This window comes from Polyergus mexicanus, unplaced genomic scaffold, assembly GCF_030449975.1.
Source record: "Polyergus mexicanus isolate NDT 795.1 unplaced genomic scaffold, iyPolMexi1.0 SCAF_24, whole genome shotgun sequence".
NCBI lineage: Eukaryota > Metazoa > Arthropoda > Insecta > Hymenoptera > Formicidae > Polyergus > Polyergus mexicanus.
Window position 1 is genome coordinate 3,109,861 of NW_027223344.1, and position 72,089 is coordinate 3,181,949.

Genomic DNA, 72,089 nt, shown 5'->3' on the forward strand with positions numbered 1-72,089 from the left:
TCCGATTCATGACGATGAAACTTCACCTTGTAAGAAGAAGAAATATAACAAGTAAGTTTTAATTAACTTAAAGAATTTTATACGTTTTAAATATTTTTATACTTTTTAAATATTTCTATAAATAATATTTTATTAATTCCTAGCATTTCATCCGAGCCTCGTCGTACGGTTCGTAAACTTGGAAGACGATACGCCTTAACCCCGACGTCGTACAAATATTTGGACATTGGAATAAACGTTGGAGCTGTATCCTGTGTGGAATTGACTCTTGGCGACGATCGAGGCAATCAAATAATATTATTTTTAGAAACATGGAAATCGTTGATGCCGAAACGTGCGGACATTGAACGGCTTCTACAATCAGCTGAAACCCCATTATGGATTCGAGATTTTACATTCGAAGTGATTAAAATATCATTCGGATGTTATAAAATTGACATTATCCAATAATTCGTAATATATGAAACCACCAACTCTATTATATTTATTCGATTTTGAAAAATGCATAGATCATATGTATTACTGGCTATGCAAAAATAATCATATTGTTAATGAAAAATTCAAACAATTTGTAACTGTTTTACAACGCGACATCGCTAATATATACGACGCTGCAAAAGCGGTACATGAAAGTGATATGTTTAATAGGGAATCACTCATAGATTGCGAGTTATTGACATGTGCTGTAAATGATATTCTTCACGATGCTTGTAATAAATAAGTTATTTTACTATTTATCTATGAATTTAATTATTTATCCTATCCTTTATGTATGAATAAAAACAGATATACATAATCTGCAAAACTTAGCATGCGAACGCTATCTCTTTCTTTTTTTTCCAAGTGAATGCGAACGCTCTCTCTCTCTCTCTCTCTCCTCCCTCCTCACACATCCTTCTCTCACACATTGTGCTATCTCTCTCACACCTACTCGCTGACGCGTGCGTTCTCTCTTCCCCGCGGACCCTTCGCCTATCGGTTTCGCCGCGGTCCCCCTCTTCTCCGCGGACCTCTCTCCACCCAGTTTCGCCGCGGTTCCCCTCACCCTCTCCGCGGACCCTTTGCCAGCCGGTTTTGCAGTTCTCCCGCGTGACATCATACCTCCCGCGCCGGTTTCCCCTTTCCCCTTACCCTCCCCCCCCCACCATTAGAGGACTTGAGTTAGAACCAGCCTAGCTATACTACTCTACATGATAAAATGTTTTCTTTTTATTACAAATTTAAAATGATTTTTAACACATTGCCGACTGCACGAATTATGCCCGATTATATTAATTGAGAGATCTCTCCAATCAATCGGTAATATGTAAATATATACAATTTTCTTATAAATACCTATACGATGACAGATCACATTATAAAATTCTGATTCTTTTAGAAAGTATCTTATTTTATATTATACTTAAATTTATAGATTTTACATTTATATCTAGATTTGCATTTCAATAGAAGATAATTTTGTTTGTTTCAGCCTGAATCTTTCAGATTTTATGTTACTTCAAGGGAATGTAGAATTTATTGACAAGAAATCGTTCACAGCATTTTTTTTAATTGCAGGAACGTGAATTATATATTTCCTGAGTAATATATGCTTTTGTAATGACTTATACAATAATATAATTATATAATACGATTTCTATTAGTAATATAACTAAAGTTACATATATAATGCACATCATCATAAAATTTGACTATTGCGTAAATATTATATACAGGGTGTCCTGGTACACCCCTTTTCTTTCAAAAACTAAACATTTTAGAGAAAAACGTTTTGAACAAAAATTGTATGGTTTTGAGGGAAACATAAGATGGTGTCATTGGATTGACCTTGAATGGCATTGTCAAGTCAAGGACACCTTTAATTTCTTAAATAGAGCCCCCCATTTTTTATTGCATATTCTTATAGCTTATGTCGAGAGCTTTCCAAAACACTAAAATAAAGTATTTTTTCATAAAGTACTTTTCGAGTTATAAGGCTTGAAAGCTACAGTATTGTGACATAATATTTTGTCAAGTATTTATTTTAAAAATTCCTTACCTTTTTATTTTTGCAAACAATACGAATCAATTAATGTAAACGAAACACATAATTTTCTTAAAGAAACACTTGTGTAAGGGCGTGTATATACACATGCGCGGGATTACAAACGGGCATGTTATATGAAGAGTGGAGTCATAAATATATATATAAATAACGTAAATTATTTCCTACGAATTAGCCCACGCGGAATCCGTGGCATCCTCAAAATGCTCACAATAGAGTCACCCTCCCATCGATACCGGCCGTTGCAAGAGGAGGCAAGATGCGGATGCCACCTCTATATTACCGAATAACTGATATAATTTACCTATATAATTAGTTAAATGTCCAAAACCACACCATACCAACGTTCAAGGGCGCGCGGGAGCCCACGAGGACAAGGCGCACCCGTCGACACAATGATGTTACAAATAATAATGTCAAAAATGTCAAATACTATGTCAGACAGTAATGTATCTAAGCGGGGTGAAAAAAAATGTGTTCCGACTCAGATTTTCGGCATAATCTCCAAGGGAAATATATTTGGTCGAACTGCTCGGTGTCACTTTGCAAGTTCAGACTGTTTTTTTGCCTCTTTATAAAGATCATTTCAGAAATTAATCTTTTTCCAAGGATCGGTTCCCCATCCAAAATCTCCACACTGCTCCAATTAAATTCATGATTCAGCAGCCTGTGGTCCGTAATAACTGAGTATTGTGTCATATTTCTGTTTATATGATTTCGTTTTTTTTTTGTTCTCGTTTTTAAAAATTTGCTGGTTTGTCCGACGTAAGACGCGTCAATCTTTGCAGGAAATTTTATATACTATATTTCTGTGAAATTCCTTGGATGTCATCTGTTTGCACTTTGATGAATCGGTCCAGTTTGTTAATGCCCGTATATGAGATTTTTGTGTCTAGATCACGAATGGCATATCTGATTTTTTCGGAAGTACCTAGAATGTACGGAATATTGAAAAACAAGAAAACTTGTTTTTTTGTACTTATGTCCATCACATCTTCCAAAGTATTGTTGCTTGTTTTGGTTTTATTAATGAGAGCTTAACTCTTTCTTGAATTATTTTAAATATAAATGTTAATAGATAGCTGTTATCTAATAAAAGCGTTATCTAATAAAAGCTAATTAGTAATATCCCATCCTTATTTATACTCTTTATCCATATATATAGCGCTCCAATATAAAAACGGTAAATATGCATATTAGATTACACCTCACCGATGACTTTGACCTTGACATATATTGTCAAGAACATGACCCTAAGTAACTTTTTTTTATAACTTAACCGGCGGTCTCTTATAGTTTCTGAGATATTTAAAGTTATGATTTCAAAATTTTAATAAATTTTCTGTTATAAAATAAAAAAATAAAGGTTATTTACATTGTATTTGCGTCAGAAATGGAAATAATTTCTTTATATTTCCAGAGACGAAGCTTTTTGGTTTTTTTTTACTTTCCATACAAAGCGAGGTTCAACACAAACTAATGTGTCTAGTTTTTTTGTAGTGGAGCCCACTGCGTCTACGCATATACTTTCTCATCCACATAACAATTGTAGGGCAGTACAAACTTCGCTTTGCCTTGTAAAGTATATGCATGCACACAGTGAGTTCCGCCCCTTCCCCCCTCCTACGGGGGGCTTTACTTCCGGAAAATATAACCTAAGCCAAACCAAATTTTAGTTTTAAATCAGAAATAGATTTGGGTTAGGTTATATCTTTTGGAAGTGGAACCCACCCATAGAGTGGGGGAGGGGGGCAGAACTGCGTCCACGCATACACTTTCCCATCTACACAACAATTATGGGCTAGACCTCGCTTCGCGTTGTAAAGTATATGGATGGACACAGTGGGTCCCACCCCCTACGAGGGACTCCACTTCCGGAAGATATAATCTAACCTAAACCTATTTCTTTGGTTTGGATTACGTTGTTTAATTTAAACCAAATTTTCAGAAATAGGTTTGGGTTAGGTTATATCTTCTGGAAGTGGAGCCCCTCCCACCCCATAGAGAAGTGCGGAACCCACTGTGTCCACGCATATATTTTCTCATCCATGCAACAATTGTGGGGCGGACTTTGCCTCTCCTATTCTGCACAATTACTAAAAAGGGTTAGGTTATATCTTCTATCTCTATATTATTACCTAAATGCCGACTGCATAGTCGGCAGACAGAAATACGAAAGATCAAGGAGTGAGTCTCGCGACTGAAACTCAACTCCAGACACGCGCACGCCAAGATTTCCGCTGTCGCGATACGCGACGCGAGTTAACGTGCGGGAACTTTGTAATCAAGCTAATTTATGAATAAAACAGATATATATATATATATATATATATATATATATATATATTTATTCCGAATACAAAAGTGTCATTTTCATTTATAATAAAATCAGTGAGTTACTCGGGCGGAGCCCGAATTCCCAAATTCCTTCCGGCAAACGATTCCAATTACCGTGCCTCTCCGAACGCATAACAAATATTTCAAAAATTATAAGAGACCGCCGATTGTTATAAAGAAAAGTTATTTAGGATTATGTCCTTGACAATATATGTCAAGGTCAATATCATTGGAACTGGGTCCGTTATAGTAAATAATTACAATTTTTAACTTTCAGAATAAGTTTTTTTATTGGAGCGCTATACATATGGATAAAGAATATATAAACAAGAATGAGATATTCACAACCGAGAGATTATTAGTTCTAAACAAAAAAGGAAACACCTATATTGTGTACCATAAGATGACAAAATCACTATGCTGAAGAGAAAGAAGAGATAGAAATACATGATAATCTCAATTTTATAACATTTTCAAATTACTTTATATTAATGAAAATGCATCTAAATAGATGTATGCTCACATTACATACATGATACATAATACCGCCACATAAACGTCAAACCTCAACAACCAAGGATGGAATTGTAAATATTTAATTTCATTATCACTAGCGACGCGGTAGTGTCGCGACGCTAAGTATATAAAAAAAACGTTCTGGCTTGTCAAGAATTTGTTTGCCTATTGCCTACATACAGGAGCCGCAGCGCTACCAAGTACCTTATACGGAGTTTTACGTCTAATAAATTTTCGATTAAAATTCCTCAGAAACCAAGCCATTAATCAAAAATCTGACGGCATTTTTCTTATACAATGTGGATATAAGCTTTCGATTGCGACCAGTTTGAATAAGATTGGTGCAGTCAATCCTGAGGAATGTTAATCGTATACCAGAAATGTAACACTCATTTTTCTTTCAGATTCAGATTCAGTCGCTCACGTACGTATGCTCGCACGCGACACGCAAAGCGATTTTGTCCCTCAAGGCGCGTTTGCAGCGCTCATGCAGGATTATTCCTTGGAGTGTGCAAATACCTTGAGAGACAATTTTGTGTATGTACGTGTATATGTATAAGATAATAATGTAAGGTTATGAGAGTTATAACGCGCGGACAATATAAAAAATGAATTATATTATATATCGAGGAATAATGGAACGAAAAGTGATAAGAGTATCGCAAAATAGTGCAACAACGAAGAGAAGTGATAAAGTGAAAAGAAATTATTAAATTTATACACTATTAATAGTGTAAGGAAGAGAAGTGATTTCTTTTAATCGATGTTATATCGAGCAAAGTTTGGTTACAGGTTACATTAATAAAACTGAGCGAATACTTACAGTGGAGTGAACCTGTGCATTATAAATTATAACATATTTGTAATAAATACATTATTGGAAAATGATTATGAATGAATCAAAGGAATATTTGGAGATTTTGGCTGGCCATGCTTTCAATAACGATAAGCTGATAATTATACGCGCGAATGCGCATTCATGTATATAATGTTTATTTGTTTGTTTATAATGTTTTGTTTAGATATAAATGTAATTAATGCATAATTAATATTTTTAGGTAAACTTATAGCTAAAAGCAATGAGTTTATATTAATATAGCAATATAATTCTTGTGAGAAATCTATCGAAAATATCATAAAAATCACAGCATTCAATACACATTTTTATTATTTGGCTTTAGAATAATAAAATGATAAAATCACATCGAAGCACTTCTATAATGTATACAAACATTTTACGGATCTGGAATTACTCGCTCCTTTTGGTTTTGAAAACGTAAATGTTTATTTATATTTTATATATAAATGTATTTAATGCGTAATTAATATTTTTAGGTTACTTACAAATGGCTAAACAATGAGTTGCATATTTATGTTAATATAGCAAAACATATCTTGGGAATTCTATCAAAAATATTACATTATATACAGTTGAATTGAAAGCGTCACAGTTATAGCATCATAGAGCTTGAATAATTAAATAAATTAAATAAATTAAATAAATTAATATCAGTAAAAAATCTGTAATAATGGGAGAATATTATAGTATTTTAGAGTGGATTAAGAATTTAATACCAACGATTATTAACTAATTAGTAATTTTATAATATGAATAAATAAATTAATATCAGTAAAAAATCTGTAATAAGGGGAGAATATTATGGTATTTTAGAGTGGATTAAGAATTTAATACCAACGATTATTAACTAATTAGTAATTTTATAATATGAATATATAAATTAATATCAGTAAAAAATCTGTAATAATGGGAGAATATTATAGTATTTTAGAGTGGATTAAGAATTTAATACCAACGATTATTAACTAATTAGTAATTTTATAATATGAATAAATAAATTAATATCAGTAAAAAATCTGTAATAAGGGGAGAATATTATGGTATTTTAGAGTGGATTAAGAATTTAATACCAACGATTATTAACTAATTAGTAATTTTATAATATGAATATATAAATTAATATCAGTAAAAAATCTGTAATAAGGGGAGAATATTATAGTATTTTAGAGTGGATTATGAATTTAATACCAACGATTATTAACTAATTAGTAATTTTATAATATGAATAAATAAATTAATATCAGTAAAAAATCTGTAATAAGGGGAGAATATTATAGTATTTTAGAGTGGATTAAGAATTTAATACCAACGATTATTAACTAATTAGTAATTTTATAATATGAATAAATAAATTAATATCAGTAAAAAATGTGACATAATGGAAGAATATTATAGTATTTTAGAGTGGATTAAGAATTTAATACCAACGATTATTAACTAATTAGTAATTTTATAATATGAATAAATAAATTAATATCAGTAAAAAATCTGTAATAAGGGAAGAATATTATAGTATTTTAGAGTGGATTAAGAATTTAACACCAACGATTATTAACTAATTAGTAATTTTATAATATGAATAAATAAATTAAATAAAATAAATTTTTTTTTATATATTTATTTTTTAATTTGATGTATAAATAAATTTTGATATAATTTAATTTATAAAAAAATTTAAATAATTTTTTATAAAGAATTTAATATATAAAATAATTATTTTAATGAAAATTATTAATAGAAATTTAAAATTAATTATTAATTAATAAAAGTGCCAGCAATTGCGGTTAAACTTAAAATAAAAATAAATTAAATATAATTAAAAAGATATAATTTATTTAAAATTTATTAAATTAATATATTAAATTTATGGTGAAATATAATAAATATTAAAAATTTAATTATTTTAATAATAAATAATATTAAGCAAATTTATTTAAAAATTAGGATTAGATACCCTATTATTTTTATGAAAAATTTATTAATTAAATATTAAATGTTTAATCATTAAAAATAAAAAATTTGGCGGTATTTTATAATTTTAGAGGAACTTGTTAATTAATTCGATAATCCACGAATAGATTTACTTAATTAATATATCTTATATATTGTTGTTTAAAAATTATATTAATAGATAAAAATTGATAATTTATTATATTAATAAATTAATTAAAATTCAAATCAAAATGTAGAATAATTAAGATTTTAATGAGTTACAATTAATTTAAATTAATTTCAATAAAATTTAAATTTTATAATGAAGTGGATTTAAATGTAAGTTTATATAAATTTATAAATTGAATTTTTTTTTAAATATGTACAAATTGCCCGTCATTTTCATTAATTTAATTTATGAAAAAAGTCGTAACAAAGTAAGTATATTGGAAAATGTATTTAGAGTTTTATAATAAAAATTAATGTTTAATTTTTATAAAAATTAAAAATTTTAGTTTAATTTAAAATAATTTATTTACATTGAAAAGATTAATATGTTTAATGAAATTTATTAAAATTTTAATAAATAAATAAATTATTTTTTTTTGTATTTAATAAAAATAATTTTTAAATAAAGTTTTATAAGGTTGAAATTATTAATTTTGTATTTTAAATAATAAATTTTTATTATGTTTTATTTAGTTTTAGTAATGATATTAAAATAATTATTTTAAATTATAATTTAAAGTAATGTAAATGAACAATAATTAAGTATGAAATAGTAAATTTTATTTATTGTACCTTTTGTATCAGGATTTATTAAATAAAAATTTTATAAATAAAATTTCTCGGTATAAAAAGAGTTAAATGAAAATGAAAGTTAATGTTGAATAATTATTTTAAATTTTTATTTAGTGAAGAAATTTTATTCAATTTTTTTGGTATCTAGTTTTTTTTGATATAAATTTAATTTAGATATAAATTATTAATTATAATTAATTATTAGTAAATTAATTAAATATAAAAATTTATATTAAAAATTTACGGGATAATCTGTAAGTTAGTTTAAATAAAGATGTATATTATATAAATTAAAAATAAGTAATAAAGATATTTTCAAAATTTAAAATTTTTTGAAAAAATTTAATAATTTATATTTATTTATTTATTTATTGATTATTAATTTATGTTAATTTAAAATAAATTTATTTATAAATTTTAATAATTTAAAAATTATATTTAAAAATTTAATTAATTAAAAAAATATTTATAATTATAAAAATTGTTGATTAATTATGATAAAATTAGTATAAATTTTTAATAAAAAAAATAATTTATTTATTTAAACATAATAAATTTATTAGAGGAATTAGGCAAAAATTAAATTAATTATTAATAAAATTAAGTTCATCTGTTTAATAAAAACATGGTTTTATGATTATATTTTAAAATTTATTCTGCTCAATGATAAATATATTTATTAAATAGCCGCAGTATTTTGACTGTGCAAAGGTAGCATAATCAATTGTTTTTTAATTGAAGGCTGGAATGAAGGAATGAATGAAATTTAAACTGTCTTTAATAAAAAATTTTAATTTTAATTTTAAGTAAAAATGCTTAAATATTATTATGGGACGAGAAGACCCTATAGAATTTTATATATGTATTAATAATTATAATTAAGTATTAGAATTATTATTTGATAGTATATTTTATTGGGAGGATAATTAAATTAAATGAACTTTATTGTTATATATAGACATATATAAAAATATATATGTTATTATATTAATACATTAATTTATGAAAAAATGAATAAATTTACATTAAATTTATATAAAAATTAATTACCTTAGGGATAACAGCGTTATATTTTTTGAAAGATTTTATTGAAAAAAATGTTTGCGACCTCGATATTGAATTAAAGTAAAAATTAAATGAAGAAGTTTAATATTTTAGTCTGTTCGACTATTAAAATTTTACATGATTTGAGTTAAAATCGGTGTGAGCCAGATTGGTTTCTATCTATAATGAATTTTATGAAATAATTTTGTACGAAAGGACTAATTATTTAAAATAATTTTTTGTTTAAAATTTTTGGGTTTGAATTAAATTAAAATTTTAAAATTATTAGTTATTTATTTTAATGATTTAATTAAATAAATATTTTATATATTAAAAATTACTTTGGCAGATAAGTGCGTTAAATTTAGAATTTAATTTATATATATATAATTTATTTATTATTAAATATATAAGTAATAATTTTACATGAATTTTATTGGTATATTACATTTAATATTTTAAATTTATTGATTTTATTAATTATATTGTTAGTGGGGATTGCTTTTTTAACTTTATTAGAGCATAAAGTTTTAGGATATGTTCAAATACGTAAGGGACCTAATAAAGTAGGATTTTTAGGTGTAATTCAACCGTTAATTGATGCTGCAAAATTAATTAATAAAGAGTTATTTTATATTTATAAATCTAATTATAATTTATTTTATTTATGTCCAGTTTTTAGAATAATAATTATATTTATGATATGAATATTATTTCCTTATATTACTAATATTTATTTTTTAAATTATTCTTTATTATTTTAATAATTTTATTTATATCTATTGGGGGCTATATTATAATTTTTATAGGCTGGTCTTCAAATTCTGTTTATTCGATGATAGGGTCAATACGATCTGTTTCTCAGATATTATCTTATGAAGTTAGATTTATTTTAATTATTTTAGTATTAATAATTTTGAGGGAAAGGTGTTCTTTTTGAGATTTTATAAAATTTCAAATTTATTTATGATATTTATTTACTTTATATCCATTATTTTTAATATATTTTATTAGGATTTTAACAGAGTTAAATCGTAGACCTATAGATTTTATTGAAGGTGAGTCGGAGCTTGTCTCTGGATTTAATATTGAATATTTCAGGAGGGGATTTACTTTAATTTTTTTAGTTGAGTATGGGATAATTATTTTTTTTTAGTTTTATAAGAGTTTTATTATTTACTAATTTATTAAAATATTCAATAATTTATATATTTTTATTTGTATCTATAATAATATGTTTGATAGTTTTTATGCGAGGGTTATTGCCTCGTATGCGATATGATGAGTTGATGTATTTATGTTGAAAAGTTATTTTACCTGTGATTTTATTATATATTTTGTTAATTGTTGGATTTAAATTTTTTTTAATATTAATTATTTAAATTTCCCAATAAACACTGTTTTGTAACTTTTACAGAACATTTACAAAACAGCTGTTCGCTGTTGTGGTAACCGTTATGTCCACGATTAAGTAACGTTTAGATGGAAATGTCAGCAACATTATTCTTGTATATCAAACATAATAGATACATGAAATTAAAATGTAATAGATACATAAAATTTATATATGAAATTACATAACTATAACAGAACATAGTAAACACTGTTCTGTAACATTTACATAACATTGACAGAACAGATATGGTAACCATTATGTCAACTTTTAAAACGTAATAGATACATAAAATTTATATATATAAATTACGTAACTGTAACAGAACATAGTAAACACTGTTCTGTAACATTGATAGAACAGATATGGTAACGATTATGTCAACTTTTAAATGATGTTTAGATGGAAATATCAGCAACATTATGCCTGTATATAATACGTAATAGATACATAAAATTTAGATATAAAATTACGTCATTATAATAGAATTTAGTACACACTGTTCTGTGATATTTATATATTTTTTACAGAACACATATTATCTGTTCTAGTAACCATTATGTAATTTAGAGGTAACATTTAGATCAATATGTCACGTATTATATACAGCAACACTATGCTGTATATAATATGTAACAAAATGATAATAACAAATAACAAATATCTAAAATTTAGACATGAAATTAAGTAACTATAATAGAATAGTCTTTTTTCAGTCTAATCATTGATAAATATATATATTAATAATACATATATATTTATCAATGATTAAAATGAAGAAACTATTCTGCTATAGTTGAATATACAGCGCAAAATTATTGATTGGATAAAATTACTAATGGTTGTTTTTTTATTAAAATTAAGAGAATTAACTTATATTATTTATGTTTAGAAAATCGTGTATATATAAAGATATGGATATATATAATAATAAAAACTTGATTTCTTGAACAACTCTTTATTTCCACATATGCTAAATTGTTAAATAAATGAATCTTGTAACAAATTTATGAATAAATCTTTTAACAAATATTATTAATATTTATAAAACTAATTTTTGTTTCAAATTACAATTATAATAATAATTTAAATTATATTACATAATTTTAGATATTTTTTTTAAGAGAAAACTTTAAATATACTAATAGCTAATAATAATTTCAAACTTAAATAACAAATTGCACTTATATTGTATTAATTAATATACTTTGCAAACAATTAGAATCACAAAATTAAAAAGAATCAAATTCACGTATTTTTGCAAAAAAAATGTCGTATGGTCGTAGAACTGTTTAAAAAAAGCATTTTAAAGAGAAAATGTTAAGTTTTATTACAATTAGTAGAATTGATGAAAAAATTGTTCTCTACGTACTCGCCTATTAAAGTTGAAGTTTTTTTCTACAATTACAAAGCTCATTTTAAAGTAGCACCACTTGTAATAAAATCTGTATAAGAAAAATCGTTAGAAAAATCTCCGTTAGAGCATTGGAAAGTTATGTTTTCTAGCTTTAAAATCTGTTTTAAATATCACTCTGTGATAATTTTTTCGAAAAGTATATCAATTTGAATTTCATCCTTTCTACGCCTTTTTATGCCGAAGTACAATAATTTCCTAATTTTGTTGCAAAATATAGTACACTAATAACAATTAATAATATTATAAATTAATTAAATTTAGAAATATTATAAATTATAAATTTATTATAATAGTAATTAATATGATAAATTTAAACTTCACGGTACACTCGAGTATTCGCGATATTATTTTTTGTTTTAACGCTATACATCAATAAGAAATGAGTTTTTTAGGCTTCTCCCCACATGAAAACTATAATTTTTACATCCATAAACTTTTCATAAACACACTTGTCAAAATCTTTGAGATTCATGTATGATTCGTTAATTATAACAGATTTGTTAATAATATAAGTCTGTACCGTTAGAATAAATCTAATTTAAACAAAAATGGAAACGCAATTCGATTTTCATTTGAAAGAAAAACAATAAAGCAATTATACTTTTTGTAATTAAAAAGATTGTTAGATAAACTATTAAATGTATCAACATAATGCATACTTTAATTCTACTAATTCTCCTAAAAGAAGTATTTAACTCAAATAATGACGTTGAGAACTCAAAATGAAAAGAGTGCAGACTATGATTTTAGATTTTAGAACATAAAAATTTAAAAACTTAAGTATTTAACACTAAATCTACCGACAACTTATTTATACCAAATGCAGAAATTTTTAAACTTTGATAACGTTTTGACTGATTGTTTAACCAGTCGTGGTAGGTTTAGTGTTAAAATCATTCAATATAAAAAAAACATTAGTTAAAAAAAATATTTCTTATGTTAATTAAGACTCTAGGCCAATAAAAAAAAGATCATAAGCCGAAAGCTCATAGACTAATAAGAAAAAAGATTATAATGAAAAAATAATAAGCTTTTGGGACATTTAAATAACTTGCGGATTTGCTTCTTCAGAGTCTTTTTGTTGTCTGCTAAGCCTTTGACCACCTTGGCGAAACCATTCTTTCGTGATGTCTTCAAACTCTTTGTTTGTGAATTGATGTTGAGTCAAAATTGTTGCTGAATTATTAAAGAAATTTTACATTAAATTAAATTGCATATTTTATAAATTTATTTATAAATATAAAAATATATTTTACCTTGTATTCCCGTCAATATAGACTTTAAACTACTTATTTTAAAATGATTACGTAGTCCTTTCCAGGATGATACCTTGGCAACTTCATTAGAAAATAAAGTTCGATATATACGAATTAAATTTTCTTTAGCGGACCCTCCGCCTATGCGAGATATATACAGCATCTTTAGAAATAAAACATACCAATAATATAATTTACATTATTCTATTTAAATAAAATTTGCATTTAAATAATTTAATTAAACTTACAAATTTGTTGTACTCATCTGCATTTTCTGATAAATTCTTTTCAAAAGCTATTACTTCATTTATACTCTTAAACGGAAAAGATTTTTGTATATTTGATGTATCCCTGGCAGAGTCTTTAGACTTATGTTGGTTATGTTGTGTTTCTATGTTTTTTAAACGAGTATCTATAGTTTGTATGTCTAATGAAATTGTAGTTATAGCTGTACATATTTTTTCAAAATTATCTAAAAAATTAATAATATTGAGTAAACAATGCCATAAAGAGATATTAATAAGATTATAAGATAAAAAGTAAATACAAAACCTTTCATTTTATCTGACATTTCTGACACTAACGTATATATATCCTGCATATCTAGAAATATTAAAAAAGTATTAGATTACTCATAATAAACAATAACCATAATTAAAAAAAAACCGTTTTATTATAGAGATAATAAAAATGGAATAAAAGAATTAAAATAAAAATTACTTTTGTGAGGTACTATAGTTCCATCAAGAATTTCCATATCAATATTATTAATAATTGTTGAATCCAAAATATTTGAGATTGATTGAATATTTTTGGCTGATTGTGAGACATTGTGGATTGATGGTGGATTTGGTATAATTGAACGTGAGTCATCAGAATCAGATTCAGATTCATTATCATAAACTGTATTTAGTGATCGTTTTGTGCATGACTTCTTTATTTGATTTGTATTATTTTCATCGCTTGAAGAATAATTCGTTGCTCTTTGTCTAGCCTCATCTAATGAATCTTGATTAGGACAAAACCGTAATTTACAAATTACATTATTTTTTAAAAATATTAAAAAAATAATTACATAAATTCTGAAGTAAAATATAAATTACCATAATATCCATGAAATTTGATAGGATAAAGTGTCCATTTAGGATCATTAGTAACAGGTGGAGTTTGTTTCACAATAAACATGTTTATATTTTTTACCGATGGCCACCAGCATTCTGTTAAATTGGAAGAAAGCCATAAAGATGGAACTTCTGATACGATCTCTTCTTTATTATTCCCATCGCTTGGAAAAGTTACGACAGCGAAATTTTTTACCATTATTAATAATCTGTAAAAAAGTAAAACTTGTTAATTAATTTAATATTGTTTTCAATTATATATTCTATCAATATGAGTACTCGCCATAAACATATATCTTGTTGGTGCAGTAAAGGCAAGATCACAGCTTCTTCGTCACATAAAGGCAGTTTTACACATTTTAATTTAATATCAGACAATGGAATAGTGATTAACTCATACTGTGACTCGTTAATTTTTTTAATTCCGATATTTAAAGAGTTGCATGGAATGCGAAAAAATGATTTAATATTTAAATACTTTTTGCCAATAATGTAAATCTGTTTATTTTTAAAATAAATTGTCGTAAGTGAAATCGTTGTACCATCTAACAAAAGACAACAATTATCAGCAGTTCTTGTACTTAGATAGAAACCTTTACATTGAACTGATTTTATTATCTTTTTGCCATTTATAATACGTACTTTTGGTATTGGATAATTCTTTTCTACATTTGTTATATTAAAATTATCTTCTTCTTTACAACGATTGACTAATTGTTCTAATGGCCGACTCGAAGATCTAATTCTTGATTTAATTTTTTGCATGTAATTTTCGAACTTAAACGCACTAAATTTATCTAACACTCCCCATAATTTTACATAATAACACAAATGAATTAAATTATGAACGTTATATGATAAATATTGACGACCATATAATGTGCAATAATTTTCAACAAAATACAATAATAAACTGTGTGCATAATCAAGCAGTTGTACGCAATATTCTTTGCTACATAAAATTCGAATTGCTATGCTCAGACTCAAAAAATGAACATATTTATCACGTGATAATTTTTTAAAAAAGATTATTGGCCCAGTATATAATAATAATTGTCTTAATTCGGTGGCTTTAAAGCGATCAACCTCATCTAATTTCCTTGGCTTTCTAGCAAATTCCTTAGGTAGGAATAATGACATAGATAATAAAGAAGTTGAAGCAAGAGTTATCTGAGTTGCAACCATACGAACATTATGTTTACCTTTAATCCAAAACTGCAACAATTTTTTCATTACTCCTAATAGTACGAGATGCATGTAGTCTAAAGGAAATTGAGTAACCATTCCAATGTTTAAATCTTCAAGATTTGAAGTGATTTTATGGTGTTCTTCTTGTTTTCTTAATTTAAAAGATTCATCTGATCTTAACATTGCATTAATTTCTGGGTACGTTACTCGATTTTCTATGTAATCTCCCTCTTGAATACAATTACCGCATCCAAAATACGCATTATGTCCTTTAGTTCCCTTGATAAACGATTTTGCAGGAGCATCGCAGATAAATACGTTCAATTTCACAGTTATTTTTTTGCCGTATTCTACAATGCCAGTTCGGAAAATTTCTAAACAATCATCCTTAAAATATTTCAAAAAAGTATTGCAACATTTTGGCTTTTCAAAACCATGATAAACACCAATTATAAACGGTTCGGTGTAAACATCTGCAACTATACTACCTAAAATAGGCCAAAATTGACTCCCAGAAGATTTTGTTAAAGGAAGACCATCTATATTCACATTAATATTTATCTGAGATGGTAAATTATTTCGACAATAATGCTTACGAATAGATTTTTTCAAACTATCATCTAAATCTGCATGATAATATTTTCCTGGTGTCATTTCAATAATGTCTACTTGTTTGGGCGTTTGAAATAGAGTTCGAGCATCAATCGGAACATTATGGCCGTATTTTACTAGAATTTTCAGTAAACTACTAATAGCAGAATGACTGACATGATTTTCAATAGCCCATAATCGGATGTCGTTAATAAGTTCTGTTTTACAAAATTCTGTTTTAGAAAATTTATCACTTGAAATACTTAACTGAAGACTATTTTTATCAATACTAATTTCCGAATGTTCAGAAACTAAATCATGATTATTTTCTGTACACTTATGAGTGTTCATTTCATTGGAATAATCGATATCAATTTCTTTTAGTACATTTTGCTGCTGAGGTAATTGTTCGATGTTACCTTGGCCATTTGATAAACTTACGATATTATTTTGAATTTCCAAATTTGAATTAATAGTCATTTGGCAAATATTACGAAATTTTTTTAAGAAAATACGTCGCCGCTGCCTTGGCGTTAAAGAATTAATGTCTAGTCTTAATTTTGATTTGGACATAATATATAATTTTAAAAAGCAATAGGAAATAGATGAATTGCGATTATGTATACGAATATAGGTTTGGGTTTGCCTGATATTATTGTTTATATTATATTTTCCTTTTTCACTGAAACAATATATAAGAAGCTTATATGGAGAATTAAAAATATTTTGACAAATAAAAAATGTTTTAAGACATTTGCAGTTTTTTATCGAAACAAACTAATTCAATAATTAAAATATAATTTATGTAATATTTTAAGGACGATAATAGAAAATTTCACAAAAAATGCAATCTATATTTCTTAAATAGTATTTCATTTATATATGAAAAATTTGATTTCTCACAATTATGGTGAAACAACCTACATAATTTTTTAATGTCTTTTAACGGAAATATTTTTGTAATGTATTTTAGTGTTGTAATTAATTAAACACGAATAATTTTCTTTGTTACGTTGCATGTTATTATAAACTATAAATTATAAATTAAAGTAATTATATAAGCATATTGCACGCATAATATTTACAATTTTTTAAGACCTATAACTTCATTATGTAATGACTTGTAATAATTAATGCTATCATGTTTAAATATTTTACTTGAATAAAAATCAGTTTACATCAAATTAATTCACGATCAAATACCAAATTGAAAAATTAAGACTCATGCATAGAAAATATTTATTAATTATAAGATTCTATTTCATTTGAAAAAATTATTATGAAAACAGTCAATAATAAACTTTCAAAATATATGAAGTATTCGAAAAAATATATCTACAGTTTTTTCTAATGCAGATATCTTGTTCAACAATATAAAAGCTATATTTCATAATTGATATCATTTATCATTGGAATTACCATTACGATCATTATAAAAAAATTATAAACCGGAATTTAGTATGCCGCAATGCAATAAAAAATAAAAAATCTATAATTAAGAAATGATGTAACTTTACACTCGAAATATTCAAGCTTCTGATTCAAAAAGTAGTGTAAATAAGAGATTTCTTGTTTTTCTCATTATATGACCGTGCAACAAATATTGTAAAAAAAACATGGGAAAAATAATGTTGCATAAAATAAATCGTACTTACTATAAAAATGCCAAAATATAAAAATAATGAGGCAAAACTAGGTGTATCTTTCGCCGGCACGAGGTCCTTTGTCCTTTGTTAGGCGCACGTGGTTTTCACGTGGTACGCGATGTATCTTTTGTTCACTGCACAAGAGGAATTCAATCTTTAGCATAGCTTTTTTACCACAAGACAACAATTATCATTTGTTGGCATTAATTATTAAGTTAATATTTATTTCATACTTACCAATATCTCGATACTGTTCACACTTTCAACACAATTTTTTCACACGCACAACTACTGTTTTCGTAGATTTGGCCATATTGAAAAGTAAAGCCTAGCGCGCAGAAGCTTGGGATGCTTTGTACGATGATTGCGCACTAGAGCTGCGTTCGGAAACATTACCCGTGTGCACACGAGCGACGTTCTATCTTTGTTTAACTTTTGGTACATAACAAAGATAGAACGACACTCGTGTGCACACGAGTGATGTTTCCGAACGCAGCCTTGCACGCATAGACATAGTATATCTAGACCGAGCGTTTGCCTTTATTTAAGGAGTGGGGGTAAAGATACACGTAGAAAAGGACGGGAGTGGTGCACTTGGACACAGTATAATTGGACACGGTGCAAATGGACACGAGATTTTGCACGGTTCAATTGGACACAGTGCATTTGGACACAGTAATTTTGGATACAGTAGCTTTTGGACACATAAGAAAATACGCATCGTTTACTTGGACACCGCTCAATTGGACACTGTTCATTTGGACACCGTTCGTTTGGACACAGAAAGATGCGCAACGTTCATTTGGACACCGTTCGTTTGGACAACGTTATTTGCCCACCGTTCGTTTGGACACCGTTCATTTGCCCACCGTTCGTTTGGACACCGTTCGTTTGGACACCAAAATTTGATTTAAATTATACGACGTAATCCACACCAAATTTTTGTTTTAAATAAGAAATAGGTTTGGGTTAGGTTATATCTTCCGGAAGTGGAGCCCCCCCGCAGGGGGGGCGGAACCCACTGTATCCATGCATGACATCCAAATATGCGAAAAGCTAAACAAAGTGCTAAAAGCAATGTAAAATTAATGACATCAGTATCAGAGATATATAAGTATGAATATATTTTATTTTGACAGATATTATAACCTTCAAATGTATCTCCTTTTCACGATTTCATATTTTACATAGATTTACCAGTATAAAGTGTTATAAGAATACTGATTATATTTTCCCAAAATGATTTTTATTTCTCTCTATCTGTTACATATTCAAACAAACAGTGCGCATGTTTCTGTGTACAAATGAACGGTGTCCAAACGAACGGTGGGCAAATGAACGGTGTCCAAATGAACAGTGTCCAATTGAGCGGTGTCCAAGTAAACGATGCGTATTTTCTTATGTGTCCAAAAGCTACTGTATCCAAAATTACTGTGTCCAAATGCACTGTGTCCAATTGAACCGTGTGCACAATCTCGTGTCCATTTGTAACGTGTCCATTTGCACCGTGCCCAATTGTACTGTGTCCAAGTGAAGGCCACTCGAAAAGGACATACTCTGTTCCGTGCTCCTTGCGTTCTCTCTCGCTCGCAAGTAGCAGCGACTATGTCTATGCTTGCACGTATACTTAATACGACTAACAATAAGCCAATCACAGACTTACCCCCTAGGGCATGTTCACATAACTTACACAGATGCATAATGTAGAGAAAAATTTACTAATTATGCGTCTTGCACAAAGAACATAAGTAATTTCAGTAAACGTATATTTACTTAGTAATTGCATAATATTCTATATGTTATAAATGAACAAAACAAAACTATGACGTATCAGTTATGTCAATAACGTAATGAATCTATAATTGTTACATAGAAATGTTATGTCATTTTGTCGTTACTCTATTATGTAACATTTATGCAATTTGGTGAACATAAATGTGTATACTCTAAAAGTTTCGTGAATGCCACGTAATTTTAACGACATAATTGACACGTTATGTTAAATATACATAACATTTATATATTTTGGTGAATGTAAATGTGTATACTCTAAAAGTTTCATAAATGTTACGTAACTCTAATGATATAATTGAAACGTTATGTTAAATACGTAACAATTATGTATTTTGATAAATATAAATGTGTATACTATAAAAATTTCATAAATGTTACATAACAGAAAAATAGTATACATATATCATTCAAAAAAAGATATCTGGTGCATATTTAAAAATTTTTTTTTAATATATAATTTTATTTTCCACATTTATAACTCTATATTAAGAAAATATGTTTCAAATACGTTTTTCTCAATGATATTATATGCATTTATCATCTTTTCAGAACACTCAAAAATGTCAACAATGGTATATATTTTTTTATGTGTAATACGATATGGAAATTTTGTTATTACTAGACATTACAAGTGTGCGCTTTGCGTGCGCCATACGCATTTATCGTGTGAGTGTGTGTCTGTGTATTACATGTGTGTGTGTGTGTGTGTGTGTGTGTGTGTGTGTGTGTGTGTGTGTGTGTGTGTGTACATATATTATAATTTAACAACTAAGCTTCGGATAAAATTTTGGTAAAGGAAAAATCGTCTTAGAATTAATTCAAGAATACGACATTTTAAGAACTAAAAGTTGTTTTGAATCACCCTGTATACACACAAAAAAAATCAAATGTGGTACACACACAATAAATGTATATGGTGTGCACGGAGCACGCGTTTGTGATGTTGTAGTTCTTCTCTAAAAAAGGCATGATTGATATATTGTTATCGCTTTTAAATTATAAATAAATATATCGCAACTTTCCTCTCTCAAAATCTTTCATTTTCTTGTTTCTGCATAATTCTCTTCCTTTTACGAATTCTTTTTACAAGGTTTTAACAAAAATGTATACATTGACATCAATAAAATAATGTTAATGTTACATGTTTAACATAACGTTACAATTATGTCGTTAAAGTTACATAGCATTTATGAAATTTATCGAGTATACAAGTTTACATTCACCAAAATACAATACATAAATGTTACGTATTTAACATAACGATACACTTATGTCGTTAGAGTTATGTAGCATTTATCAAGTTTTTGGAGTGTACACATTTACATTCACCAAAATACATAATTGGTACGTATTTAACATAACGTTTCAATTATGTCATTAGAGTTACGTAGCATTTACGAAACTTTTAGAGTATGCACATTTACGTTCACAAAAATACATAAATGTTACGTATTTATTATAACGTTACAATTACGTCGTTAGAGTTACGTAGCATTTACGAAACTTTCAGAGTATGCACATTTACATTCACCAAAATACATAAATGTTACGTATTTATTATAACGTTACAATTACGTCGTTAGAGTTACGTAGCATTTACGAAACTTTTAGAGTATGCACATTTACGTTCACAAAACTGTATAAATGTTACGTATTTATTATAACGTTACAATTACGTCGTTAGAGTTACGTAGCATTTACGAAACTTTTAGAGTATGCACATTAACGTTCACAAAACTGTAAAAATGTTACATAACAAAGTAACGACAAAATTACATAACAATTCTATGCAACAATTATAGATTCATTATGTTATTGATATAACTGATACGTTATAGTTTCATTTTAATGATCTGTAATATATACATATAGAATATTATATAATTGTTACGGAAATGAGCCCTGCGTGTTTACTGGGTTTATTATGTATATAAAAGTTAATAGAAAGTTTGGTATTTCTTTAATATGTTTTCAAAACATAGACTTTAATTTCAAGATCATTAACTAATTAGTTAATTTTATTTAATTAATTAAATATATTTATATATAATATTAATGTTAAGCAGTAATCAAAGAAGAGAAATAAGGTAATAATTTTGTTTATAAATTATATAATAAAGGTTATTTATTTTCTTAGACTAAATTCTCTAAGAAATTTTAATTTTCTTTGAATTTTCTACATATAAAATATAAATCAAGAATATATAAAACTTATTTAAAAAGATTAAAGATAGTAAATAAAAAGATAGGATTTTTGCAATACCTTTTCTAAGTAGTGCTTTAACATTTTATAGTTGGCACCTTCATGTTTCATATTTTCTAAAACTGCACCGTAAGCTTCTGTTTTATAATCAATGCAGCTGCCAAATTATTATAAACTTTTATTCGTTCCTATAATAACATCTACAATTTAGTATCATTAATTAATTCTTCCTCCTCATTTTGATTCAAATTTGAATTACTTTCTGTTGATGACAGATATTTTAATGTTCTCTGATAACATTATATTGCAAAAGGAAGCTCTATCCGACTAAACCATCAATTTCCACGTTTCTTATTGTTTTAAAAAATAAGTGCAACCATTATGTCAAAAAAAGTTGAATAGATTATCATATAAATTTTGTTCCTAGAGAATTTAGTCTAAGAAAATAAATAATCTTTATTATATAATTTATAAACTAAATTATTACCTTATTTCTTTTTTTTGACTAATGCTCAACATTTCTATTTCGGGCTCTAATTCTGACGCTTTCAACTTAATTGTCTATGTATTATTTTTGATAAAATTTCCACAAGATTTGTTTTGTTATTTAACATAACATGCAACTCATTGCTTAGCTATTTGTAAATGACCTAAAAATATTAATTACGTTTTGATAACATTTATATATAAAATCTAAATAAAGATTCATACATTTCCAAAACTAAACGTTACGAATAATTCCAGATCCACAAAATGTTTGTAGATTATAGAAATGCTTCGATATGATTTTATCATTTCATTATTCTTTATGTCAATTAAAAATGTGTCTTTAATGCTGTTGTTTTGTATGATATTTTTGATAGAATTCTCATAAGATTTATTTTGCCATTAACATAAACTCATTGCTTAGCCATATTTATGTTAACTTAAAAATATTAATTATGCATTAATTACATATATGTAAAATTAAATAAACATTATATACGAATGCGCGTTCGCGAGTATAATTATTAACTTATTGTTTTCGAAAACATGGTCAGCCAAAATCTTCCATAATCATTTTTCGACAATGTATTTATGACAAATATGTTAATTGAAAATGCACAGATTCACCCAAATGTAAACATTCGCTCAGTTTTGCTAATCAACTTTACTTAATATGACATTGATTAGAAGAAATCACTTCTCTTCCTTGCGCTATTCCGCGATTTTCTTAGTGACTTTATTAAACACTTTATTACTTTTCTTCTTGTGTTGCACTATTCCGCGATATATAAACATATTAATAAATCAATAAATGCAAAAAATATTTGATCTTTTTTGGTTATATCATTTATTAGAATATATTTTAGAAGGAATTATATACTGTTAAAATATATGCATTTATTCAATAGAATGGACTTGTGTCATATTCATATTAAATGTATGAATAAGAAACAAGTCCATCTTCGTAATAAAAACAATTTCCTTCCTATTGCTTTCTATATTTTAATATTTATTCAGTTATATTATTATTATTGATTATACGGTTTGTATACAGTTTAATTTCTGTATTAAAATTATCTATAAAAATAAGATAGATAAGTGATTGATACTTAAGATTATTTATAATCTTGTATTCAATACTTATATTCAATGGTATAAGCTTTGTAAATATATACTGTTTATATAATTGCTTTTAAAAAAAAATTCCTTTTTATTAAATAAATTAAAAAAAAATCGCATCCATAAATATTGCATAATGTAGTACTTTATATTTTGCAGAAAAATTTCAAATTTTAAATTTTTACAAAAGCAGTGAGATCCCACGAAAAACCTCACAAAAGTAAAAAAAAATACGCCAAGTATATAAAAAAATTCCAACTTGTACGTAAAAAAAGTTTAATATTTACCCTTAAAAAATAACTTTTAAAAACATTTTTTCTTTAAAAATATTTTTCATAAAAAATAAAAAACTAAAAAATAATTTTTCTCTAAAAAATAACTCTAAAAGATAAAAAATTTAAAAAAATCAAAACTAAATATGAAATCAAGTTAACTAGCCAAGTACATAGAAACAGTTCAGTTTGTAATTTGAAATAATATTTGTTTGATAAAATCAGTCTTGCATTTATAGAAATATTATAGATTTTCTCGAGAAAATTTAAATGCGCTTTATTTTTATAGAATTACGTTGTTATGTCCCCCCCCTCCCAAATAAATATTATATATAATATATAAACTAGCACAATTATATTGCGGATTTTATTACAAATGGTACATCATAAAAATACTTAACTCTTAATGTAATAACGTCGTTCACATCGATTAATTTCGAGTTTAAAAGTGCCCCCTTTTTTTTGTAACGGAGGGGAAATGCTTTTACGCATACCCCGCCTCGATGAGGTTCGAGGCGGGGTTATGTGGGACTCACCCCGGCTTAAACAAACGGCCGGGGACTACCCATTAAAACCCCTCCGGGTGGTCTTCTCGGGCGTTTCTGGGGGCCTCTCTGGAAACTGGCATATGCACTACTTCAGAGAGGCTCCCCGCCCACAAGCCTTGCCCGCTGGGGGAGCAGTTTATCTCTCCCCCAGTGCCCACATTAAGACGTGGGCATCGGCTTAACTAGGCGAGAGGGGGACCACCGCCCCTCTCGCCTCCCTTCCGGTGTTAGTCCCGGGGGGGCGTGGTCGGGCCCAGGTACCCCACCTGGGCTCCGACCACCGGGCCCGACCTCGGGCGAGACGTCCGCGACGAGTCCGCGGACGCCCCCCGAGTTCGTCGGGGCCCTGCGCTAGCGCAGGAGGTGTTCGATGGGGCCGGACCCGATCGTGGCCCGACCCTCTTCTCCCGCGCGCGCTCCCCCCTGTCTGGGGCGGGTTTCCGGGACCGCCATGGGCCAATATGGCCCCGGCCCCCGTCGACCCACCCCGGGAGGTCCGTGGAGCGCGGCGATGACGTGCCGCACCCCTCTGACCAGGGGGTGCGGGGGGTCCGCGGGTCCTGCCCGTAGTGGGCCCTCCCCGCGTCCCCCCCCCAGATCCCACGGTTGTCCTTCCTCGGTCGCGGACTCCCCGGCATTCGCCGGGGAGCCGCTCCCGCTCTCTTTCGGCCTCCTCCTTCTGCAGCATTACTGCCTCGCAGAAGGAGACCGCCCTCCAGGACTCCCCGCTCTCGAGCATAGCACCGACGATGCCCGAGAGCGAGAAGCCAATATCCCCCCCTATTATTTGGACGAGGACACGGCGCTCTTCCGCCCACGCTGGGCACATCTCCAGCGTGTGCTGCGCCGTGTCCTCGTCCGCGCCGCAATGGTGGCAGCGCGCGCTGTCCTCTTTCCCGATGCGACACAGGTATGAGCCAAAGCATCCATGGCCTGTAAACACCTGTGTCGCACGGTATGACATCTCGCCATCCGCCCTCGTGACCCATTTGATCAAGTAAGGGCGGATGGCCTCGACGACGCGCCTCCCCATGTTGTTACGGGGGTCGGAGAGGTGCTCGTCCCACCTCTCCAGAGCGCGTCGCCGGGCTTGGAGCCTCACGGCGGCCTTGACCTTTGGGGTCAATGCCACGCCTAACCCGCCGAGCTCCCGCGTACGCCTGTACACAAAGGCGTACATATCGGCGTAGAGGGCGGCGTTCCTGCCAATAATGTGGCCGCCGTGTGCGACACCGTCCTATACCCGCGGACGACCCTGATGGCCACCCTCCGAAAGACGCGGCGCAGCAGCATTTTGCTGCGCCTTTCGGCCATCAGGGCGTCCGCCCACACCGGTGACCCATAAAGGGCCACCGCCCGGACGGTGTTCGCATAGAGACGACGCACCCGGCCATCCGGGCCCCCAAGATTGGGCAGGAGTCGGCCAAGGCTAATTGCCACCGACTCCGCCCTGGGGGCCAGGCGCCTAAAGTGCTCGCCAAAGCTCCAAGTCGCGTCCAGGTAGAGACCGAGGTACTTCAATTGGTCTCCCACCCGGACGGAGATGTCATCCACCGTGACATAGGCCTCGGGGGGGGGGGAAGTCCTACGCTTCCCCCTATGCATGAATGGGAGTGGTGCACTTGGACACAGTATAATTGGACACGGTGCAAATGGACACGTTACAAATGGACACGAGATTTTGCACACGGTTCAATTGGACACAGTACATTTGGACACAGTAATTTTGGATACAGTAGCTTTTGGACACATAAGAAAATACGCATCGTTTACTTGGACACCGCTCAATTGGACACTGTTCATTTGGACACCGTTCGTTTGGACACAGAAAGATGCGCAACGTTCATTTGGACACCGTTCGTTTGGACAACGTTATTTGCCCACCGTTCGTTTGGACACCGTTCATTTGCCCACCGTTCGTTTGGACACCGTTCATTTGCCCACTGTTCGTTTGGACACCGTTCATTTGCCCACCGTTCGTTTGGACACCGTTCATTTGCCCACCGTTCGTTTGGACACCGTTCGTTTGGACACCAAAATTTGATTTAAATTATACGACGTAATCCACACCAAATTTTTGTTTTAAATAAGAAATAGGTTTGGGTTAGGTTATATCTTCCGGAAGTGGAGCCCCCCCGCAGGGGGGGCGGAACCCACTGTATCCATGCATGACATCCAAATATGCGAAAAGCTAAACAAAGTGCTAAAAGCAATGTAAAATTAATGACATCAGTATCAGAGATATATAAGTATGAATATATTTTATTTTGACAGATATTATAACCTTCAAATGTATCTCCTTTTCACGATTTCATATTTTACATAGATTTACCAGTATAAAGTGTTATAAGAATACTGATTATATTTTCCCAAAATGATTTTTATTTCTCTCCATCTGTTACATATTCAAACAAACAGTGCGCATGTTTCTGTGTACAAATGAACGGTGTCCAAACGAACGGTGGGCAAATGAACGGTGTCCAAACGAACGGTGGGCAAATGAACGGTGTCCAAACGAACAGTGGGCAAATAAACGGTGTCCAAACGAACGGTGGGCAAATGAACGGTGTCCAAACGAACGGTGGGCAAATAACGGTGTCCAAACGAACGGTGTCCAAATGAACGGTGCGCATCTTTCTGTGTCCAAACGAACGGTGTCCAAATGAACAGTGTCCAATTGAGCGGTGTCCAAGTAAACGATGCGTATTTTCTTGTGTCCAAAAGCTACTGTATCCAAAATTACTGTGTCCAAATGCACTGTGTCCAATTGAACCGTGTGCACAATATCGTGTTCATTTGTAACGTGTCCATTTGCACCGTGTCCAATTGTACTGTGTCCAAGTGAAGGCCACTCGATGTCTACAGTGTCGGAGTTGAAGATCGCGCTCAGACCGCACGATGACAAGCAATACGCGATATCGGGAACTACGGATACGTTACCGTGGGGACATTATAAAATACCGCTGTAAGGAGCGAAAAAACGTATATCAAGAAAATACTATACGTTTCTTAAAACATTTAAACTTTAGTAGTTTATTGTTAGTATTAGTATAAACACATTTTATAAATAATATATTACCATCGTATTTTCGATATAATATTTCGCGGTCGCGCCGAAAATAATAGTTCGAGAAGAACTTCTAACTAAAATACATGTTTTTAACTCAAAAGAAAAAATTATACCGAGGAGACGCGTTTCTAAATTTCATATCAAAGTATACAAGTTTTACATCACAGGCTTGTGTTCTTTGATTTGGAATTTTAAGACTCGAAACATTCGTGAACGTTTTACGTTGATTAACATTCTACGAATTATCGTGAAGAGACGCGTTTCTAAATTTCATATCAAAGTATATAAATTTTACATCACAGGTTTGTATTCTTTGATTTGGAATTTCGAGACTCGAAACATCGGTGGACGTTCTACGAATCGTTTCGTAGAACACGCGTTTTGCGCGAATAATATAATTTGAATATAATTTATTGTAATAGATTTTAATAAAAATGAAAATATTCGATCGGTCTTATTTATAATAATAGATTTTAATAATAGATTTTAATAAAAATGGATCGGTCTTATTTATAATAGATTTTAATAAAAAATCGTGGAAATGTTCGATCAGTCTTATATGTAATAGATTTTGTTAAAATCTATTATAAATAGGACTTATCGGACATTTTCACGATCTTTCTATTATGTTCTCGAAAGTGTTTTATATAGAATAATGTGAAAAAAATGTTAATGCGAGTTTTGATGTTATCATAGTGACGTAATAGAGAATATATACAGAGCGCGAGAAAGAGTACGTATAAAGTTTGAAAGAGAGAACGCAGGATACGGCGGCCGCATAGCGGCGCAAGAGAGAACTCGTATAGAACGCGAGAAAAAATTCGTATATAACGCCAAAAAGACAAACTCGCGCGTGTTTTTGCGATGTAAAAATCATGGAAACCACCATTCTGTTTAAGTCTCGGCTAATCTGGATTCGATTTGGCAAATTCTCGCGTTCTCTCTCATTAGCATAGAGCATATATCATGCTACATGCAAGCGAGAGAGAACGCAACGAAGCTTACCATAAATCGAGGCGAGATTAACCGCGAATTAGACAGAGCGATGATTTCCATGACTCTTTATTATATTTTTGAAAGTGTTATATATAGAGCAACGCGAGAAAAAGGTTACCGCGAGATACGACGTTCGCTTAACAATGCGATGAAGAATGTATATAAAATGTGAGAAAGAGTCCGTATAAAGCGCGAAAGAGAGAACGCAGGATGTGGCGGCCGCGTAGCGGCGCGAGAAAGAATTTATGTGGAGCGCGAGAGAGAACTCGTACAAAATTACAAGCTATTTATAAAAAAAGTGTTATATTTAATATATAGTTATATTTAATATATGTATAGTTATATTTAATATATGTATAGTTATAATATTTAATATATGTAGTTTTATTTAATAAAAATACATTTTTATCATAATACAGCTGTTTTATTTATCCAAGAATTGTGCGATTCGTCCATTCCTAACCATTTCACGTAAACCTCGTCGCCCTTTCGACGCAGCACTTTTTCTACGAGATACACGTCGGGATCGCCGACGCGCAGCAACTCGTGCTCGTAGAATCCTCCAGCGATGGGCTCGCCGCGCGAATCCTTTAACAGATACGTTACGGGATTAGTCCGTTGTATCTTAGTTATTCGAAAAATCTCTGTAGTCCAGTTGGGTGTGAAGCCTTTCTCGAAGATCGTCTTAAATTTACTGACGCGTACCGGATCGGCTACTTTGAATTTCGCCGGAGCCGCGATCTTTATATTGCTGTATACAGTATTTAAAAGTTTATCGGCGATCGCTGGAGTCACGTCGACAGGTCTCATACTTATAGTGCGATGTTTTCGCGCGTTATATTCCTCGACGAGTCGTGGTAATTCGTCGATCCACTTGTACGTTCCGTTTAGCGTGAAGAATTTCCACATAGAGTTTTTGAGCGTACGATTGAATCGTTCGACTATCGACGCTTTCATCACCGAGTATGTCGAATAATGATTCACTCCGCGCTTCTTCGCGAAATTTTGCACACCGACATTGTAAAATTCTTTTCCTTTATCGGTCTGCAGATTTTTCGGACACCGCTTAGAGTCTCGCATTATTTTAGATAACGCTCGAGTAACCTCGTTCGCGCTTTTGCTCTTAAGCGGTACAGCCCATGCGTATTTGCTTAATGCGTCGATAACGGTGAGTATGTAGTTGTGGCCTTTGTTGAGTCTCGCATAAGGACGCATCTCGACCACATCCGCTTGCCATAGATCGTCGTACCCGCGCACCGCAACGCGACGACGCGGAAAGTTTCTTCTCGCGGGCGCGTGCAATTCCTCGACTAGTTTTCGTTTCTCGACGCTCATAATTCTCTTCTCTTTCTCCCGAAAATAACGTTGGATTGAACCTCTCTTTCGAGCGGCTCGCCGCTCCCGCTAATCTCTCTTTTGAGCGGCTCGCCGCTCCCGCTAATCCCTCTTTCGAGCGGCTCGCCGCTCCCGCTAATCTTTCTTTCGAGCGGCTCGCCGCGTCCGCTAATCTTTGCCAGTTCCCTCACTCTTCCCGATAGCTCGTCCGCGTCTCTCTTCAATCGCGACGTTGAATTTTCCAATTCTCGTATCTTCGTCTCGGATTTCACCGCGGAATTCGCCGCGATGCGCGATTTTTTATTTAGTTCCTGTATTGCTTTACCTTGATTGAATATTATTTTACGATCGCTCGCGTTTCTCGTCGAGGACTCCGCCGTGTTGAGCGATATAGTATTTTTCGCGACCTCGATTCGATCGCTTAAATCTCTGATTCGTTTATCCAAAACATCGATCCGTTTATCTAGAGCGTTAGCGCTCGTTTCTATTCTCGAAATGGAATTTTCCACAGCGTCTATTCGTTTACTCAGAACGTCATCGCGCGTTTTTATCTCGGAAACAAAACTCTCCGCGACGTCTATTCGTTTACCCAAAGCGCTATCTAGCTGAGCGAGTCTCGTGAACAGTAGAATGACGCCCTGCCCCGCCTCGTCCGCGTCTTTTCTCAATTGCGATGTGATTCCCTCGACGTAGCTTTTGCTTGTCGCATCGGCGTCCTCCTCAGGTTGAGCTAAGCGTTTTATCTTGCGCTCTTTCGCGTCGTACTCGATGGAAGAGCTTAGACACAGCGCGTTATCGCGCACGTAATTTCGCAGAGACTCGATAGCCGGACGTAGTCTTCCGGTTCTCGCGTCGTAGCCTCGGTTTCTTAGAGGTGAGCCGAATTTGCTCACGGACATCGCGAATTCCGCGTACGACTGCGACGGTCATCCACGCGACGGTTCGATTTATACGATCGCTCCTGTCTCGCGAAGCTCCTCGATTATCGATAGAATCTCGTTTTCGTGAGCGTTGTTGCCGGCTCGACGCGAAGCATCTAACAATCGCAGACGATCCACTAATTCGTTCGGATCGTCCCAATGGACGTAACCGATTTTAATGTTCGTGACACGCATAGTCGACGGTACGCGACCCGCGCCTGTTTTTTTCGCGCCGCTGCCGTGAATAAGCGGAGCGATAATGAATTTGTATTTGTATCCTTTATTTCCTAAGACAGATTCTTTAGCATCATGATCGCGTCTATGAGCGTTCGTTGTTAACAATATACTTCTGTATGTTAATTTATCCTTTTCTGTATATATGAGACTATTAGGAATTTTCATAAAGATTAATTCGTACAAACCGGGAGTACCGATATATATAATCTCATCTATGAATATGGAATCATTCGCGTCTACGTCGAATCGTTTATCGCCGAGCATCGCGCTTTTCTCGCCGATGTAAACTCCGTAAACGTGATCGATCTCGTTCGGCGCTTCTCCGCCGAGAAGAGTCCCCATATATTTTCGCCCTAACGGTCCTAGTCGACCGTGCGATATCTCGCGATCTTGAGAAATTCGCGAAATTTGCCTAACGGGTATTTCGAGCGTCGAGGACGATTCGAGATTCTCGGATTCGAACGTTTCGTACTCTTCGGTTTCGTTTCGTGCAAATGGATCTCTCTCGACGAAAGACTCGTTTAATGGAGTAGAAACGGCGTTCAATCGTCGTCGCGCGCGTATTCGTTTCGCCTTAGGTTTTTTCCACACGAGAGTCAGCGCTTCGTCTTTCCATTTTTCCTCGACGCTCGTTGTCGAAGGTGAGGCGTCGATCGCGTCTCGTTTTATCGTTTCGCGCTTAATTTCGTCTCGCTCTATCTCGTCTCGCTCGGCGCGATCAGCAATACGCCGCAGCAGTTCGACGATCGGTTTGAAACGACTCTCTATCGCGATCTCGCTTTCCATTTTGCCGGTCTTTAATGCTCTGTGTTTTTTACGAATCGACGCGCGCGTCTTAGCTATCTCTTTCGCTGTCTTTTCGCGTTCACCGATATCCGTCGAGGCCATTGCAACTTCTTCTAACTCGCGGGAGAGAGCGATCGACGCGTTCGACGTATCCGCGACGACTGATCGCTCTACGGTACAATGAAGTCGTTAAATCCTCGCCTGTATCTACCGGCGCGAAGCGCGCTATCTTTGTCGATCACTAAGAAACTATATTTATACCGCCAACATGCGCGACATAGCGCGTGAAAATTCTCGTACGACATATTCGTGTTCACGTGATCGTTGTATGCGTGACGTAAATTAGTGCCGTCCTGTTTAAAGAGAATTAACAGATTCGCGTTATCTCGAATCAAATGCTTCGGTATTTTAGCGTACGTTTGGCACAGATAGAAGCAATAACTCACGGCCCACTCGTAGTCATCGACTGTTCTCGACAGAACGAGTCGATCAAGAGCGCTACCGTGGACGTTCGCATAGAATTTGACTGCAAGGAAAATATCCCCTCTAACACCACAGCTTACTGTCTTATTATTCACGATCGAGTGGTAGAGTACAATCCGCTCACTAATGTCGTGCACAGAATCGTGTAAGCACGACGATACTCGAAAAAAATAGAGAAAGAATAAAACGCTTAGAAAAAATCTAGAAAGAAACACTTCGAGTATCGCTAACAACGACGATGGACGCGCCGATTTTCGTCGATCTTCAAGGTTTCGTAGTTAACGAAAAATTCGTCGCGAAAGAAGTAGCCGTGTTAAGAAATGGCGTGGAATTGACGCATCACATCTTTCGCCCGCCAATGTCGTGGGATTTGCTCACGAGAGCGGAAAAATCGCGAGCGTGTTGGCTGATATCGAATCATCACCAGCTAAAGTGGACACACGAATTACGGGTCGATGAAAAAACTCGTTCGAGACGCTATATGTCGAGGATCTAGTCCCGATTCGACAGTGCAGATCTATGTCAAAGGTCACGAGAAGAAGAAGTGGCTGATCGAGATTTTAGGAAACGTCGCCGACGATCACGACATAGCCGTCTCCGTCGAGATTATCGACGCTGATTATGAAGACATCGAACGTTTGGAAACTCTGAACGCTTCGCGGGCCTTTCGCTGCGGATATCACGCGAAAAATTGCGCGTTAGAAAACGCGTGTAAATTGCACGATTGGTGGTTCGAGCGACGCGATCGTTTGCGCGATATGCGCGATTGATTTTATATTTAAAATAAATTGTATTATTGTAATTGTATAAATTATATTATAAATTATATTATATTATAAATTATATTATAAATTATATTATAAATTATATTATAAATTATATTGTATATTATTGTATATTATTCTATAAATTTAAGTTATATATAATGTAATCCATAAGTTTAATCATGAATATATTAGTTATACTTATACTGTTACAAAATACACGTTACAAAATACACGTTATACAAACGAACCGCGTTTTTTCTTTATCGCGGTCACGTTCTTTATCACGATCGCGTAACAAACTTAATTATAGAGATTTTAAATTTATTTAAATATACTATTTAAATATACTATTTAAATAGTTTTAACGTCAAGTTATTATATCAAGCCTTATTCGGTTTTTGCCATCAATTTATTGTCAAGTTATGTCAGCAAATTTTGTTACCAAAATACAAACTTAATGCGGACACGGATGGTTACTACGAGAAACGCGAAAACGAGAGGATGCGGAAGAAGGAAAGAGAAGCGTAAAGAATCGACGCTTCGCTTAACGTATAGCGTTTATTCATAAAAATATCTTACAAATGCGCTTCATTAACGCGTAAAATTACTTCGTGTCGAACGGTTGCGATTCAGGCTCGTAGTTCGCCAATCGTACACCCGTCCGCAATTCACCCTCGTCGATCGTCGCCGGTTCGGCCTCGTCCTCTATCGATCGCAATTCGAGCTCCTCGCCGATCGGTCGCGATTCGGGCTCCTCGTTAATCGGCAATGCGACGACTCGCCTAACCTCGGGAACGGCGAAGTCGCGTTTGCTCTCGCGAAGCGGACCGATTAACTCGGGGATGGCGAAGTCGCGCTCGCGCTCGTGAAGCCGACCGATTAAGTCGAACCGTTCGGGGGCTCGCGCGACGTCGCGTCGGCGAGCGTCACGCACAATGAACGCTTTGCGCTTGTTCAAGCATAGTCCTCGTTTTAGTTATTAAATCGTAGAGCGATTCTCGCACCGTTCTTATACAGCCCTCTATTTCTTGTATGAAATACAAAAGTAAAAATTAGTAAAAGTAAAAGTTAGTAAAAAATAGTAAAAAATAAAAATTAGTAAAAAATAGTAAAAAATAAAAGTTAGTAAAAAATAAAAATTAGTAAAAGTAAAACGTTATAATTTATTATAATTTATTATAATTTATTATAATTTCAATCGGATACTTACATTAAACGCGCGATATCTACGTCTTCGTTCAACTGAAAGGCGAGTCTAAACGAATCCGGATTATTCTCAATAACACCTTGCGCCTCCGTACGTAAATCCGTGGCGAGGTCCCCCAGAACGTAGGACTTTATCGCGATTAAATCTCCGTTTACATTAATATAATCGGCCGCGTTAATTATCTGTTCGATTCGTTCCATATCGAACAGTTCGCGACCGATTTTACCTTTCGCCACTTCGCGTTCCACCGTTTCGTTGTCTCGTGAGCGAGAATACTTTGACACTTCTCGAAACGATCTCGCGTTTTATAAAAATCGACGCGCGGATGTCGCGGTACGATTTATCTCTACTCGCTCATCGAGTGTCCTTTTTAGAGGACAAATGAATAATAAAAATAGAAATAACAAAAAACATCCGTTAAATAACGCGCATTCCGAATACTCGGCGAACAATGAAATAATCATCGCCGAAAAGGAGTATCTAGGGGGCATTTAAGGGGTATCTCTAATTTATCGTTGCCGGAAGGAGGTATCTCTAATCGCTCATCGAGTGTCCTTCTTAGGGGACAAACGAATAATAAAATAGAAATAACAGAAAACATCCGTTAGATAACGCGCATCGTTGGAAGGGATATCTCTAATCGGTCATCGAGTGTCCTTCTTAGAGGACAAACGAATAATAAAATAGAAATAACAGAAAACATCCGTTAGATAACGCGCATCGTTGAAAGGGATATCTTTAATCGCTCATCGAGTGTCCTTCTTAGAGGACAAACGAATAATAAAATAGAAAAAACAAAAGAGGAACTCGAGCGCGTCCGCTAGATAAAGCGCATTCCGAACGCTCAACGTCGAAACAGACGCGGTTCCTTCTCCCTCCCTCCCACCCACTCACATTATTCGTCGACGATAAAAATAGGCGTCTCGCGGAACGCGCGAATCAATCGCGCCCGGCGTCTCTCGATAGTTTACCGCGTCTCTCGATAGTTTATCGCGTCTTTCCCCGCTTCGCGCGATGACTAACGCGAGGACGGCTCTTCTCGCTCTAGCGACGATGCTCGTCGCCGCGACGATCACCGCACCCTTCGACTCGGAGAAGATCGAAGCGCTCCGTTTCCTGCGCGCGTACGGTTTTCTAAAGGACGATGGAAAATCGCTGTCGTCCGATAACGCGATGTCTCTGTGTCGCGCGCTATCGCTGTTTCAAGAATACTATCAATTGTCGGGAAACGGCGCGTTAGAGGCCGTTACGCTTCACCTTAGGCGTAAACCGCGATGCGGTCTCGCGGACATTCCCGATCGCGCGTATAGCCCGATCGCGCGAAAATGGCCGAAGACGCGTCTCGCGTGGAATTTTCAAGTGGCTAGCGAGGAAATCTCGCGAACGGCCGAAACGGCGTTCGCGTTATGGGCGGCGAACTCATCGCTAACTTTCGCGCGCGACCCGTTACACCCCGATATATTGATATCGTATCGAATGGGCGCGCACACTTATGCGAATCGTCGGAACGTCGGTATTTGCCCGGCGGTCTTCGACGGTCCGGGAGGAGCCCTAGCTCACGCGTTCTTTCCCTCTGGAACGACCGACTTCACATCGGAGATACACGTCGACGATTCCGAACCGTGGTACGTGTATCTAAACAAAAATCCTCCCGACACGCATCACCTGTTACAAACGCTAACGCACGAGATCGGCCACGCATTGGGTCTACAGCATAGCATGCGCAATGACTCTATAATGTTCCCGTATATACCCGACATCGAGAATCAATTTCCAGTTAAGTTGAGCATAGAAGACATTCTCGCTATACAGAATTTATACGGATCTCACGACGACGGAAACTATTCGACGGCGACTCCCGCGACCACCGCGGCGCCCGCGACGACGAGCATCGCGCCGACCGACCCAGCGCGCGCGGATCTCTGCGCATTGCGGCGCGTGGACGCCGCGCTAATAATGAATCATCGATTATATATAGCTAATCGCCGCAATGTATGGTCGGTCGACATGACCGAGAAACGCTACGGTAGACCCATGACGCTCACGGATTACGCGACGTTTCTACCGGCGAATTTCACGCGTCTATCCGCCGCGTATCGAAGACCCTCGGGCGATCTCGCGCTATTCGCGAACGATTCGATCTACCTCGCGGAATATCCCAGTCTTAAACTAAAATCGGATTGGCCGAGATATCTCCACGATATCGGACTTCCCCGAAACATTAAAATCAACGCAGCGATAAATACACACACGGGACGAACCTACGCTATATACGACGATGATAAAGTCGCGGAAATCGACGAGTGTCACATGATAGTCGTTAGACACGCTCCATTAAAAGATATATTTCCCGGAATTCCGTCCGTGATAACGTCAGCCTTCTGATACATCGATGGTAATCTATATTTCTTCGCCAAACGTCAATTTTACGCCTTCAACGAATTCACGAATATCGTAACCTCGGCGGGTCCTTTCGATCTACGCGCGCTCGGCATCCAGTGTCCTACGGATGGATTGCTAAGGCAATTGCGCGATCTCTTTAGTCGCGTCTATCGTCTCGACGACGCGACCGAGAGAGAGAGGATCGACGATGAGAACGACTAGAGCGACCCTACCGTTATTTTTTAAAAATAGAATATATAAGAGAAAACGCGCGAAAGGGGAAGAAGCGATCTCTACGCGAGTATATAAAGACCGTCTATCCGTTAAGCGCTTCATTATTGACGGAGAACACCGAAGCTAACGCGCGAGAAAGAACAAACGAGAAAGAACGAGCGACGATGTACGCGACAATGGGGGGACAACCGCAGCAGCAACACTCATTCGACGATCGATCGAGACTAACCGAACGAGACCGCGAAGATAGCGCGGAATACGCTAAAAAAGCTAAAATGGACAATGCGTAAGACTATCAAACATTTATTCGAACTAATAATTTGCTAGCACCGTTTCTCTCATCGCTCATATCTATTTTTAGACGAGATCGCGATCGAACGCCAAGACACGACGCGGACGTCTCGGTCGCGCGACCGCTCAGAATCTTAGGAAGACGCTATCGATTGACCAAAACCGCATATAAACATCTGGAAATCAGCGTTAACGTCAGCCGACCCTCTTTCGTAGAAATCGTCCTCGGAGATTGTCACGGCAAAGAGATCTCACTAACGCCGGATACGTGGAAGGAACTGCTCGATCTACGACCCGCGCTTCTGTCGCACTTTCGCTCCGACGAGCGCGATGAGGCGCGTCCGACGCCAATACACATCGGACAGTTGATGCTACGATTCGGCAAACTCAACAATCTCCGAATATTTCGTCTCGAAACGCCTAAAATTCGTCTAGCCGTATCGAAGAGTACCGTCGTAAATATATTAAATCTGGAACTTTGCGTCAACCGCATCGTTGCATCTTTAAGCGGTTTAACCGCGCGCGTGGACAATAAGCTAACTCGTTTCCTCGACATCGCGGCAGGCGCTCGCGATAAGGCGCTTATTTCCGCGATGATACGCGAGAGCGATAACTTCGACCGCAACGATATAATCGATTGCGGACTGCAGGCTCTGGTCTTCGGAGAATCGTGATACGCTTACTCGCGTACTCGTATTATCGTATTATTAATATATTAAAAAATTTGTAAAAGAAAACAATAAAAACACTTCTCCTCTTTCGCTAGAACGACGATATCTCTTTATTTCACGACCTTTCGAAGATTCGCTATCTCGCTAAAGCGACAAGCGCGCTCGTATCGCCGCTAACGCGCGCCTCGAGAAGAGGAGAGCGACGAGGGACGCCCCTCCGTCCGCTCGACCGCCCACCGACGATCTCCCGCCCCCTCGACGCCGGGCGCCCGCCGCCCGCTTGCGGATCGCGCGCTAGAAGCGGCGCACCCCCCTAAAGAATCGCGACAGCGGATCGCGCGCTAGAAGCGGCGCGCCCCCCTAAAGAATCGCGACATCGGATCGCGCGCTAGAAGCGGCGCGCCCCCCTAGAGAATCGCGACAGCGAATCGCGCGCTAGAAGCGGCGCGCGCCCCTAAAAAACGAGTCGCGTCAAGGTCGCGAATCGGGAGGAACCGCCACCCCCCGAGCGCCATATCTCGAGCGCTCTCGGCGACTCGTACCCACCGCTTCCCTCCGGCCGCGCTTCCCCTCTCACACTACTTACCCCCCCATACACCCGCCCAGCCCGATCTCCATCCCTCGGGCGCCTACAAACTGCTCCGTAACTATCTCTCTCTCTTCCTCCCCAACGGTAACCTCTTTCTCACACTCACAACAAACTAAGCGAAAACCGGCCATACTATCCTACTTACATTGATTGAGATATCGTGGCAAGTTCGAATTTTTTAATTTGATTCACAGTCATTGGAAACTTAATGTCATGGAGATTCAGCACTGTCGTGTAATGAGAGTACGAAGATTCCCGATTCGTGTTTCTTTCGGCTGGATGTAGAGCGGCGACCACAGACCACGCGAAACACGCATTGTCATTAGATTGCACGTTGATCACCGCTCGCTTCATTGTTATTTCTCGCGGTAATTTTATATGACATCCCGCGCGCAAACGATTATATTTATTTATATTTACATTTAAATCGAGTATTTGCGACAATGCCCACCCGCTATCGCGTTCCTGAAATTCTTCGAGCGATGCTAGAATAGGCTCAGTACGCACCGCTTGTACCATTCGCGTAAATCGGATGTGCGAAAGAGTTCATAGTTTCCCGTATTGATACTTTTATTTGCGCGCTTATCACCTGTCACAAATTCACCATTGAACACTGTATTAATTTTCACATTAAAGTGTTTTTTCAGCATAGTTTGCACGTGTTCGAGTACAATATCTTTAGCATCCTCGAAAAATTGGCGAGGCTCGATGTGATTATGATTTATAACCGCACCAGTCAATATGCGGCTCTCGAACGCCGTATCGATCTCTCGCCAAATCAATCTGTGTTGCCGCGTGCTGCATTCTGCACCGGCGTGTACAAAACGCCTGCGTAACGACTTCTTCAATCCCTCGAGTCGTGCAATTCGGGCAATCAACGATTGTCGAATCCCGATCGATAATCGTGGACGTTTGATTCGACTTTGCTCTTCCACCGATTCGATATATTCGTCGCATCGTTGCTCCCACGCAACGTACTTTTCTATCGAATTCACTCTTGCAGATTGCTCGCGCAGAATTTGTTCGGCATTGTTTTCCGCCATATTTCTAATTTTATGCCAAAAATTTTTGCTAACAAGATGCGCTTATTGATAGCTCTTGTCTCGGAACTCTTTGCGAAAATACTGACAGGGTGTGCCTCTTTACCATGATTTTATATTCTATCTTGATGCCTCTTTCCATCATGTGTATCAACTAAATTTATTTCGCGATTTGTCACATACGTTTTGACTAATGTCGATTACTGCATTTTTTTTTGTCGTCTAAAGATGATGTAAAATCCTAGGCGCATCGCAAAAGTTTCAAATTACAAGCAGCTGTCCAATGTTAGTGCAATTTAATCATAAGGATTATCCTTATATTTTAGGATTTTGTCGTGTTTTGACACGCGCGTTTGAAATCTGATATCTATGGGTGATGTCATCGCGAAGCAGTCGCACATCGGCGCTTGAAAATTTTATATTACGTTGCATTTTTGTGCATTCGGCTAAATCTCACACCTGGTGATGATGTCATCGCCAAGTAGCCGTATATCGGCGCTTGAATGGAAAAATTGAAAAAATTGTAGCGTCATCAATAATCCCCACTACATTGCAATTTTGCAACGCTAATATATATTTTAAATATGTTCAATACCTTCAGTATTGCATCGATCACTTGTGCGAAAGGTTCATATAAAAATGTATCCCAATGAAGAAAGCCGCATGAATTATTACGTTCCGATTCAAGATGCTGATGAAACTTCACCGTGTAAGAAAAAAAATGTAACAAGTAAGTTTTAATTAACTTGAAGAATTTTTACACTTTTTAAATTTTTTTTACACTTTTTAAATATTTATATAAATAATATTGTTTTTACTCCCCAGCATTTCATCCGAGCCTCGTCGCGCGGTTCGTATACTCGGAAGACGATACGCCTTAACCCCGACGTCGTACAAATATTTGGACATTGGAATAAACGTTGGAGCTATCTTGCGTGGAATTGGTTCTCGGCGATAATCGGGGCAATCAAATAATATTGCCTTTTGAAACGTGGAAATCGCTAATGCAGAAACGTACGGACATTGAACGGCTTCTACAATCGACTGAAATTCCATTGCGGATTCGAGATTTGACATTCGAAGTGGTTAAAATATCTGATTCGAATATTATAAAAATAGGATTATCCAATAATTCTTTATATATGAAACCGCCAACTCTATTATATTTATTCGATTTTGAAAAATGTATAGATCATATGTATTACTGGTTATGCGAAAATACGCATATTGTAAATGAAAAATTCAAACAATTTGTAACTGTTTTACAACAGAATAATATCGCTAATGTATGCGACGCTGCAAAAACAATACATGAAAGTGATATGTTTAACAGCGAATCGCTCATAGATTGCGAGTTGTTGACATGTGCAGTAAATAATATTCTTCACGAGGCTTCTAATAAATAAGTTATTTTACTAATTATCCGTGAATTTAATTATTTATCCCATCCTTTATGTATGAATAAAAACTGTGTAATAGATATGCACAGTCTGCAAAATTTAACTTGCGGACGCTATCTCTTTCTCAAGTGCATGCGCGGACGCTATCTCTCTCTCTCTCTCAAGTGCATGCGGACGCTATCCCACTCTTACACATTGCGAACGCCTCGCGCTGTCCCTGTTACACCTACTCGCGGCATCGTACCTTCGCCGCGTTCCCTCTTCCCCGCGGCCCCCGCGCCTACCGTTCCGCCGCAGCCCCCTTCCCCGCGTGACGTCATACCCCCCGCGCCGGTTTCCCCTCGCCCCTCACCCTCCCTCGGAGGACCTGAGTTAGAACCCGCATAGTATCTCTACTTAATTGTCCTAGTTCTCTGTTTATTGGATATATTTAGCGTATTACCCACAATGTCCAAAATTAATCTTGCCCAACATTAATCTTGAGTTGACCCACTTCACGAAGCCCTCTTAGATTCAACCACCCATATATCTAGGAATGATGAGCATTATGTGTTTGCTAAAATGAGGCAATGAAACTGAAGCCAAAAGGTAGATTAAAATTTCTCTTATAATACTACTTCTAATAGATAATAATATACTTATAATATACTTATAATATACTTATAATATACTTATAATATACTTATAATATATTTAGCTTATATTTACTAAAATATTCGTTAACATTATCAATACATTCAAAAGTCATCGGAATCATCACATCATAGTTGTCTTGAAAATCATAGTTTTGAATTGAGATGTCAGTTTTATCATTTCCACTTCCTTCATCAAAATTAAGGATGTGCCGGATATTCGGCAATTATCCGGTATCCGGCCAATCCGGCTACTTTTTTATAATCCGGCTATTAACCTATTCGGCCATTTTCTACAGTCTGGATGGTGATTATATCCCAAATTCTTTTTTAAGTTTCAAATTGTAATGAATAATAAATTAATAACGTATATAAAATTGTATATAACCGTATAAAAATTACACTGATAAAAATATTTAATTAGATTGACCAATGTCTGATGAAATATAGATCATCACGATATTTCATCAAACGTTTGGTCAATCTAATTAAATATTTGTTTAAGTATTATGGGATCTGACCTCGCAGCTCGAAAAATGTTACCGGCCGAGAGAAAAAAGAGAGGGCGTAGACGAGAGCGACAGGGGCGCCCAGTTAGTGAGTGGACGTACGATCGAGATCACGCTAAAAAAAAGAGATACACCTGTTTAAACTTTGTATTTTTATATATTGTGACGTGACGTTTTTGGGATGTCCGTCACAAGGGCCGAATGGCCCGATCGGGGGCGGTTTTTCGGGAGCCTGCGTCTTCCTAATTTAGGGAGAGAGCGGCCGGATGGTCAGATCAGCGGGATCTGACTTTCGGTTGGTAGGATCGGAAATGTAAGCTCGAGATGAGCCCACGAATTGGTTGTCGGCACGAGGTCGAGCGACGGGATCCCATCCGGCGGAAGGAGAGGGAGAGAGAAGAGCGACGGCCAAGAGCGGGAGTCCAGGACACAGGAGACATCAGGAACAGAAGCGAAGGACCGGAAGGAACCGGCCGAAGGGGCGGCCACTCCACCCGCGCGAAGCGAGGGAGTCCCAAGGACGGAGCGGCGGGAGGATTCTTGACCATGGACCTATTTTTCGAGATAGGACAGAGAACCGATCGGACGCTGCCGAAATTCCGCATCTGTCAGTCAAGCAACAACCGATTTAGGAAATTTCGGGGCGAGGAGCCCACCAACACGGCCGTGATGACAACAAGGATCGCGAGGACCGCAGGACGGCCCTGCGTAACGCGAAAGCGCCACAAGTGGCGCGATAGCGATTTATCGCGCCGACGTGTCTCCTGCAGGACTCTCGCTCGGCACTGTTCGGCGAGCTGTACGAGAAGACGCAGATTTTCCCAGGAGTGAGCGAAATACCGAACCGATTAAGAGAAGCATCGAGAACTTCCTGCCGGTGGGACGAGCGTCGTCGACCGATTTTGTTGCCGAATAATTGTAGGTAATTAATTCGGATGAGTCGCGCCCTTAATAGTTGTCGAGCCACGCGTTTTGGTGGATTAACTTGGTGAATATTTTTGGTAGATTAAGTCGCATGGCCGACGGGCAAATGTCGCTCATCCCAATTAGGTAAAATAGGCTCTCTCTATTCACTTCGCCGCCGCCGACAGTCATTAGTGTTATTTTCGCGTTTGTCTGTATAATATGTTGTGAATTATCGGGATTTTTGCGTGATCGATATTCCGACTCGCGCAAAGTATTGCGCCGCGCGACTCGTACACCACAGTCGTTATCGATAGTTTCCGTATTGTTTCTGTGTATTGTTAGCGCGTGTTTCGTGAGTATGGTAAGAAATTGGAGTCAGGAGGAAGCGAAATCCTCAAGATTCGTACAAGAAATCTATCGGGTGTCTGTGAGCCCGCTATTAGTTTCCGCGAGTCATGCGAGTTAGATATTCGGTATTTCAACGGAAAGGTCATCGTCATTGTTATTGAGACGTATATCGGCTTACCGCGAGCCGGACCAACGGACCGATTTGAGTCGCGCAACCTAGTATTTTCTATTATGTCGAAGCGGATTCACGAGCGTGCGTAAAGTAGTTACCGGCGTATTCGAGAGATTTCTTTAGTTGTCGCGGCCTAATTAAGTCTCGTACGGCGGAAATCCTCGCGGCCTAAAAGTCGAGTTAAAGCGCGTAAAACGCCCGGTAATTTGATACTGTTGCGCACGGTCGTGCCGATCTCCGCGGAAATAATATATCTTATTCGCCAGTAAAATAATTACTATCATCCAAGGCTATTATTTATACGAACGGCTCTATGCTCTTGTTTCTTTCGTTTTAAATATATTATTGTTATTTGTTATCTTTGTTTTAACCAACCGAATGCTCATTTTGGCTCCCGTATTCTCGACTCTCAAGATTTCTCCCGTCTTCCCCGAACTAGGGATGTTCGATTCTCTTAAAAGAATCGATTCTTGAATCGATTCTGAATCGAATCATGAAAATCGATTCTCTTAAAAAATCGGAATCAAAGAATCGATTTTGCAAGAATCGATCTAAAAAATCGTACAAAATTATTTATATATAATTGAAACATACATAAATCTAATTAATTAATTAATTTTAGCTAATTGTGACCATAACAAATTTTTAAAACTTAAATTAATAAAGGAAATAAGTAATTAAACAATTAGGATTTAAATTTTTGAAAAATTTTATATTATTAAAAAAGTATTTACAAAATATATGTTTATTTCACATACTTTTTACATATATTTTTTTTATATACTTTTATATACTGCTTTGTTTTTAGTACCAAATTACTTATTCATTTTTTAATTGCCAATCTTTAATGGATAATGAATTTAAAAATAATAGTTGTTGTAGATGATCGGGCGAAAGTCGGTTCCTGGAATCTGTTAAAATATTGCCAGCCCTTGAAAATAATCTTTCAGAAGGTACTGATGTTCTAACAATTGCCAAATATTTTTTGGCAATAACGCTGAGAGTCGGGTATACTGATGCAAGCTTCAACCAATAACGTATTGGACTTTCCTTACGATCTATCATTGGTTGATCCAAGTAGTGCTTCAAGTCAGTTGGCATCTCGTCTTGGTGCCGTTGCGCAACATTTATAGTCTTCATTTTAAGAAGATCATCGTGAAAGGACCATAGGTCATCAGTGTAGTTCGGTATTTCAATGTTCGTTTCAGCAACTGCATCATTAGACACCTTCGTATGATCCTATTCTCTCATCCATCTACCAATACGACCGATTGCTTGCAAATATGCCAAGGGCTGATTAAAATGTAATTTCTTGAATCTGGGATCCAGGATCGTCGAAGTTGCCATAATAGCATTGTTTTCTATTTGTCCAAATCTCATCGAAATAGAGTTTTGGAGACGATCAACTAAAGAAAGTGCAGTTTGCGTTTTTAGGCTCTCATGAAGTTTTTGATTTTTATTTTTTAAGCAATTGATCAATGGAATGATTTTGCTAGCCGTGACAAATCGTTCTCCACAAACTTTCCTTGTAATTTTTTCAAGTGGTTGCAATACTTCCACAATTTCGTTTGCTAATTGCAGTTCAGATGCAGTCAACATTTCAGGTGAATCCGGGTTACTTAATAAAATCGATCCAACTTTTTTCGAAAGTAAAATAAATCGTTGTAACATCGCAAAGGTTGAATTCCATCGTGTGTCAATGCTTTGGATTAACTTAAGATCGGTGAGCGTCCGCAACGCATCATCAGCAATAGTAGATTGTTTAAAATAGATGACAATTCTTTTAATCTTTGCGCACAATGATATTGCATCTTGAAAATTCATTGGATCCTCAGCGACCAAATTTATTGAATGAGCAAAACATGCAATATGTTTGACAGACCCAAAGGTATCTCTAACCGCTTTTTTAATATTCGCTCCGTTATCGGTTACGACAACAACTATTTTTTCATTATCAATGTGCCAGTCTTGCAAAATCGTTCTCCATCTTCCTATAACTTGAGAGGTGTATCGCTCCGTTATTTCTATAACACCAATCGTGGTGGATTGCAATTCTCCTTCAAATTCGTAGTGAACAGTCATCCCTAAATAGCTGACGGTATTAAGTACATCGGTCCAGATATCCGCCGTTACTGAGAAATAATCAATTTTTTCCAATTTTTGTTTTTTACATGTCCCTAGGTACTCATATTTTTCTTCTATTTTTTTTGTAATCGATTTTCTTCCAGGTACAGAATAAAGAGGCACAATAGTTTTCATCAAGTTCCTGAATCCTTCATTATCTACTGACTGGAAAGGCATATTGTCTTTGGCAAGCATGAAAAGGATGGCATTGGTGATTTCTCCTGCTCTTGCACCTCCCTCTAAAAAGATAAATATTATGAATTTTATGCATAAGTTTAATCAAGTTTAAATTTTTGTAATTCTTCAGGATCCTAAAGGCCCTAACCTCAAAATTCAATCTTTTCATTTTACTAAAAAAATATCTAACTCTGAATATTTGATTTCTAAAATCTTAAGATTGACTTTGGACATTAGAGTCTGTATCTAACACCATGGAGGCGAATGAATGTGGTGCGATGGCGGATGCCTCTCGGCGAACTGTTACATATATATATATGTGTGTGTTACCTTCAAATGATTTTATTTGCTTAAAAGCGTTGTCGATCCTTGGTTGAAATACATATTGTCGATCCGTATAATAAAATCTACTATCTAATTCTGTTCGGGAGTCGACCTCGACGAAGTCGCCCGAATCTTTAGAAACGCTCAGAGATGAGCGAGAAGCAGTGTGTTATGCGAATCCGTAAATCCGCTGGAGGATAAGGAGAATGAGAAACGATTTGAATGCGGATTATTTTGATTATTCGTTTATTTTGAATAATAGGAGCGAGCGACGGCACGTATTCCGCAACTCCGACGGATATCTTCAAAATGTCCTGTTCATGACTGCTTTCAACGCGTATCGGAAATCTTGTAGAGCTTCTTGCTAGAAGCTCTCGCGAGAACGGATATCTTGCACGCGGCCGCCGGATGTTGCTTGGCGCGAGGCAGAGGACATTCGCGGAACGGTGAACGCGCGTCGATTCTTGGACTCCAAACGCTTAACACTCACAAACTCGATAAGTACATAACAGGTAGGAATACAAACACTGAGGCGTCTTTCGCACTGAGTTCGATTCTCGATAGTCTGCTAGAATGTCGGTTGAGAATTTTCAGCGAGAATGACTAAATCGCATATGACACGAGCGAAATTAAACAAAACAGCGCGAAGTTCACACTAAGTAGCGCGAAACGACACGAGCGAGAATATGACATGAGAGAGTATTATACGAGAGAGTATGAAACGAGAAATTATGATCGATTGCTATCGACCAGCTCGAATCGTCGTAAGCGGCAAACTCTTCGGACCGATTTTGAGACGAGTAATCCCACTGAGTAAGCGACACGATTTCGAATATGCGAAAGAATATCATACGAGAAATGATGATATTCGAAACTATGATCGATTGCTATCGACCAGCTCGTATCGGTGTCAGCGTAAGACTCTTCGGACCGATTTTGAGACGAGTACTCCCACTGAGTAAGCGACACGAGCTCGAATATGCGAAAGAATATCATACGCGAAATGATGATATTCGAAACTATGATCGATTGCTATCGACCAGCTCGTATCGGTGTCAGCGTAAGACTAAATCGACCGACCGCTGAAACTCGCGCTCTGCCGATGTGAATAACAAGTTTTTCCGATTTCGAACCTTCGAGAACTAGCTGTTTGTCACAGTTTTTCATTCTAAAAGGAATGCGATCACGCACCTTTTTCTTTGTTATGATTAAGCGATCACGCGCCGATCGGCTGATCGCGACGATGCTTATTCTCGCTCGTGTTTTTATTTCTCGAGGCAATCGTGTTAATTTAACGGCGACGTTCGCCAATTGAAATTTAGGCATTGAATGTTTCAATTTTGAACATACCGCCCGCCTTGGAGCGATAGTTCCAAAATAATCGGGATAACAATGGCAGTAAACGATAAGAGCGCACGCCACGAGTAACATGAGACACATAAGCGAAAAGACTACAAGTTACGCGACGTGGTTTGACGCGCTGAATTTGCCGCCCGCCTTGGCGGAATGACACTCGCATCTTGACAATTTTGATCTTAATATTATGAATTACAATAAATGGAACGCAACGCAGCGAAGGTTTCTAATTGCTCGTTGTCTCACTATTGACCGGTAAAACGCACGATTTTACGATCGGTCTTTTAAATTCGGAGGTGGCCGTCTTTACGGTGACGACCCGTACGAGGTCGTCGGAGCCGGGATGACAGTGTGTCACTCGACCCAACTCCCATTTGCAGGGGGGTAAGAGCGGATTTCTCAACAGAACGAGTTGCCCGGTTTTGATCGGCGGCTTGACCTTTCGCCACTTTGCTCTCTGTTGTAACGTGTTTAAATAATCGTTACTCCATAACTTCCAAAATCGCTCGGTAACGTTTCGGACGAGCTGCCACCTCGAAAGCCGATTTTCGTGGAGATCGAGCAATGATGGTTCCGGGTTTACAGTAAGCGCTGATCCGACCAGGAAGTGGCCGGGGGTCAGACTTTCGTAGTCCTCAAGCGTATCTGAAAGGGGCGCAATCGGCCTAGAATTTAGACACGCTTTGATTCTGCATAGTAAAGTCGAGAATTCCTCGAATGTGAGCATGTGATTCCCCAAAACGCGACGCAAATGAGTTTTGACGCTCCGTACGCCCGCCTCCCACAATCCGCCGAAGTGTGGGGCGGAGGGAGGAATAAAATTCCACGATATTTTATCGGAGGCCGTTAAGTTCAAGAAATTCGGATTTCGTACTGCTGACCGGTACGCGACGGTCATTTCTCGGTCCGCTCCGACGAACGTGGTCCCGTTGTCCGAATACATTGATTGTGGTAGACCGCGGCGAGCGCAAAATCGAGAGTAAGCATTTAAAAATGCTTGAGTGGAATAGTCGCTTACTAACTCCAAATGTATTGCTTTTGTGGCAAGGCAGATAAATAGTGCGATATATGCTTTACGCGACGTAATACCTCGTCCAGCGGAAGCGCGAACTTGCATGGGTCCTGCGTAATCCAGGCCGCAATGCAAAAAACAGCGGACTGTCGCTGTCACGCGAGTTTCGGGAAGATCTCCCATGATTTGTGTGGGAGTCGCGGCTTGTTCGCGAGTACATACAACACATTTGTGAATGACAGACTTTACCATGTTACGAGCGCGAAGTATCCAGAAATCGCGACGCAGAATATTTAGCGTGAGTTGCGGTCCGGCATGTAACGCTCGTAAATGAGTTTGATTCACAATCAATGTAACGAGAGGATGAGATGAGAGAAGCGTCGGATGTCGAACCAGCATTGGCAACGGGGCTTTGTTAAGTCGTCCACCCACGCGTAGAATCCCGTCCCGATCGAGGAACGGTCGAAGTGAGAGAAGTGAACTTCTCGACGAGAGGCTCTTATTTTTTGAAAGCGCGTTTATTTCCGTCGGAAATAATTCAGCTTGAATTTTCTTAATCCAGAAAAGTCTGGCCGTGTTATAATCGGATGCAGAAAGAGCGATGCTTCTCGATGCTGGATATTGAAACGACAGGAGCGAGAACGTCGACGAGCGGTTACGATTACACAAGCTGATGAATTTAAGTATATACGCGGTGACGCGAATAAGTTTGGGCCAAGATGAATATCTTGAGGCGAGGTCCCACGTAACGTGAGGTTCAGAGCATTGAAGAGAATTAATTTTTTCTTCAAGAGGGGCTTCCGGTGAAAAATACGATTCGTTGCGCGGCAATTGATCGGAACTGGATTGTAGCCATGGAGGGCCTTGCCACCATAGCTCCCGATTAATAATTTCATCGCCGTATATTCCGCGCGAAGCGCAATCCGCGGGGTTTTCCTCCGTTGGCACGTGTCGCCATTCGACGTCTGGAAGACGAGTTTGAATGTCATTTACGCGATTTGCGACAAAAGTCTTCCATCGGGATGGAGGTTGACTTACCCACGCGAGCACGATCGTAGAATCTGTCCAGCAATAACACGGAAGATTCTTGTAACCGTTCGATTCGCGAACAAACTCGACAAGTCGCGAGAGTAACACGGCTGCGGATAATTCCAACTGTGGTATACTGAGATGTTTTAACGGCGCGACCTTTGATTTTCCGACGAGAAGCGTTGTCGTGATGTTGCCTGCTGACGAAATGGTTTTAAGATAGACGCATGCGGCATAGGCATATGTAGATGCATCAGCGAATCCGTGTATTTCGGCGTGATTTGTGTCCGATCCGAGACCGACCCAGCGCGTTATTCGCGAATTACTGAGATGCGAGAGCCGAGAGTAAATTTCTATCCATTTAGTTATGTGTGGCTCGGAAATAACATCATCCCAATCGATTTTTAGTCGCCAGAGTTGCTGCATGAAGATTTTCGCGGTAATCGTAACCGAAGTGACCCAGCCGAGTGGATCGTAGAATTTGGCGATCGCGGACAAGATCTTACGCTTGGTCTCTGGGACATTATCCGTCAATGATACGCGAAATTCAAAAGTATCGTTTGTCGGATTCCATCCGATTCCGAGTATTTTAATTTGTTCGTCTTCAGCCAGAGGTTTTTTCGTTGCTAAACCGTGATCCGTTCTGTCGATATCCTCAAGAAGAGAGGGTGAATTGCTAGCCCATTTCCGTAATACGAATCCGACGCGTTTTAACATTGAGTTTAATTGATCGCGCGCTTGCCGAATTCGAGTCGTATCGTCAGCTCCGAATAGCAAGTCGTCGACATAAATGTTTTCGCGTAGGATAGAAACCGCGAGCGGAAATTGCTGACCTTCATCTCGGACTAATTGTTTTAATACCCGAAGGGCAAGAAAGGGCGCACAGGCCATTCCATACGTCACCGTGAGAAGTTGATAATCGATAAGCGATTCCGATTGCGATCGTTTCCACAGAATAAGCTGATAATTAGTATCGCGAGGATCGACCAGAATTTGGCGATACATTTTCGCGATGTCGCATGAATACACGTACTTATAGCGTCGCCATTGTAATATTACCGACATGAGATCGGTTTGTAATTTAGGACCAGCGTGTAAGTGGTCGTTTAGGGATGTGCCGTTTGACGTAACGCTTGAAGCGTTGAAAACTACGCGAAGACGCGTGGTTGAGCTGCTTTCCCGGATCACCCCGTGATGCGGGAGGTAGACAGCTGGTTCTATGTCACCTTGCGGCATCGGCACTGGCCACATGTGCCCAAGACGTTCATATTCGGAAATAGAGTCGAAATATTCTTTCGCGACCTCGGGTTTATCGCGGAGTTTCCGGACTAGCGAATTTAACATTTTTTCGGCGCGAAATCTTGATTTACCAATATCGATCGGAGGGCTCGTTTTGAACGGCAGGCGCACAATGTACCGGCCGTCGGAGTCGCGATAATGCGTCGAGCTGAAATGTTCTTCACACTGTTTTTCTTGCGGCGTAAGAATTGATTGTCGTGGGAGTTCTTCAATCTCCCAAAAGCGACGAAGTTCCTCTTCGAGAGAGGGAGAGCTTATAGTATGATGAGCGGAAATGCTACCGCGATCGCAATGACCGAAAGTCATTGTCGATTGAGAGGGATCGTTCCTCTCGAGCGACGTGAGAGGTCCCGAGATTATCCATCCGAAAATGGAATTCTGAGCGAATGGTTGCCCGACGCTTCCTCTGCGAATACCGTCGCGAATGATATCGCTATAGAGATCGGCTCCGATTATGATATTTATAGGATCGGAACTTGTCGGATCCGAATCTGCTCGCGGTAAGTCGGAGAGGTACGACAGTGACGAGAGATCCACGTGTCTTCTCGGGGTGTAAGAGGTTAGCGACTTTAGAATGAGCGCGGTTGCGGACAGCGACGGAGCGAGAGATTTTCGATGAGAAATAAAGATGTGTGTCGCATGTTGAGGTCGATAAGATGTTAGGTGCTAGTATTATAGAACCTTCGTATAGTGAGTGGTCGAATCCGATCATGATGGTGAAAAAGCCGAACAGAAAATATAGATTTTGTTTAGATTTCCGAAAAGTAAATAGTGTTTCGAAAAAGGACGCGTATCCGCTACCAAATATGAATGGTATATTAGACAAGCTAAGATCAGCTCGGTATATTTCCACGATTGATTTAAGCCAGGCGTACTTCCAAATACCCCTGGCGAAAGGAAGTCGGGAAATCACTGCCTTTAGCGTCCCGGGGAAAGGCCTATATCACTTCACGCGGATGCCATATGGATTAACGGGAGCGCCCGCGACTTTCCAGCGCTTATTAGATAAAATAATCGGGCCGGAGATGGAGCCTCACGCATTCGCATATCTCGACGATATCGTGATAGTAACGCCAACTTTTGAAGAACATTTAGAATGGCTCGAGCGCGTACTAACGACAATCTTTGCGGCCGGTCTCACGATAAATCCGGAGAAATGTGAGTTTTGTCGCTCGCAGGTTCGATATCTTGGATTTGTCGTACAACGAGACGGGCTTATGGTAGATACGGACAAAGTTCAGCCAATATTAGACTATCCGGCTCCGCGCAATATCAAGCAAGTACGTAGATTTTTGGGCATGTCGTCTTGGTATCGTCGGTTTATACCACAGTTCGCAACCATTAGCGAACCGATAACCCGGCTTTTGAAAAAGGGTCAGCGCTGGGAGTGGGAGGATGCACAGTGTCGCGCTTTTGAGAAAATTCGGTCACACTTAGTTACCGCACCTACATTAGCGTGTCTGGATTTTAACGTTCCGTTTGTTTTGCAGACAGACGCGAGTTCGGTGGGAATAGGAGCCGTGTTAACCCAAAAGATAGGTGGGACCGAACATGTCGTAGCCTTCGCGAGTCGAGCTCTAGCAGACCCCGAGAAAAGGTACTCGGTTACAGAGCAAGAGTGTTTAGCGGTCGTATGGGCCATTAAGAAGTTTAGGCCGTATTTAGAGGGATACAAATTTACGATCGTGACAGACCACAGTAGCTTACGTTGGCTACATAATCTTAAAAATCCGACGGGCAGACTCGCGAGATGGGCTCTAGAACTCTTGGAGTACGATTATGAAATAGTCGATCGTAAAGGTGCATTGCATCACGTACCGGATGCGTTATCACGTATATATGAGAGTGACACCGAGGTGAAAATAATGGTTGCCGTAGAAGCGGACATTATCGCGAATACGACCGATGCTTGGTATCGTAAGCGTTGCGGAGAGGTCGCGAACGGACCTCGACGTTTTACAGATTGGCGAATAGTAGATAATCAATTATATTATTGCAGGCCCAAAGCTATTGTATCGGATATTGTGGAGGACTTAGATCGATGGAAACTGGTACTGCCGAAAGAATTGAGAGAAACAGCGCTTAGAGAGGCACACGACACACCGCAGTCGGGACATTTAGGGGTGGAGAAGACGTTCCACCGACTAGCAGTCACGTATTATTGGCCGAATATGTTTCGGGAGACCGCGAAGTACGTTAGGCAATGCGACGTTTGCCAACGTACCAAGGTCGAGCAAGCCAACCCGGCGGGTCTCATGGGTCACCGCGTCGTGGAAGGCCCATGGACCATGGTGGCTGCCGACATAATGGGTCCGTTTCCGAAAAGCAAGGCGGGTTATGCGTACGTTTTAGTAGTGCAAGATCTATTCACAAAGTGGATGGAATGTTTTGCGTTAAGGGCCGCTAACGGCAAGAAAATTTGTGAGGCTTTGAGAGAAGTCATTTCGCGTTGGGGTACGCCAAAATTTTTGCTGACGGATAACGGCACAAAATTCGCAAATCAGACTTTGCGAACGTTCTCGGAAGAACACGGGATAACCCACACGACAATTCCGCCATACCACCCGCAGGCTAATCCAGTAGAGCGCGTCAATCGGGTTTTGAAGACCATGATAGTTGCCTTTTTAGAGAGAGATCATAGGGAATGGGATGAGCATTTGCGAGATTTTCGATTCGCGTATAACACCGCTCACCATTCATCTGTCGGCACGTCATCGGCGCTTTTAAATCTCGGACGGGAACTAACACCGATACAATCGATACGCGAGCGATGCGCGAACGTTGGGGAGGTGGAACCACGCGATCCGGCGGAATGGTCCGAGAGAATGCGAAAAATGCGATCTTTGCACGATTGGGTGAAGGAAAATCTCGAGCGAGCCTATCAGAAGTAGTCCACTTATTATAATTTGAGACGTCGCGATATTGTGTTTAACGTTGGAGATCTAGTGCTGAAACGGCAGCATGTGTTGTCATCTGCGACACATAATATTGCGGCCAAATTGGCACCGAAATTTCACGGCCCCTTTAGAATTAATAAAATATTGTCGAACGTGGTGTACGAGCTCGCGGATTTGGAGGGAAAAATCGTGGGTAAAACGCACATAAAGGACCTCAAATCCTATCACCTTTCTTTTGGTCGGTGAACGTAGCGGCGATTTGTTGGAGAGAGGACCAGGACAGAGGCTCGAATGTTTTTTTCGGCTCTGATTGGTGATTGCGGAGAAGTTGGTGGCTGTCGACACTCGTCGCCAGCCAAGACCTCCTCGGTCCTCTCCTGGGAAGGGGGAGTTGTGACGTGACGTTTTTGGGACGTCCGTCACAAGGGCCGAATGGCCCGATCGGGGGCGGTTTTTCGGGGGCCTGCGTCTTCCTAATTTAGGGAGAGAGCGGCCCGATGGTCAGATCAGCGCGATCTGACTTTCGATTGGAAAAATCGAAAATGTAAGCTCGAGATGAGCCCGCGAATTAGTTGTCGGCACGAGGTCGAGCGACGGGATCCCATTCGGCGGAAGGAGAGGAAGAGAGAAGAGCGACGGCCAAGAGCGGGAGTCCAGGACACAGGAGACATCAAGTCGTAGTTTTTCAATATTAACTACATTTATGGTGGCCAATATACCTCGCTACCGATAATTTAATATTACTATGACAGGAACAGAAGCGAAGGACCGGAAGGAACCGGCCGAAGGGGCGGCCACTCCACCCGCGCGAAGCGAGGGAGTCCCAAGGACGGAGCGGCGGGAGGATTCTTGACCATGGACCTATTTTTCGAGATAGGACAGAGAACCGATCGGACGCTGCCGAAATTCCGCATCTGTCAGTCAAGCAACAACCGATTTAGGAAATTTCGGGGCGAGGAGCCCACCAACACGGCCGTGATGACAACAAGGATCGCGAGGACCGCAGGACGGCCCTGCGTAACGCGAAAGCGCCACAAGTGGCGCGATAGCGATTTATCGCGCCGACGTGTCTCCTGCAGGACTCTCGCTCGGCACTGTTCGGCGAGCTGTACGAGAAGACGCAGATTTTCCCAGGAGTGAGCGAAATACCGAACCGATTAAGAGAAGCATCGAGAACTTCCTGCCGGTGGGACGAGCGTCGTCGACCGATTTTGTTGCCGAATAATTGTAGGTAATTAATTCGGATGAGTCGCGCCCTTAATAGTTGTCGAGCCACGCGTTTTGGTGGATTAACTTGGTGAATATTTTTGGTAGATTAAGTCGCATGGCCGACGGGCAAATGTCGCTCATCCAAATTAGGTAAAATAGGCTCTCTCTATTCACTTCGCCGCCGCCGACAGTCATTAGTGTTATTTTCGCGTTTGTCTGTATAATATGTTGTGAATTATCGGGATTTTTGCGTGATCGATATTCCGACTCGCGCAAAGTATTGCGCCGCGCGACTCGTACACCACAGTCGTTATCGATAGTTTCCGTATTGTTTCTGTGTATTGTTAGCGCGTGTTTCGTGAGTATGGTAAGAAATTGGAGTCAGGAGGAAGCGAAATCCTCAAGATTCGTACAAGAAATCTATCGGGTGTCTGTGAGCCCGCTATTAGTTTCCGCGAGTCATGCGAGTTAGATATTCGGTATTTCAACGGAAAGGTCACCGTCATTGTTATTGAGACGTATATCGGCTTACCGCGAGCCGGACCAACGGACCGATTTGAGTCGCGCAACCTAGTATTTTCTATTGTGTCGAAGCGGATTCACGAGCGTGCGTAAAGTAGTTACCGGCGTATTCGAGAGATTTCTTTAGTTGTCGCGGCCTAATTAAGTCTCGTACGGCGGAAATCCTCGCGGCCTAAAAGTCGAGTTAAAGCGCGTAAAACGCCCGGTAATTTGATACTGTTGCGCACGGTCGTGCCGATCTCCGCGGAAATAATATATCTTATTCGCCAGTAAAATAATTACTATCATCCAAGGCTATTATTTATACGAACGGCTCTATGCTCTTGTTTCTTTCGTTTTAAATATATTATTGTTATTTGTTATCTTTGTTTTAACCAACCGAATGCTCATTTTGGCTCCCGTTCTCGACTTTCAAGATTTCTCCCGTCTTCCCCGAACCCCCCCCCCCCTCTACCATTTCGGGTATACTGAATAGCCGCGGAATTTTGCCGTCGCGTTAATTATCGGTCGCGCGATTATCTTTTGGTGTTGCGTTTTTCGTGAATGGTGCGGCCTGCCGTACTTGGCGCCCAACTTGGTTTATTTGTGATTCCGGGAATTTTTGTGAATCGCGAGATCGATATTCGAAATACGCGCCGAAGGTGTACCGTGGGCATCGGAGAACCGCCCGCCGAATCAATAATTATTAATTAAATAATTTAAAAAGGAATATACGGTTACAATATATATATATATTTAATAATCAACAATTCCTACAACATTGGGGGCTCTCCCGGGATATACGAGACATATGGAAGTGTCAAGAAGAAGGGACGGTAGTACGCGTGATACGCACAATAAGACGACGAAAGACGACGAAAAATTCCGGAAGACATAAGAAGAAAGACGATTGCGTGAGTACGGCGTTGACAAGAAAACACATCCAGGCGAAAGTATTATCGAAGACGTAACAATGAAGAGGCTTGAGCAAATTAAAACGGTGGCTAATAACCTCAAAACGAGCTCAACGAAGACCATCAAAGCGTTACATAAATTCATTTTCGAGCAAGAAGGTGATAGAGAAGCGGTTGCGTGAATTCAAGGGCTTCCCGTTCGCCAGTGATTCAGATGAGTATCGATCGAAAATAGCATTCGTAGAAGGTAATTTTAGTTGGGGAGATTTAATCTCTGTATGCAACATTTTAGCTATAGATTACTTTGGGACAAAGAAAGAATTGAATCAACGCATATGTAGCTGTTTAGTAGATCTCAATTCACTTAACGATGCTATTAGGCCGGATGGAGAAGAAAGTGATAAGGGCGATGACGAACAAGACGAAGAACAAAGCGACGATGAGGATGCAAAACGACAAAGAAAACGCTTACAATAAAGAAATAAGACAGACAAGAGAAGAAATAAAAGACAAAGAAGAGGAGGAAAATGGGACTGAAGGCGAAGACGAAAATAAGGATGAAAAAGAAAACGACGAGCGATCGGCAATAGTGGAAGCTAGAGAAATAAGCATAAGGTTTACAATGACCTTCAGAGATGTCGAAGATTCGATACGGCATTTCAATGGAGATGAGAAATATCCGGTGGAACGTTGGATAATGGATATCGAGGAATCCGCTAAATTATTTGGATGGACTGATATTCAGAGGTTGATATTCGCCAAAAAATCGTTGACAGGCTTAGCGAAACTGTTTATTCAGGGAGAAAGAGGCATAACGTCATGGAAGAAATTAAGGCAAGCGCTTAAAGATGAATTTAGTCATAAAATGAATAGTGCCGAATTACTCAACTTGTGTACAAGCTGTTGAGTAAAAGAAGAATTAAAACAGATGAATCGGTACAAGCTTATTTTCTAGTTATGAAGGAGATAGCTAATAGAGGTGAAATTGAAGACGAGGCACTGTACCATTACGTTATCGATGGCATAGATGACGGCGTTGCAAATAAAAGTATTATGTATGGAGCAAAGAACACAAAGGACTTTAAAGAAAAATTAAAGATATACGAAAGAATGAAAACAAAGATTTCAAACTCCAGTAAACCTCTGAGTACGGCTATAAATAAGAAAGCGAAACCGAAAGATGATGTTCGTTGCTACAACTGCGAAGCCAAGGGCCACAGGTTAGGTTAATTAAGTGTGAGTCCAAAAGCAAAGGCGTAAAATGCTTCAATTGCAACGAATTTGGACACAAGGCTCCCAAATGTAAAAAAGAAAAAATAAAGAAGAAGAAAGAAGAAGTACCGACAAAAACCGAGCCTGTGAATAGCCTAGGTACCCCAAGAAGTATGTACAAGACGATCAAGATACGGAACAAGCAGTTGAATGCTTTGATTGACACTAGCAGTCAATTTAACATTATTGACGATAATCCGTACAGAACAGTCGGATCACCTCCATTGTCCAGAACTACATTGCGTTTTTCAGGATTTGGAAGAAACGAAGTAGAGCCGATGGGATACCTTGAGGAAGAAATCTTAATTGATAATGAATCTTTTCAAGTAATTATATATGTAGTATCAAATGACGTCATGACTATGAAAGCTATAATAGGAAACGAGTTGCTAACACAAGCCGAGCTCATGATTAAGCAAAACGGCATCATCATTAAGAAAATACACAAATTAGATTTAATGCACTTACCCTGCTATATCATAGAAGAAAATATTCCAGACACCGCGCATATTGCTGGCAAAGAAGTAAGGAAAGAGGTGGAGCGCCTACTTGAAGATTATCGACCCGAGAAAACGAAGGACGCCAATGTTGAAATGGCGATTAATGTCAAAGACAACCGAAAGATTTTTACAAGACCAAGGCGTTTACCAATGCCGGAAAGGAAGATCGTAGAAGAACAAGTGGAGCAATGGATTAAGGAAGGAATCGTAGAGCCATGCTCATCTGAATACGCCAGTCCAGTGGTGGTAGTACGAAAGCGAGACGGGACGCTAAGAGTATGTATAGACTTCCGAGCGATGAATGAAATAGTGGATAAAGACCGGCATCCGCTTCCCTTAATCGAAGATATACTGGATAAATTGCAAAAGGCACACGTCTTCAGTTCCATTGACCTCAGGAACGGATACTCTCATGTACGTGTGAAGAAAGATGCTCGGAAATATACATCATTCGTGACACATAATGGTCAGTACCAATTCTTGAGAGTACCATTTGGGTTTTGCAACTCAGCGGCGGTATTTCAGCGATACATAAACGTAATTTTCGAAGATCTAATAGTAAAAGGAATAGTTTTGTCACTCGTCGATGACTTCATAATTCCAGGAGAAGATGAAAAAGACGCTCTTGATAACCTGAAGATCGTGCTGGAACAAGCAAAGAAATATGGGCTTGAGATTAATAAGAAGAAATGTCAGCTGTTGCAAACCCGTATTACATTTTTAGGATATGTGATCGAGGATGACAAACTCTATCCTTCTGTTGAAAAGACTAAAGCTGTATTAAAATATCCCGAACCAAGAACGATAAAGAAAGTTCAAAGCTTCCTTGAACTTACAGGATACTTTCGAAAATTTATCCTTAATTACTTAAGGATTGTCAAACTGCTGAGTGACATACTAAAGAAGAATTCAGTATTCCGATTTACGGAACCCGAAGAAGGGCGTTTGAGAAGCTGAAGAGGTGTCTTGCGGAAGAGCCGGTTTTGCGCATATACAATTTCGACTATGAAACCGAAATACACATCGATGCCAGTCAAGATGGATACGGAGCAGTTCTGCTGCAGAAATCACCTACAGACAATCAATTGCACCCAGTGTACTTTATGAGTAAGAAAACGACTGATGCTGAAAGGAAATATTCAGGTTATGAGTTTGAAGCTCTGGCGGTGGTAGAAGCTCTAAGGAAGTTTCGTATTTATCCATTAGGTAAAACTTTCAAAACCATTACTGATTGTTCTGCATTTCAGCAAACGATACGCAAGAAAGATTTGTCGCCCCGAATCGCGACATGGGTCCAGTTTCTCCAAGATTTTAACTACATTATGGAACATCGATCGGGAGCAAGGATGAAGCATGCAGATGCACTAAGTCGCAACCCAGTCATTGGCAGTAACGTAATTCCACAAATCAAGAGAGCACAATTTTCTTTTGCACAATGGATTAGTCTATAAGCATGTAAATGGGTACGAATTAATGGCACTAAAATCCATGCAAGCCGAGATCATAAAGCGAGCTCACGAGAAGGGACACTTCGCAGCAAAGCGGACCGAAGAAAACATCAAGCAAGAGTTCTATGTTCCTAATCTACGAGTTAAAGTGGAGAGGTGCATCGATAATTGTTTAAAATGCATCTTAGTCAACAAGAAAGCCGGAAAGAAGGAAGGTCTGTTGCATCCGTTGACCAAAGAAGACGTACCACTACATACCTATTATGTAGACCATTTAGGACCGCTTGAGTCGACAAATAAGAATTACAAACACATTTTGGCTGTAGTCGACTCCTTCACGAAATTCATATGGCTGTACTGTTAAATCTACAATCTCTAAAGAAGTTATTGATAAGTTGGAATTACAAAAGAGTGTGTTCGGAAATCCTACATCATTTCAGACCGAGGAACGGCCTTCACCTCGAACGAGTTCGAAGATTATTGTCACAAGAGAGATATCAAACACTACAAGATCACCGCCGGCCTACCAAGGGCAAACGGCCAGATCGAGAAGATCAATCGCACGATCATACCAGTGTTGGCAAAAATGTCGATTGAAGAACCTAGCAAGTAGTACAAGCATGTTCCAAAATTACAACATATGTTGAATTCCACCTATCAGCGGAGCATCAACACGACACCTTTCGAGCTATTAATAGGAGCTAAGATGAAAACCGAAGATGATCTTAAGATGAAAGAAGCCATAGAACAGGAGATATTAGATGATTTCGAGAACGCCAGGCAACAATTGAGGAACGACGCGAAGAAACAAATCGAAAAAGTGCAGCACGAAAATCAAAGGCATTACAACTTGCGGCGTAAGCCTCCTCGGGCATACGAGTTAAATGACTTGGTGGCAATTAAACGCACGCAAATGGGGCCAGGCTTGAAGCTGAAGTCAAATTATCTTGGTCCATATCGTACAGTCAAGGTCAAACCCAAAGACACGTATGACAAAAAAAGGCAAACAAGAAGGACCAACGAGGACAACCACCTGCGCCGGGTACATGAAGACGTGGACAAAGGATCGCGATAACCGTGTGTCATCTGAGGCGGATGACAAGTCAGGATAGCCGAGCTATGGGATCTGACCCCGCGGCTCGAAAAATGTTACCGGCCGAGAGAAAAGAGAGAGGGCGTAGAGGAGAGCGACAGGAGCGCCCAGTTAGTGAGTGGACGTATGATCGAGATCACGCTCAAAAGAAAAAAAAAAAAAGAGACACCTGTTTAAACTTTGTATTTTTTTATATATATATATATTTAATAATCAACAATTCCTACAGTATTGACGCTTTATACATTAATATATATGTTCAAATGATATAATATTATCGATATAAAATAATCAATTATGTGCAAAATGGTTCTTTGCATACATATAATTATATTACATTATTTTATAAAAAGGGGAAAACTTATAAATATCTCGCATTGCACAACATGCTACTATAATATTAGTTATACGAATGCGAAGAAAACCAAAGTATTCATATAGAGTATTTACTTATTATTCTTAAAGTGGATCTTACTGCAACAAAATATTATTCATTTTGTCAGTATACGTACATAATATATATACTTTGATTTTCTTTGCATACGTATAACTATATTACGTTATTTTATCAAAAAAAGAAAAACTTATAAATATCTCGCATTGCATAACATGCTACTATAATATTAGTTATACATATGCGAAAAAACCAAAGTATTCATATATAGTATTTACTTATTAATTAATTATATTGTACTTACTGTCTGTTACTATCAAACCTCTGTAACCCAATATGTTACGCTGTTTAGCAAAGTTTTTCAGTTGGGATTGCATATGGTATAAAACCGTATGCAATTCCAGCTGAAGAAATCCCAGCTATAAAAGTATACCGGTCTTCTCGAAAGAATTGATGTTGCTTTATCCTGCAAATAAGTGCTGTAATTTAGATAATATTCATATATAATCAAGAAATATACTTATAAAACAATAAATAAACATATCTAAACAGATATATATATATGAAATGTCAATCTACTTACTCGATAGCATCAAATATATTTTCTGCAGCAGATTTAAATATAACCTTAACTTTTTTATATCTTGACATCGCGATGCTATCGCGTTCCGCGTGATACATATCATATATATATACGTATGCACGCACATACACATTGTCTCTCAAAACGTATTTGCGAATAATCGTACATGAGCGCTGTGAACGTACCTTGAGGGACAAAATCGCTTTACGTGTGTGCGTGCAAGCGTACGTACGTGAGAATCTGAAATCTTATGATGATCATCCTGATTATTATAATAATGATAAAGGACGAAAAATGTCACATTTCTGGTATACAATTATCATTCCTCAAGATTGACTGCACCAATCTTATTCAAACTGGTCGCAATTGAAAGCTTGCATCCACATTGTATAAGAAAAGTGCCGTTAGATTTTTGATTACGGCTTTAGTTATTAAAATATCTTAATCGAAAATTTACTAGACCTAAAATTCCGGATAAACTACTTGGTAGTGCCACGGCCCTTGTACATAGGGAGACCGTTGACAAGCTGGAACGAATTTTTTCATACTTGGCGTCGCGACGCTATCATGTCGCTTGAAATGCCTTAAACACATACATATGCGCGAAAATAATTTCCTTGTTGTGTAACCATGGTTGCATATTATGGGAAGCATCCCTGACATGGTCGTTGAGTATTTAGAAACACGTCAACATCTGTAATTAAGTAACAATTATTACGAAATGTCCGCTTAACTTAATAAAGCCTTTTAAACATGGGAATTAATTTCTTTGACGTTCCTACGCTGCTATCAAAATTTTTTATCATGACTAGGTCTCCGTTTTTATATATCAATGCAGGCTTCCGTTTTTTATCAATATGCGCCTTATTGTACATTTGAGACTTACAAGTTTTATCGGCAACGTCATTTCTAATTTTAATAATATCTACTCGTTCAGTATCGTCAGTATATTGTAAATTTCTTAATTCCTGTAATTCCTTAAAACTATCGATAGATTTTCCGCGCTGATCAACCCCAAATAATAGCTGACTCGCAGTACACCCGGTGGTCTTGCTAACTGAATTGTTTAATGCGTACTCTATTTCCGGCAAAATCCCATGTCAAAATTTCCCCGTCGGGTCACCCGACATTTTCCCTAACATGGGAATTAGGATTTGATTGACGCGTTCCATTTGCCCATTGGCTTGAGGCGAACCTGTTGCTACCTTAATATGTTTTACATTATTTTCCTGCAAGAACTTCAAGAATTCATTCGAAGTGAATCACATCCCTCGATCTGTTACAATCACTAAAGGGTGACTATAATTATGAAAGTATTGTTTTAAATGGTTAATAGCTTCCTTGCTAGCTATCGTTTTAACTGCATATAATTTTACAAATTTAGTGAAAGCATCAACTACAAATAAAATATCGCTTAATGGAATGTTTATCTATCGGCCCTATATGGTCAATATGCAAAATAGCAAATGGAACGTTGCCTTTCGGAATCGTATTCAAAAATCTTTCTGCCTTCCCCGTCTTGGGCGCATAAGCAACATTTTAAACAATTTTTTATATTCTCAACTCCAAGGTGTCCCATTTCGTCGTAATACTTAAAAATAATATTCCTTTCTATTATCTTAGGAACAATAGCTTATCGTCCCTTTTTCTATACACGAGTCCATTACGCAATTCAAAAAATTTACTTTCGGATTGTTCAATTGATTCCTTACTTCTACAATTTTCGAATCTTGTCCTTGGTTAAGTGTAAGATTCTATTCAAAAATTCCATTGTCTTTCACAATTCCCACCGTTTGACTAATACCCGTATTCATAGTCCTTTCTTATTTTAAGGTCGGAGAAAGCCTCCATGAAGAATTCCTTGAATCTGCAAGGCCATCTTGTTTCATAGATGGACCTCGAATCTCCCTTTCAGAAGGAAGGAATATTTCAGGGATTTTTAATGACCTACTGGAGGCAGCACCGTTTTATGCTGCTGCAACTAATTTCATATAATACATATGAAAACTTTTTCGTATCGTTAATCGTAAAGCATTATTGAATATTTTTGATAAATTCAATCGTAATCAAGTATTGTGCAATAATGGATAAAGATAAAAATGTTCATTATACGGAGCAGGAGCGAATGCTCTTGGCGCAGCTGATCTCGGAAGAAAAAGTTATTGAAAATAAGAAATCTGGTGCAACAGATCTAAAAGATAAGGCGGATGCATGGGAAAGAATTACAAAAAAATATGCTAGTGAAGATTGCATGCCTCGCTCCATCAAGCAACTGAAGAAATGCTGGGACAATATGAAGCAAAAGTAAGTAATAATAATCTCGGTGGTAAATAGTAATGATAATTGATAATTAATCAGTTTATTATAATTTTTTTTTTGAGTGTACATTCTCCTTCTTACATATGTATATTTCTATATTCGGTTTTTATTAAATATATTTTTATTATTTTATTAATTAATCATTTTAGGAAACGAAGATTAACCACGACGATTCGACACGAGCAGCTTATGATAGGTGGAGGTCCTGCTGCAGTACAGCCAAATGACCCAGTGATGGAATTCATGGATGCAACAAATGAAAATTTAGATGTGAAAATTGATTGTGCTTTTGACAGCAGTGCAGTATTTGAAAAAAAATGTAAGCACCGTATATATAAATCTTTTTTTTCTTTTATATTATGACAATCATGTTTGACTTTTTAGAAAACGTAAAGATGGATCATACATCTACAAAAAGAAAATTGATTATTGACAATAAAGATGAAGAGAAAGAGGAAGGATATCGGTGATGAAGTTTATATATATGATCAGAGCATTCCTCATTGTAGTAGCATACCATTAGGAAAAAGCTTAAAAAACATACAGGTAATGAAAAAGCTTATGAAAAACATACAGATAATGAAAAAGCTTATGAATTAGGTTAATATTAATTATTAATATTATTTAATATGAGTTAGAATTCATTGTCATTTTAATAATGTTGTCATTTTAATAACATTGCTGTAAAGATAGATCGTACATTTACAAGGAGAAAATTCATCATTGAAAATAAAGATGAGAAAAAAAGGAAGATATCAATGATAAAGCTTATATATTGTACGTGATCAGAGCATTCCTCATCGTAGCATACCATTAGAAAAAAGAACCACTTCAAATATGAAAAACATACAGGTAATCAAAAAGCTTATGAATTAGGTTAATATTAATTATTAATATTACTTAATATGAATTAGAATTCTTTGTCATTTTAATAACATTGCTGTAATAAAACAAATATAAAAAAAAATAATACTAACAGTAAAGTAATTGATTTTCAGGACATCCGATCAAAAGGAATTAAAATTAATAAAAATTCGAGAAGCAATTGAGCAGCAGCGGGAGCTTCATGTTAAAAAAATGAAGATTGCTGAAGCAAAGAAGATTGTTTTGTTAAAACTTTTAAAGGAGGAAGAGGCGCTTAGACAAACTGCATAGTATTATATTATGTATTAGTAACGTAATAATATATGTGATAAAATAATATATATGATAAAATATTAATAATATAATAATATTGTATATGGTATATGTTAAAATATCAAAATATATAGTTTTTAAAATATAAAGCTGTTACTTTCTTAATTTTTTAAAACTATCCTATAGATACAGATAAAAGTTATGTTTCTAAATATTTAGTTATTATTCTTATTAGTGAATATAACGTAAAATGTTATTTATATATATTTACGTATAATAGAAACTATATTTACTAAAAATGATAAAATCTTGTTTAAATTTTGAAATCACTTTAAATGAGGAATATTTTATTTTAGTTTTGTTAAATAAATAAAACACTTTTTAAATTAAAATTAGTTTTTAATCTATATGTACAAATGTAAAAGTTTATGGTCCATACTATAATATATATCAAACATACATATGTATATATTTTAATTAGATATTTTATCTTGATTCACATTATTAAAACATGCGCACAACTCATTGTAAATATAAACTAATATAATATAATATAAATATAATTGATTTGTAGCACTGTTTCATGATTATGAAAAATGCCTTAAAATAAAAGCATTTCTATGCGCAAGTCCTATGCCATTTTGTTCTCTATTTACATTATTTTGAAATACATTTTCATTAAACTCGTGATTCAAGTGGTCTTCAACCACTTCGCCTAGATTATGTTGCGTTATATACTCGCGATCAACTACGTGCCCGAGGTATTTTAATCGATCGACGCAAAATCTGCACTTCTCTGGGTTGAGGCGCAAACTCGCCCCGCGAAGTCGGCGGAAGACCTCGGTTAGTAACTTCAAGTGCTCCTCAAACGTTTTGCTGATTACTATAATATCGTCTTAGTAAACAAATACGTTCGGTTCGAGGGCTGGGCCGATGACAGTATCCAGTAATCGTTGGAAGGTGGCCGGTGCGGAATGCAATCCGAACGGCATGACCGTAAATTGATACTGCCCTCTTCCGGGTATCGTAAAGGCGGTGACCGGTCGGCTGGCGGGTTTGAGCGGTACTTGCCAGTACCCATTCTTCAGATCGAGCGTTGACAGATATCGCGCGCCCCCTAGTTTTTTTAATGTCGCGGTTACTTGCGGCAAGGGGTACGCGTCCTTCTCCGTGGCGTCATTCACCTTGCGGAAGTCTATACAAAACCGGTACTTTCCGTCTTTTTTTTACTAATACTACGGGAAAGCTCCAGGCGCTCTTGGATGGTTCGATGACGCCGGCGGCCTCCATCTCGGCCACCTCACGGTCTATAACGGCCTGCATTGCCAGGTTTCGTGGTCGGTATCGTTGTTTTATCGGCGTTGTATCTCGAAGCCGTATCTCGTGTTGCATGCAGTCGGTCGGTCCCTGAATGTTTGTGAATTTTGCTAGTTCTCGGTCGAGAAAATTTTTCAGTTTTCTTACTTCGTTTCCGGTCTGCGGCGTTAGACCCCCCGTAGTTCCGTGGGATGTTTGCGCTGGGCGTGTATCGCGGCGGGGTGAGGCCGATGCCGGTGCGTGACCAGAGGTCCACGCCGATTAGTACCGGGCTTTCGAGCGTCGGCAAGATAGTGAAATCATGCCAGTAGGTTTTGCTGGTGATCCGGACGGGCAGCGTGATCGTGCCGATCGTGTTGGTGGTCTCGCCGTCCGCGAGTTGTACTTCCCCTTCGTGTGATATGACCTTGTGTCCCCATCGTTGTGCAAGGCTAACCGTTCTGGCGTTCGCGAAGGATACTTCGGACCCGGAGTCGAGCAGTGCGTCGTATCGCTCTCGGTTAATCTGTATCTGCAGGTGTGGCCGTGGCGTGTACTTTATGCAGGGCCCGGGGCGCCGGCCATCGTGGCCCCGGCCCGCTCGGCGTTTTGCGCCCGCGGGTGGCATTGTCGCGTGAGTATGTCGTTGCCACATTGTGAGCAGAATTTTAGCGGTGGGCGCTGACAGTTAAATCTCGTATGACCCCGCTGTTTGCACCGCCAACAGCATTCTTCTCGGTTGTACGCGGTGGCGACGGTCGGAGTCGCCGTTCCCGGGCGGTTGCGTCGGGCTTCGGTCGCGCACTCGGCGTCGATCTCCGAGTTCGGTTGCGCGCGGCTGCAGGTCGCCGACCTCTCCCGTTTCGTCGTATATGATGAACCGTTTGAGTTCCGGGCGCATGTTCTGATATACACGCTCGTACTCCTCTTCCGGTGTGAATTCGCCGACCCGTCGCATGAGCGTTAAGATGTCGGCCACGTATCTTTTGAATTTTTCACCGGGTTGTTGACGGCGGTCGGCGGCTTCGCGGCGGAGGACGGCCTGGTACCGGCGGAGCAGGAATTGTGCCCGGAACGCGCGGTCAAAATCCCCCAGGTTTGTCAACGGTGGCGGTGGTTTTGGTACCACCGTAGGGCGTCTCTCTTGAATAACTCGAGAGTCCGAGGAGCATCGCGGCTTCGGGGTATCGGTGTCTGGTCGTGAGCTGCTCGAGCCTTTCCAGGAAATCGAAGGAGTCGCGCCCGTCAAAATGACAGCTCCATTTGCGCATCTGACAAAGTACTTCGGAGCTAGCGGGGGGCGCGGGGATCGCGGTGTTGGTCGGCGTCATGATGCGCGCTGGTGTGCCAGCCGCGGTTATGGGCTCGTCGCCGTGCGTCCCGAATTTCTCGGGGTGCGCCTCGACGTACGCGGACATCCGCCGTCGGATGTCGTCGAGCGTACCGGACGTGTCCACACCCCGGCTGACGGCTACTTTGATTAACTGCGCTTTGAGTAGGTTATATATCCACCCTTTCATTTTCGCGTCACACTCTTTTCGTCTCACTTACATAGGGTTTGTGTTTCGATACGGTCAGGTCAAAACTGTCTCTGTTCGGGCGCCAATGTAATAAACCGCTTTCGCGAGGCGGTGGCGGATAACTCGGTCGGGATCCGGAGCTTGTGAAAGGGGTATCGAGAGACGAACGAAAGTATTGTTAGGTAAAATATAATTTATTGCGTATAAATGTGTGTGTGTACAGCGTGAGTGTATGTGTATAAACGGTGTATGTGTGGGGGCGTGTGTAGTTGTGTGCGTGTGAGACGAGAGGCGAGTGAATGTCTGCGCGAATGTATAATATAGATGTATAATACATTAGCAGAATACCGATAGTATACAGGGTGACCCATTTTAACTTAGGCAGCCAAATAACTCGAAAAATAAGCACACTACGAAAAAATGTTTAGAATCAAAATTTTGTCATTTCGAGGGGGACGTACAATGACGTTAAAATGAGCCCCCCCTCACCGCCCAGGGGAAGGGGTGGGGGGGCTCATTTTAACGTCATTGTACGTCCCCCTCGAAATGACAAAATTTTGATTGTAAACATTTTTTCGTAGTGTGCTTATTTTTCGAGTTATTTGGCTGCCTAAGTTAAAATGGGTCACCCTGTATATATAATGCGAATGGTGGTGTGTGGTTGACAAGAATGCAAACGTGAGTGTATAAGATGCGGATTCGGGGAGCGGTGCGGTCGTGTCGGGTGCAGTACATCCGAATCAATGCACGTATGCGCCGCGCGGAGCACGATTTCGGCGGTTCGATATAATATCGATTACGACTCGCGGGTCTTGATTTCAGCAGATGCCGCTAGTTATCGGGCGGTAATTTCGGTCGGGCCGGTGGGCGGTCCTTTGACGCGCCTGTATCAATTCGTGTACGTCGATCGGTGTCGCGGCAGGATATAGATCCTCCCCCTGAGCGGGACTTAGCGCACCGTATGGCGAGTCCGATTGCGTAAATGGCGGTCGCGGAATTACGGTCGGTGCGCGGATAGCGTGCTGTAGTTTCGTCCGGGATGGTCTTTCCCGTGGTTTTCAGGAGTGCAACGGCTGACGGGAACACCCGTCGATGGCAGGGAACTCCCTACCACTGGACAATCGCCGTTGCACGTAGGTGGTCGGATTTAGTCAAGGTGCCGAGACTTCTCGACGGAGGTTGAGTACGCCCAACCCCGTTTTCCTCTTTCGTATAAGGCTGGATGGATCGTTCTCGGAGATGCCGCAAACTCTCGGCGGAGGCTGGGTACTCCCAACCCCGTTTTCTCTCTCTTTGAGCGTGTTTCAGGATCGTTCTGGATTTCCAGGCGTCTTACAGACTCTGGCGGTTGCGGAAGATCTGGTCTCGAGATGTCGAAACATGCCCTATTTATACCGCTTTTCGGCGGGTGCGCGTGCGTAATATGCCTAAATGTTTAAGGCATATTGTTTAACGGTGAACTGGCGTGCGCGACTCGGGTATTTTCGCGAACAGTCGGTACGGTTACCCGAGCGCGGCGACGGTTCCGGGTAATCGCGCGTTTAAACGGCGGTTATAATTTGGCGCATTTCTTTTGCTTTAAAAATGGGCGCTCGGCGCCTCCGCATTATTCCCGACCGGTGTTTGTCGGGCGGCGGACTTCCGGCGGATCGACGGCCGGGTAACGGTGGAAGGACGCATCGTTACATATACTATATGTAACGATGCGTCAAGAATACTAAATAAAAAATGTGGGTTTCCATTTAAGATTTTAAAGTTGACCTTCACATGACCTTCAAATGATTTTCCAAAGTCAAACCAATGGTACCATCTTATGGCCTCCTCGAAACCAAACAACTTTTGTCTGAAACATTTTTCTCTTGCGGGCTTGGTTTTTGAGATATTCGACTGGATGTATTAAAATGGGCCACCCAGTATATACTATGATAAAATCAAAAGAAATAATATATATGCAATATTATAGATTTGTATTCAAAATATTTATGCGACACAAACAGATATCTATGTAAAGTCGTTGCTTCTACGAGACGATAGAATAGAAATAGAGTAGAAATTCAACTTTTCTGTCTGTTCATATTTAACACAATGCGAAAAGCTTATATTTTATTGTTCTTTCCAAAGTATGCACATATCCTTGACTCCATTACTCTACATAATGATATTGGTAATATAACTATAAAGCGTTGGTAATATACCGACACTTTTAGTTACACTTAGATGAGGGCGTTCACCCGTCGGAGTTCGCCCGTCGCTGCGGCATCCTCTTAAGCGAGCATTTACCAAAGGTAATAAGATCTCAATCACAGCTCCTTTGCTGAATTTGTGTCTTTTCCGAAAAGGAATATCTTCAAAAAATTCCACGGGATTTTCCCAATCGCGAATGTATCTTTTCGGAATCCGCCACAGAATCCGATTCTCTGGATTTTCGTCTTTAAATCCATCGTCAGAATCATTTAAAAATTCATTGTCCATTATCCCTTTTTCCTTTATACACTTTCAGTTTGAGAGCGCGACAACAAATAACCACAAAACCACAGATTGAAATGTAACGAAACTAACTTTTGGAGGTTATATTTGGTTATATTCTGCGTATCGTCTGCTAAAAAGGTCGCATCCACTCCTCAAGGAAGCTCGTGACTTTTCTTGAGATAAGAGAGCCAATAAGATTCTTTGTTCGGTCAAGGAAAGTTTATGAAACGTGGAATGAGGAACAAGGAATCCTTATTCCTCAAGGACGGAATACGGGTATAAGTGGGTCAACGTGTTTCATCCGCACTCCGGGCCCATGTTCTAATTCATAATCATAATTAAGTAATTCTTGTGTCCATCTAGCAATCCTAAAGTTAATATCTTTTTTCTTTAAAGTCATGGCAAGAGAATTACAATTGGTACCAATTTTGAATTTGAGACTTTGTTAGATAAACTCTAAAACGTTTCAGTGTGTAAATTATTGTATGAGTCTCTCATTTGTAACTGTGATACTTTGCTTCTATCTCCGTGGATCGCTTCGAAAAATAAAATATCGGATGGAATTTGCGATCCGATTTTCTTTGCATTAGAACCGCACCATATCCTATCGCACTCACGTCACAATGCGATTCGATTTCGTCTATCGGATTGTAAATAGCTAATATCGGCGCTGTACTAAGGTTGTTCTTTAACGCTTCGAAGACTTTAAATTCATCTTCACCAAATTTAAATGCTGCGCTCTTTTTGGTTAGATCAGACAACGGCTTTGAAATCATGGAATAATTTTGAATACATTTTTTTAAATACGAGCGCAATTCAAGAAACCGCTGTAATTCGCGCTTAGGTTTAGGTACTGCAAAAGTAGTATTGACCTCGTTTATCGTAAGCTTCACACCATGCTCATTAATTGCTCATAATAATCCGAGATACTCGATTGCGATATATAAAAATTTGCATTTATCAAATTTGATGTTATAGCTAAAACGGCTATAACCAAATTAGTATAAATATTAATTATTAAATATTATTTAACATACGTCTTTCGACTATAACTCGAAGCAGAGGAAGACGTATAGAGTTACGAGCGTAATCGCTGATAAAGCAAGCCACTTGCGGAGACCACGCGATCGCGAGACTCAAAGGACGACGTTCCGAAAATGCAAGCAAAGAATTTACGTAGCTTGCATCTGAGTTCTTTCCAACTGAAAACGAGCGATACGACCATCTATGGTCCTGTCGCTGAACGATCCCCTCCAAAAACTAATAAAAAAGAAGGTAATAAAACTACCCACCTCGAACGAGCGCCAGGCAGTCTTAATCGTAAAATCACACGAAGCTAATGTAATCAGACAATTATATAGTACAGTCGAACTTAACAAAAGCAACCACGAGACGGACAATTTGTAATCGTTTTAATAATAACGAACGTTTCAGCTGATCTCGCGACGGCCGCTGTGATATCAGGCACGTGAAGCAATTTTATACCGCAATAAGCCAAACAGTTATAGAGCGGGAAAGAAAGGAAGAATTAAAGTTGATATCTTCGAATAAAAAGATTCTATTCTAATACTATTATAATTTTGGTACAAAAGGCGAGAAGACCCTGAATGATCCCGAACTTCCCAGTTTTAATTTGGCCAACGATTTAGCCAAAAATCTCTGTGCTTCCCGAGA

General features: G+C 38.0%; 4 protein-coding genes and 1 long non-coding RNA gene across 5 annotated transcripts; 1 reads left to right on the forward strand and 4 right to left on the reverse strand.

Moving 5' to 3' along the window:
• Window positions 1-13,388: 13,388 nt before the first annotated feature.
• LOC138942882 (uncharacterized) lies at window positions 13,389-13,891 on the reverse strand. Its single transcript, XR_011448389.1, has 3 exons — window positions 13,848-13,891; window positions 13,600-13,762; window positions 13,389-13,519 (listed from the first exon to the last, which is right to left on the reverse strand). It is a non-coding gene; the product is annotated as an uncharacterized lncRNA (long non-coding RNA).
• Window positions 13,892-29,964: 16,073 nt separating this feature from the next.
• LOC138942939 (tropomyosin-like) lies at window positions 29,965-30,867 on the reverse strand. Its single transcript, XM_070313438.1, has one exon. It carries the CDS (start codon window positions 30,865-30,867, stop codon window positions 29,965-29,967), a length of 903 nt encoding a protein of 300 aa, XP_070169539.1.
• A 4,515-nt stretch (window positions 30,868-35,382) lies between these two features.
• LOC138942941 (stromelysin-1-like) lies at window positions 35,383-36,753 on the forward strand. Its single transcript, XM_070313439.1, has one exon. It carries the CDS (start codon window positions 35,383-35,385, stop codon window positions 36,751-36,753), a length of 1,371 nt encoding a protein of 456 aa, XP_070169540.1.
• A 7,608-nt stretch (window positions 36,754-44,361) lies between these two features.
• On the reverse strand, window positions 44,362-47,334 carry LOC138942942 (E3 SUMO-protein ligase ZBED1-like). Its single transcript, XM_070313440.1, has 3 exons — window positions 47,301-47,334; window positions 44,802-45,905; window positions 44,362-44,753 (listed from the first exon to the last, which is right to left on the reverse strand). The coding sequence occupies exons 1-3, from the start codon at window positions 47,332-47,334 to the stop codon at window positions 44,362-44,364; spliced, it is 1,530 nt and encodes a 509-aa protein (XP_070169541.1).
• A 415-nt stretch (window positions 47,335-47,749) lies between these two features.
• On the reverse strand, window positions 47,750-51,169 carry LOC138942943 (uncharacterized). Its single transcript, XM_070313441.1, has one exon. The coding sequence runs from the start codon at window positions 51,167-51,169 to the stop codon at window positions 47,750-47,752; it is 3,420 nt and encodes a 1,139-aa protein (XP_070169542.1).
• Between the last annotated feature and the right edge of the window lie 20,920 nt (window positions 51,170-72,089).

Excerpts from the sequence above, each read along its gene's own strand:
- LOC138942939 (XM_070313438.1), bottom strand. The coding sequence starts at position 30,867 with ATGTCCGTGAGCAAATTCGGCTCACCTCTAAGAAACCGAGGCTACGAC.
- LOC138942941 (XM_070313439.1), top strand. The coding sequence starts at position 35,383 with ATGACTAACGCGAGGACGGCTCTTCTCGCTCTAGCGACGATGCTCGTC.
- LOC138942942 (XM_070313440.1), bottom strand. The coding sequence starts at position 47,334 with ATGAAAAACTGTGACAAACAGCTAGTTCTCGAAG. Across the intron at positions 45,906-47,300 it reads CAAACAGCTAGTTCTCGAAG|AGGGAGGTGCAAGAGCAGGA; the intron begins GTTCGAAATCGG and ends TTATCTTTTTAG. Across the intron at positions 44,754-44,801 it reads GCAAGCAATCGGTCGTATTG|TTGCTGAAACGAACATTGAA; the intron begins GTAGATGGATGA and ends CTAATGATGCAG.
- LOC138942943 (XM_070313441.1), bottom strand. The coding sequence starts at position 51,169 with ATGACTTTCGGTCATTGCGATCGCGGTAGCATTTCCGCTCATCATACT.